This window comes from Martes martes (assembly GCF_963455335.1).
Source record: "Martes martes genome assembly, chromosome: 3".
NCBI classification, from domain to species: domain Eukaryota; kingdom Metazoa; phylum Chordata; class Mammalia; order Carnivora; family Mustelidae; genus Martes; species Martes martes.
This window is the reverse complement of record NC_137890.1, coordinates 93334061-93401792: the sequence shown is the minus strand read 5'-3', so window position 1 is coordinate 93401792 and position 67732 is coordinate 93334061. Positions and strand designations below refer to the sequence as shown.

General features: G+C 54.8%; 1 protein-coding gene across 1 annotated transcript; it reads left to right on the top strand.

Moving 5' to 3' along the window:
• Window positions 1-30944: 30944 nt before the first annotated feature.
• On the top strand, window positions 30945-34664 carry INHBB (inhibin subunit beta B; the record flags this gene model as incomplete). Its single annotated transcript, XM_080799599.1, has 2 exons — window positions 30945-31392; window positions 33889-34664. The coding sequence occupies 2 exons, from the start codon at window positions 30945-30947 to the stop codon at window positions 34662-34664; spliced, it is 1224 nt and encodes a 407-aa protein (XP_080655725.1).
• Between the last annotated feature and the right edge of the window lie 33068 nt (window positions 34665-67732).

Below are 67732 nucleotides of genomic sequence, written 5' to 3'. Positions count from 1 at the left end.
TTTCACACCTCTTCTCCCTTGCTCCCCGACCCCTCCTTCTGTGCGCCCTAAATTACAGATCCTCGCTGGGTCTGAGCATTGAAAGACATCCTTTGGCTTCTCCCGTTCATTAATAGGGGTGCTTATGTCAGCCAGATCGCCTGCCCCAGCCTTCGGTAGCCCCCCTCCGCCCTCCTCCCCTCAATCATCTCCGGCCCTCCTCTATCCCCACCTGTATGCAGCGGTTCCCTGGCCTGGCTCCAAAGCACTTTCTTTCATCCCTTGATTGGGTTTTATTTTTAAGAAGAAAGCCAAGCACATTTTTAACAGCCACGACCAGATGGAGCGAGCTCTTCTGAGGCAATGTAAAGGTAATAAAACAGAGCAAGATGGTGTGGCCTGGGGCTTCATGCCAGCTCTCACTAACCTTGGAGAATACCTTGGTTGTGTAGGAGGCAAATAACCCAGGGCAGTGTTTTCCTAACTTTTTCTGTCCTGAAACAACTGACCGGAGTCTGCGCCTTTCCTTATCCTCGAGCTTTTTCCAGCTCTGTCTCGGACACTCTTCACGCCTCATGCTTCATGGGAATTCTTACTTCTTGGTGTCCTTCATCGTTGGTAGCCGCCGTCTGTCCCCATCCCCTCCCGCCCCCAGCAGAGGCACACGTCCTAACACAGCTCATTTCTCCACCGTGAAGTCATTTCCTCTGAACTGTAAGCCTTTCCTTCCGGTCCTTCTGCACTGCTTCTGGAATGGGCACTCGCTCCCTGTCTGTCTCCCCTACCTCCTCTCTCCGACTAGCTTAGACGAGACTGAACTCTGGTCTGAGAGACACCGGATCAGGGCTAGCCCGGCTGACCACTCCCGAATCGCGCTATGCTTCCTGGTCGTCCCTCAATGTGTCCCTGTTGGGTGGCCTCCACTGTCCTCCCCGCCCCCAGTCCTGGCTTATACAGCTTCACTCCTAGTCCCTGCCTCGGCCTTTGCACTGATGCCTTGCTGCACTCCCTCAAGCACAGCCCCAGTCAGGCCACTCTTCCGGTTGGTGGTCTTCAAAGACAGAAGGGCACCCACGACTGCATAGTCTCCCCAGCCTGCAGCCCAGGATTGGGCTGAGTCTCTGACCCCTTCCCCAACAGCAGGAGGTCGGTGCATGGTCTGTGTCCCTGGGCGTCACCCACGTGGCATTGTTCTTGGAGTCCGTGGCAGGGAAGGTGGGCTAGTTCCACGCCCAGCCGGAGAGACCCTTCAGCACCTTCTCTTGGAGCCACGTGCCCTGTGGCCCGCCGCACCAGCAGGTTCCCTTCTGTGGGTGTGTGGGCGCTGTGCTCCATGGAGCCAGCCCTCAGCCAGGAGCGTGCTCCTCCTCACGGGATGTATACTTCACCCCAACGCCCCTTCTCTTTTCCCCAGGTGGAACCAGATCCCAAACGCCCCACTGTGCTCTTATCACCACGTAAGGCGACCATTAGTTAGCTCAAGTTCCTTCTCCACCCGAGTCCCTGCTGGGCTCGCCTGCTTGCTCAGCATGCCTTAGCAGAAGGGAACCCGAGGGAGTGCAGCGATGTGAAGGGAGAGGGATGGGACATTTCCAGTACTGGGGACCCCCTACACACCCTTCAATCCTCACAACACTGGCTGTACCATCACCATTTCGGAGATGGGTCAGCTGAGGCCCTGAGAGGTGGGACAATTTGCCTGGGTTCACACAGCTGTCATGTGGTGGAGCCAGGTCTGGCCCCCTTGACCCCATGCCTCCTCTGGAACATTCTGCAGAAAATGGACGCAGTGGAAGAGGTGAGGGAGGGGTAGCCTAACTGCCAAGGTTGGGGAGCGGAGACTGTCGCAGGGAGTGGGGCAGCTGCTGCCTGTTTAGCGGATTGGGGCTGGTGGGGAGAGGAGGGACTCGTGGGGGCTTGGAGGGGTTTAGAGGGGCTTGGAAGGGCTTGAAGAGTGACTGACATGAGGTGGGGGAGGAGAAGGAGGTGTCTGGAGGCTGGTGCTTCTAGTTGGGGGACTGGGTGGATGGGTCCCCTCGCCAGGGTTGGGGAGCGGGAGACTCGTCCCTTCTGGGGTGGGTGGTAAGGGGGTGCTGCAGGCTAAGGAGGTTTGCTGGAGGTGAGGGGACTATGGGGTCCTGATGGGATGGTCAGATGGCAGGGGTTATGTGGCCATGACATCTGGGTCCTGGGTCCATTGTCTCGCCGCCTTTCAGCCCATCTCCCAGACCTGAGAGAGGGGCGGGCTTGGCACCAAGCCCTGATCTTGACACCTGCCCTCCACTCCGCCCTGGAGGAGCTTGTCCTTACTGTGCTCAGAAGTAGGCTGAGAAATCAGGGCAAAGATGGGACACTTTGTTTTCATGTACAATGAGAGGGGTGTGTGGACTGGCCAAACAAGGGCCGATTGAGTTTTATTCCTCATGGAAGTGCAGAGATGGGGCGTCTGCAGGTAGGCAGGGCACATGGGGGAGGGGGGGTGCACCGGTTTCCCCAAATGGCAGGACAGCTGTCTCAGGAGCCAACTTGAGTGTGCGGTCCCTCCCGCCCCAGCCCAGCCCTGTGAGGAGGCTCCCCGCCCTCTCCTGGCTGCTCCCTTTGTGCCCCTCGAGGCCGGGGAATCGTCCCCTCATGTCTGCGCGCTGGTGACAGGGCATAGTGGGCATGTGGGTGGGTTGGAGTTGGCAGGAGGGATGGAGCAGAGTTTAGGCAGGTAAGAGCCATGCCTGGGACTTGACTCCAAAGTCACCATGTGACCCCGGGAGCCCAATGCGATGCTTGACGTACTTTGCATGCATTGTCATCTCCCCAAACCACAGACAAGAATGCCTCCCAGAGTCACAGACACAGTGAGTGACAGAGCCAGGCTGGGGGCTAGTGACCGCACATCCAGCTGCCCCTCCATCCAGCATGTGGCCTCCTGGGAGACAGGAGCTCGGCCCGGCGTGGTGTCCAGCTTCCGCTGGGGGCTGAGTGAACGTCCACCAGCCATGGCAAGGCCAGCGGGACCAGAACTCTCTCCTGCCGTGCTTACTGATCACAGTGAGGAAGAGGCATTAGGGTTTTAGTTCATCGGCCCGCTTCCGACAGACTCACGGAGGTCAGCACCGTCAAGGGGGAAGGGTTAGCCTTTGGGGCAAATGGGGAATGAATGAGCTTCTGTTCTCTGACCGCATGTGTTGGAGGCAAACAGACACCTCGCTCTGCTCCTGTAAACACACCTTGTGCAGGTAGATGCTTGTCGGCTCACCTCTTGCATGGGAGAGATGCCCTTCTCATGCCCTGGCTCCGCTGGCTCTTTGCTGCTCAAAGGACATGGCAACCTTGAACCAGCTCCCTGTGTTCCTTCCAGCAGGGATGAGACGAGCCGTCAGCATGGCCTGCTCCTTCCCCAGAGCCTGGCAAGGCCCCTGGGAAGGCAGCTCTCCATTGAGCAACACCCAGACACAGTCTCCCATTCATTTCCAGATGCCTCTGGGCGTTGATGGTTTTCTTCCTCCCTTCCCATAGCTACAGATTTTGCAAGATCCGCTTGACACGTGTCCGTGGATCCATCTCTCCTGGGCCGTTTAGATCTATCAGTCCGGTGCTGCTTCTGCTCTCTTTCATGCCAAAGGGTTTCAGCAGCTGTGTCTGACAAAGCTGGTGGCTTAAAGGAACAGGTTATTAACAGCGCTCACGTGGCCGCCCCTGTGGGGCAAATGAAAACCTCTGGAGTCTCGCAGGCTTCCCCGAGCAGGCCTGGGAAGGTGGTGGTTTCCTTTCTAAACGGAGGACAATATCTTTGGCTGTGTTGGAGGGAATACTTAGGGGTGCCTGTGGAAAAAGCCAATTCCTAGTAAAAGAATCAAAGGGAAAACCCTGATATCTCCCAGAGTTATATGGACCTTTGGAAGGCCCTCTTGACCACTGTAGCTTTCCTGGCTGTGTTGGCTGGAACGGGACAGCCCAGTGGGACGAGGATGGGGGTGATGCCCAGCTGCAGAAGTCTGGGCCCAAAGGGACTCTCCGAGCTACCACCATGAGGGTTTCGTTCCTCAGAATAGTGAGAGACACCTCGCTGCAGATACCACACATCCAGGGGGCTGGTGGTTGACAACCGGCGAGAGGCAGGAGGCTGTCTTATAGCAGAGATGTATACAAAAGTCTGTGTCCATGTGTTGGAGTGTGGGATGGGTCCGGGAATATGATACTCTGGGTATCTTCAGAGTCTGGCCCAAGTGTGAGGGCCTGGTCATGTCCCCTCACCTACGGCTCCTGCTCAAGAACCCAGACCACTGGAATGTTCTCTTTCTTATTGGAGCCCTCACCTGGTGGCAGACACAGCCATGTTTCCATCAAAACCTGTTTCCTTCCTGTCCTGGGCACCCAGCTAGACGACTTTTGGAGGCTCCTGTCGGGTGTGGCTGTGCGATTAGGCCTGACTGGAGCAGTGTAGGCGGAAGTGGTGTGGGCCGTTTCCAGGCCCGCCGGGGAAGCTTCCCACACCGCGCCCCACGTGCTGGGTCGTCTCCGCAGGACAGAGAGCACGCCAGAGGGGACCCATCCGGGCTGCTGAATGACTGTGCCGAGGCCTGCCATTGCCCACCCAGGCCATGGGGCTTCGTGTGAATGAGAAATCCGCCCTCTCTGGCTCTCGGCCGGCGCCCCTCTGTCTTGTTTTCCAGATGGTTCTATGGCATCCTGGTGAGGGTCAGCCCCTTCCCCTTGGCATTTCTGCATCGCCGGCTCCCTTCTCTGCCTCCTCTCCCATCCCAGAGGATAAAGTGCCCTTTTGCTTTGGAATCTAATCTCGTCTGTCTGTCTGAGCGTCCTCCATTCTGACTGCACCCATCCAAGTCCCTCTTCAGCTTTGCCCACGAGTCCTTCCTCCTCCCTACGTGTTCCAGCCTTATTCTCTCTTGTGGGCCCCATCCCTTCTTGTCCCCCTACCTTTAACCCCCCACCCATCTTGCTCCTCGTGCCCCTAGTTCTCGTCACCGTCAGACTCTGTGAGAAGTCCTCTCCCTTCGGCCCCCCCACTTTAAGACCTCCTCCTCCTCGCTCAAGCTGTGCAGTCTGGCTTCTGTTCCCACGGCCGTTGGTTGGTGACCTGCTCTGAGGCCCCGTTGGTTGCTACATTTTCAGTGTCTCCACTGTTCCCAGGCCTTAACCTCTCCATGGTGCCTTTTGCCAGGCCCCCCCCTCCTGAGTTGGCTGGCCTTTGTCGCCGTGCTTTGCTGGTTCTCTGACAGCTCGTCCCTCTCCACCCCTGCCTGGTGTCCACGCAGGAATGGAACAGAAGGGTATTCCTGGGGCTCTGGCCTGTGCCTCGTCTTCTTCCCTGTGATCTTGCCTGTCGTAATATGTATTATTAACTCCCTTAGCTTCAGCTGCCAGCTTCCCACGTGGGGACACCTAGGTCCCGACCCTCCTTCAGGATGCCACAATCCTCCGCCCCAATGGTGAGCCTCTCCTAGGACCTCCCATTGCACGCACACACGGTGCACGCCGGCCGGGATGCCACCGTCTTGCACCCCCCATAGCTACTCCTGCCTGTCCCTCACCTCCAGCTCTGCTCACTATAACCCTGTCTTCCCGGCCTGCTGTTTTTTGGGGGTTGCCGGGGACGACAGGTCAACATCAGCCAGCTGCCCAACCCTGACGGTTCCAAGTGCACCCTCCTATGTTTACCCGTCCACCCCATTTCTCGTTCCTGGATCCCGGCCTTCGGAGCCAGCTGGCTAGGGTGGGGAGCTGTGCGTGTGTGCGGCGCTCCCGACGCAGCATCCAGAGTGGGAAGAGCGTGGGCCGTGGGCTTGGGCTGACCTGGATTCCTGTCCTGGCCCTGCCACCTAGTTGCTGTTGATTTTGGCATTTACTTAATCTTTGTGAGGCTCAGTTTTTGCCTGTAAAATGGTGATAACACCTAGTTTAACAGGGTTGCTCTAAAGATTAAATATGGGAGGTACATGAAACCTCCGGGGCACGCAGCAGGTGTCCAGTGATCCGCCTTAGGAGCGCCCCTGGGGACTGCTGTGGGGAAAGCCGGCCTGGGCGCCGGTCTGTACTGCATGCAGGGAAGGCAGAAAAGCACTGTGACTTCGTTAGTCCTCAGGTCAACTGTAGTTTCTGCTCCAGGGTCTTGCTGATCCGACGAAGAATCTCAAGGCATGAAAGCCATTTATTTTTTTAAAGACTTTATTTACTTATTTGACAGAGAGAGAGAGACAGCAAGAGACAGGGAACATGAGCAGGGGAAATGGGAGAGCCAGAAGCAGGCTTCCCACTGAGCAGGGAGCCAAATGCGGGACTCGATCCACGACCCCGGGATCGTGACCCGAGCCAAAGGCAGACGCTTAACTGAGTGAGCCACCCAGGCCATTCTTTTCATACCTCATTTTTAAGCTGTTTTACAAATTGCAAACTCTTCCTCCAACACTTGCTTTACTCTCTGGGAGAAAATTAGGCCACTGGAAACTCATTTCATCTGCTGCAGAGGGGGAGGCCAGCGGGGGCCTTGATGAGTGGGATGAGTCTCTCCAAGGAATGCTGTTGGGGCCGGGGGCTCCGCCAGGGGCCGCGGGGGGGTGGGTGGGTGCTGGTGCCAGAGGAAACGTGGCCACCCAGAGCGGGGTCCAGACGCAGGACGCGAGAGGGGGAAATCCCACGCAGCTTTTAGATCTTCGGCAACTAAACCGAATCGGCCCTGCTAGCCTTCGGTCTGAAGGGCGAGTCCTCATGTGACCCCAGCAGGCCAGGGCCAGCCCCCTCATCACTCTGCCACCAGTGGGGGGTTGGGTTAGCGGGTCATGTATCTCTAACGTGTTTCCAGTGCTTAATGAAGGCCTTATGCTCTGAGGCCAGGTCCACTGAAAAGATAGAATGACAAGTATAAGAAATCATCCAGGTGCCTCCCGAGGAAGGGAGTCAGCTTTTGCAGAAAGTTCTATCCCTGTCTGAGGGCCTTCCACTGTCCAGCTGTGAAGGCCGGTCTGGATGAGGACATGGCCCTCTGCTGCTGGGGCAACCAGACCACCAAAGCCCAGATTCTCCAGCTGATTGTTGTCACTCCTGCTGGCAGGCTGTGTGGCATGCTTTGCCATCCAGTCCTCACAACAGACCTGTACAGGCCCTCGGCAGGCCAATGAACAAACTGAGGCCCGGGAGGAACCCATAGGCAGGCCGTGTCAACTCAGGCAGGCCCCCTGTGCTGAATGCCTGGGCTGCCCTCCTCCTCCCCATCTTTCCGAGGGTGGGTGAGGCTTGACGATATAATTGATGTTAATCCCTGCATTACTGGGTGGAGGGGACACAGCCCTGTCTGCCAGGAACACCCCTTGTTCCTCCCAGCTTTGGATTTCTGTGAAAAACTCTTGAAAAATTAAAACAACAACAACAACAACAAAAAAACCCCAACAAAACAAAAAAAACCCACCCATGGATGACAGAAAGTGGAGGGGCCATCGCTCAGGTGAAATGTTTGCTCTTTGCTGGGCTTTCAACCTTTCTTCACACAGATCAAATATCTTTCATACCTAAACTCAACGTCTTGGAGACCCTGGGTTCTGAAAACACGCTTCCTCGTGGACTGGACCCAAACTTGGGATCTGTAGCAAGTGACAGCCGCCCGATCATTCTCATGGCCCGGGACACGGGCAAGGAGAGGACACCTTCACAAAATGAAAGCACAGAAGCTTTAAAAGCCACTTGTTTCAGTGGGAAAAGGCTCCGTACAGGCAGCAGGAGAGAGAAATTCACTTGCTGTGACCAAGTACTCAAGGTCGTCGGCACCTTGTTAATTACTGACTTAAAAAAATTCTGTAAGTTTGGTGTCCCCTGTAGCTAGTTTGTGCCACTCCCCTGACATCACCATTTCTGGTAAGGCAAAGAGCCACAACTGTGGGGACAGGCTGGCACTTGTGGGGGAGAAGCCTCCCAACCTGGTCGTCGTCCTCAGCCACAGCCTCTGGAGCCTTCGGCAGCAGCGCGGAGGAGAAATTATACCTTAATACTTCTTTTACATGAGCTCCTTTGAAAAACGTTTTACAAACAGGTATATTAGAGTAGTGGGTGTGGTTAATGTTACATCAGGGACAAGTCTGAACACCGACCTCTGTCATGGTTTTGGGTCTTGCTTTTCATTTTTATGTGAGGACAAAGTGAAGTAAGGGACTCATGTTAAATTACCTGGAAATGAGTTGGTCAGGTTGGTGTCATCATGGGAACTCCTGACAACTCTTTCCGTCTTTGGATTCCTGGGTTGCAAGCCTCAGGGCTATGCGAGGGATGTGAGGGGGGCTACGGGACCCATATGTTACGGGCTCCCTGTGGGAGGGTCTCCTGAGGCCCGGGTGTGCTGACACTGTCACACTGTCATGGCAGCCTCTGGGCTTCAGGAGTGTAGCTGGTTACCCAGCCCCCGCCGAACTTGGTTTCTTGGGCAGAGGGCAAGAGGCGAGTAGGAGCAGGAGGGAAGGAGTGGAGGCTAGCTAAGGCAAGCTTAGCCAAGAGGACCTGTGAGGGGTCCATGCACCTGGTCTGGGCAGGGCACTGATGGGGGGAAAGCCACTCCGGGACCATTGTGAGGGGTGGAAAAGGGCAGGGCTCTGCAGGTGGCTCTCTGGGCTCTACTGGGCTTTGGCACCAAGTGAAGTAACCTCAGGCAGGATGCTTGCCTGCTCTGAGCCTGCTTCTCCTGCTTGAGAATGAGGACTCTAGTGGCTTCCTTGTAAGGCAGGTGTGAGGACTCACAGGGTCAGCACTAGGGAAACACTTGGCGTGCGCTGGCACACCAAGGGAAACACTGCTCTGGCACAGAGCAGTGAGCTGCGTTTGCTCTACTGTTATGACGGCCACCAGCCCTTGCCCACGGGGAGCCCCGAGACAGTTCAGGGGATGGCAGTGGTGCAGACAAGTGCCGGGGAGCAGGTGGAGAAGGGAAGGAGAGCCTTTGCTGAGCACTTGTCATGGAACCTGGGCTTGATAAATGAGTAGAAATGTATCAGGAGCGATGGACATGCCAGGCAGAGGGACCAACAAAAGCATGAGGTCGGAAAGGATGTGATGTGTTTGGGGAACAGCAGGACTTTTGGTGGGCCTGGGTGCTGGGTGGTGTTGATGGGTCTCCAAGGGGGGCAAGGCTGGCCTGGCAGTCAATTTGGCTGCACGAGCCTTAGATTGTATCTTAAAGGCAGTGGGGCCTGGGGGAGATTTGAAAACGTACAGACTGAATGGACTGCAGAATCTGTTAACAGGGCTGGTTTTCTTATGAGAGTGTCGAGTCGAAGACTTAAGCCAATATGCGTGCAAAGCCCGGAGAACACCTTTCTTCAAGGACAAGACTGCCTGGGTAGGAAGAGAGCTTTTGTTGTTTGGTTTTGTAATTTTATTTTACTTAAAAATTTTTTTTATAAAAGATTTTATTTATTTATTTGAGAGAGGGAGTGAGCAAGAGAGAGAGAGAGCACAGCATGCTCTCCTAAGGGGCAGAGGGAGAGAAACAGGCTCCCCACTGAGCTGGGAGCCCAACACAGGCACTCGATCCCAGGACCCTGGAATGTGAACTGAGCTGAAGGCAGACGCTTAACAGACTGAGCCACCCAGGCGCCCCTGTTTTATAATTTTAAACATGTAGAAGAGTGTGCATGTGTCCATCAGCCAGCTTTGACAACGGCCAACTTGAACATGCATTTTCGGTGGTGGGAGAGGTGCCATTAGATGTGCTTTAGGAAGTTGACTGGGCATCTAGGGGCCTCCAAGCAAGAGGCTGGGTTGGTGACAAAGAGAAGTATCTGGGCTTGTAGCCTTGTTCAGGTGAGTAATGCTGAGGACCTAAACTAAGACAGTGGGGGTGAGGTTTTGAAGTAAAATCAGTTGGCTTTGGTGGCCAACCAAATGTGAAAGGGGAAGGCAGGGGTGAGGCTTCATGTGATTAATTACTCACGAGCGGTCATGGGGAAGGAAAGGTTCGAGGCAGGACAGAAATCCAACCACAATCTCCCAAAGGCCTGTGTGAACCTGGATCACCATACTCCAGTTCCCTTGGGTGTCTCCCAGTTCCTTGACTGCTCCAAACTCTTCATACCCCAAGACTTTTGCACATGCTACTCCCTTTCTCTGGGTCACTTCTGTCCTCACATGTCACATTCACAACTCCCACACATCCTTACAGTCTCAGATCTCATTTGTTCTTATTCTCTCTGTCTTGTTGGTTTCCTTCCTGATCCTTATTGATCACAACATGCAATCTTTTTGCCTCTTTGATTACAGTCATACCTTGGGTGTATTCTGAATTGGGTACCAGAATACCACAATAAAGCAAACACCACAATCAAGTGAGTCAAATGAATTTTGGGGGGTTCCCCCATATGTAAAAGTCACATTTACACTCTACTATAATCTGTTAAGTGTGTAATTGTATCATGTCTAAAAAAAAATGCCCATCCCTTAATGAAAACTTTATTGCTCAAAAATTCTAACCGTCCTCTGGGCTTTCAGCAATTCGTAATCACTGATCATCGATGATCACAACAAATACAATAATCATTTAAAAGTTTTGAAATATTATGAGAATTACCAAAATGTGACACAGGGATGTGAAATGAGCAGATGCTGTTGGGAAAATGGCCCTGAGGCAGGATTGCCACAAACCTTCCATTTGCAAAAAAACGCAGTATCTTGGACGCCCCATACAATGAGGTGAATGTACTTAACGAGTTTATTTTCCATTTGCCTCCACATACTGTAAGCACCATATGGGCCCACAGGGAGGACCCGGATGTTGGGGGAGCGGTGCATGAGTAACTCTGGGTGAAGATGTTGGTGGAGGGGCCAGGGCTCCGGGCTGCTATAGGCAGGGAGCCACAGATGGTTTCTGAGCAGAGGAGGGTATGATGGAAGGCAGACAGCGAGATCAACCAGCGACAGGAAACCAGAGCAACCTGGGTCTCTCTTGGCTAAACCCCCCATGTGCTGTGGGAAGAACGTATGGAAGGACCAACAATACAACAATTAATTGTGGATGCGGAGAACTTTCTGAGAAGCTGATTTCCAGCCTTTGATTTTTAAATATATGGTTTATAAGTCAAGTCAATTAATAGAGGCTTGTGTCTGTCATTTAATATGTGTGTGTGTGTGTGTGTCTGTGTGTGTGTCTGTGTGTGTATGTGATGAATGGGCTGAGAAATTTCCAGGCGCCAAATAACGGGAGAGGTGTAGGTTTTGAGGGAATCCATCGGGGGCCCTCAGGGCTGAGGTGCTGTAGAAACACTGTGCAAATGCTGGCAGTGTCAGAAGGACCCCATCGATGTCACTCTCAGCACTGTGACAGGTAGGTGGGTGGTGAGCACACTGGGGGAAGCCTTACTCCATGCTGGGGAACAACACACACAGTCTGGCTACAAGCCGCAGCCCCTATACAAAGACTGTCGGGAAGTTCTCCTCTGGACAGAGACCTGCCCTAGCTTGCAGCTCACCACGGCATCCAGCCCCACTCCCCTTTGTGGGCTTGGGGGCCTGCCCCCCACCTTGCAGTCCTGTGTCCCAGTGGAGGCTTTTGGCACTTGGCTCTGCCATACCCTTGTTTGTAGGTCACTTGGCCTAGAATGTCTTTTGTCTCCAACATGCCAAAATCCAAGGCTTCCTCAAGGTCTTGCATGTGTTCCACCTCTTCCATGAAGCCCTCCCTGACTGCCCTCCCCTGAGTATCCAGCTTGCTTCCAGCCCCTTATTATGTGCTATCTCCTCAAGCCTCCAGTTGTTTCTTTTGTATTCATCTTGTGTTCCCAATGCTAAGCTCTTTAAAAGAAAGTATTATCCTTTCCACATGGTCTGGGTTCTTAAGTGTGGACTTTTAAAGTGCATGGGCATTGATGAGTTGATGGACTGATTGATAAGGTTAGCTGGTGATAAAATGCGATCATACACCAGGCTTTAAAAAAAAAAAAAAAGCACCCATCTGATTTTAAAGGTGGCTAGAACACAAGTTCCTTAGAAAGACCTGGGGAACATGGCACTGGATTCAGGGCAACTTTGATGTGACCTTGACCCTCTCTTCATGGTTCTTGTCTTCCAAGAGGAAACCCAGAGGATCTCCCCAGCCCTTTGCTTCAGAGGGGATGTGCCAGGGGAAATAAGGAGCTGTCGGGTTTGGGAGCTGTGATTCTTCTCAGGCCTTTCAGGTTGGAGAGGAGAGACATCCCAGGCAAGTCTTCCCATTGCATTTGCACAAATGCCTTCTGCGTACGTGTGTGCCTGTGACACCGGTGTGGGCCCACACCTGCGCCGTGCTGCTGCTTCTTCAGAAACGGAGCAGCTCCAGCCACAGATCCTTGCTCTGTCAAGTGGGTAATCCTGGCAGCTGTCAGACTTGTTGCTCTTTGCAACTCTACCAGTTGGTTAGCTCTGGGTGGATTGCTTAGACCGGGCCACCCTGTTACTGTTGGCTTTAGGCCACTGGGATCTCTCAGCTCCTGTCACTCCCCAGATGTTAATGTCCGCCTAAAATCCCAGGGCAGGAAGGGACCCAAAGAGGTCACCTGGTTCTCCCTCCTGCCTTGAGGCAAGACCACATGTAAATTTATCCCCATGGTCAGGCTTGTGGAGAGCCGACAGAAGAAGTCTCCCCCAGGTCACGCCCTGCAGCATTTAACAAGTCCTTCCAACAGGAAACAAGGAGTGTCAGATGTGCCCTCGCTTCAAGTCCTGCCCATCTCATCCTCAGAGGGATTTCGGAGATGCTCACCTCTTGAACCCCTGCTGGTGTGTTTGCAAACCCATGTCTGCATTCTGGCTGCAAGGGCACAGATAGGCAGTGACCCAGAGTGTTGGGTCACTGGGGCGTTCGTGGTTTTGCCACCCATCTGGGAGCTGGCTGATGCCCCCCGGGGTCAGCTCCAGCTCTGGAGTGCTCAGTCCCGCTGGTGGGCGGTGGGGGCTGCTCCAGAACTTGAGCGAAGTTTCCGCGGGAGAGAAACGAGGGCAGACCAGGAGGACGCCATCCATCAGCTCTAACTTTCAATTATTCGGTCACTCATTTCAGCTGGTTCTTGTGGAACCCACACCACCCGCTCTTCCTTTGCGCAGGGAGGAAGCAGAACCGGCGTCACCCAAGTTCCTTTGTTGGGCTGAGCAAGGTGCCCCCCTCCTGAGGCTGCAGAATGCTGGGAGGGTGTGCAAAGCCTGTGCAATTGACGGATGTGTCTGGAACGAATTTGCCCAGCCTCCCAAGCATGCTGTCTGCTCTCTAGGATGACCCGGTGGCCTGCTGGGAACATCCGCCCCTCATGTTCTGTCCTTTCTACTACGTGCGGCTCGCACAGTGGTGTCCAGGCCCATCTCACGCCCGGCAGGCACTCAGTAAACACCGATGATGGGTCCTAGGGCTGACCACTCCCCGTGCTCATCACTGCCCCGAGGGAGCTCCACTGGGAGCCCCCTGCTGCTCCAAGCACGTCATGCACATCATCCCCTCTGCTATGAGCTGAGTTATGTCCTCCCCATATTCATAACTTAGAGTCCTACCCCCTCCTCTGTGCATCAGAATGGGATTGCATTTGGAGATAGGGTCTTTAAGGAGGTAGTTAAAGTAAAATGAGGTTGTGGGGTGAACTGTAATCCCATATGACTGCTGTCCTTGCAAACAGAGGGGAGCAGGACACAGACACCCATAGAGGGAAGACCAGTGAAGACAAACACAGGAAGAAGGAGTCTGTCTACAAGCCAAGGGGAGAGGCCTCAGAAGGAACAAACGCTGCTCATAGCTTGATCTTAGACCTCCAGCCTCCAGAACTGTGAGACAAGGAATTTGTGCCGTGGGGGGCACCTTGTCATGGGTCCTTTGCTATGGCAGCCCAAGCAAGCAAATGTTCATCTGGGGAGCGGGCCCCCATTCCCCTCTGGTAGATGAGGCCTAAAGCACCCCCAGACCCCACACATGAAATGCCTGGCCAGTTTGTGAACCTGCCTGAGCCTCTGTTTCCTTATCTGCAAAACGGGAATAATGACAGATTTGTGGTAGGGATTCCCTGAGATACGACACAATGAGTGTTTGTCCCCATGAGTGCCTCAGTCTGATTTGGCTAAGGAGCCCCCGGACCCAGGGTGGAGGCTGGCTCTGAGTTCTGCAAGGGGTTGGCAGTTGACGTTGATGACTGATATGTAAAAGCAAAGCAAAACAAAACAAACCTGAAAAACCAACCCCCAAAAAACCCCCAAACCAAAAACGTTTGCATTCTAGGTAGAATCTGGAGTTGGAAGGTTCCAGGCTCCTCTGGTTGGCTGATTTCTCCGACTTGGAAACTTGACCGGACACCCTTGGTATTGGATTTTCCCACAGGTGTGGATGGGTGGTGCCTACCCAGGGAAGGCTCCAGTTAGACAGCTGCTCACTGTGGCTGGGGAGCTTGCGACACAGTGACCTGTCCAAGGAAGCAGACTGAGTGTTGGCACCCGGACCTGTGACTCTTTATGTCCAAGTCCTTCTACATCAACCTCCGACCCGGGGGTCGGGGGGACAGAAAGGCACGCCTTCCAGGCACTGTCTGCCCAGCCAGAACCCAGTGAGGATGTAGGAGGGACCAAGCCCTCCAGGACTGAGGGCAGGAGAGCATGAGCTTGGGGACTGTGGGCCTAAGTCGTGGGTGCAGAGGACCAGCCAAGGGGACCATGCTTGTTTAGCACATGTCCCGCTCAGCCTGGCTTGGCTGCAGGAGCCAAGCTTGACAGCTTCTAGAGATGCCCTGAGTGTCCGCAGATACCTTCCTGGGGCCGGGCGCCCCTTCATTTTTTATTTGGAAGCTGTCTCCCTGAGTGAAGTAGCCTTGAGCCATCATGACCTTTCTCCACCCCTTGAACCGTGACCTCCTGGAGGGCCACCAGAATCCTACAATGTCACCCCGTGAGAAGCTGAGTCTGGGAGGAGCTCCGGAGGTGGGGCAGACAGATCATTCTGGAACTCTTCTCTGGGTTGGTCCAAGGACTTGCTCTGCACCCCTCAATTATATTTTAATATCTATCTATACTCTTTCGCACCACAATTACTAAAACATCATTAATTAGGTTACACACACACATACACACACCCAGCTTAACAATGACAGAAAATGCCAAATTCCAGTTGGCAAGGAGCCAGCAGGCCAGGCTCTCCTCTGGCTGAACAGAGGGACCCATTATGTTGGAATATTATTTTCTCATGGTTTGGAGCCATTACATCAGCCTTGATGTAATAACATTGTTGAACCTCAGAGGTGTATTTATTTTGGTTTGGAGTTCAGATAGTTTAGCCGTTAGCCCAGGATTGAGCAAAATCCTGGGTAAAGCCACTCAAGTTGGAAATGAACCATGTTGCTGTGCCCCTTCTCTCCCCACCCCAAGCACACACACGTAGACGTTTTTGCATCTCAGGGCACGGGTGGTGACCTTGGTGCTGGTGCATTTTGGGAGGAATTTTGCCTTTTTTTTTTTTCCCCTAAGGTGCCTGGCCAAAGCAGGATGGACTGGCAGGGTGCTGAGTGGGTACACAAGCCCCAGGGCCGTGGGACTTGGGAAGTCTACCAGCAGCCTTTCTGAAGACAGACGGGGAGGGGGCCACAGCTCTTCTCCTGAAATAAGTGGGTGTAGGTGAAATACCCCGATCTGCCAGGCACACAGGTACATGCCACTCCAGTGAGTGTCTCAGACCAGGCGGCAGGTGTCCATGTAAGAGCCCTTAGTGTCCTAGGGGGATAACTAGAAGCTTCGAATTGTTTCCATTGGAATCCAGTCCTTGGGGGATTGCGTATGGGGGGAAAGAGCTGTGATGTTGGGGTGGTCATATCCTCCCTGTGAGAGTAGGACCACTGAAACTGGGTGAGGGGCGCATGGGGGCTCATTGTACCCTTCTCTGAATTCTTGTGTGTATTTTGACATTTTTCTTAAAGATTTTATTTGAGAGAGAGAGAGAGAAAGAAAGAGAGAGGGACGAGTGAGTGGGGGGCGGGTAGGAGCAGAGGAAGAGGGAGAAGCAGATCCCCCGCTAAGCAGGGAGCCCTACATGGGGCTTGATCCCAGGACCCTGCGATCATGATCTGAAACAAAAACAGACACTTACCTGACTGAGCCACTCAGGTGCCCTGTGTATGGACATTTCTACATGCAAGTTAAAATCAAACCGATTCTTGGTCTTGGTGATCTTTAGATAGCCCCCTTTCTCCTGTAATAAGGAGAGGGAAACAGAGGACAGACACCCAAAGGAGAGGGAAGGGGCAGGAGTGCGTGGGGAGGGAGCAGACTTCCGAAGAACACACATCGCCCGTAGACGTGAAAGACGTGTCCAATGCAAATGTGTGTCGTGTTCCAGCAAGGTCAGGGAAGTGTGGTTGTTGGAAACTAGCTCCCTGCTGATCTCTGCCCAGAGCCCACATGCTAGAGGGTTGTCTTCACTCCAAAGAATGCCTTTGTGGGAGAGCCTGGGTGGCGCAGTGGGTTAAGCGTCTGGCTCTTGGTTTTGGCTCAGGTCAAAGTCCCAGAGTGGCGGGACTGACCTTCACATTGGGCTCCGATCCGGGGGCAGAGTCTGCTTGAGGTTCTTTCTCTCCCTCCACCCCTCCCTGTCCCCGCTCTCTTTCTCTCACTCAAATAAATAAATAAATCTTAAAAAAGAACAAAACACTGCCTTTGTGTTTCTGGGATATGAGGCGGAGAGGACCAACCAACCAACCCAAATGGGAGCTCCTGGAGGGCTTGCTGGGCCTGCACCACCTCATGCCACACCCAGGGGGCACCAGCCGCTTTGGACACTGAAGCCACAGAGCACACCAGTCCTGCAGCAGAGGGAGGACAGGGGGGGCTTTGGTGAGCCGGGAGTGCCTACCTCCTGCTCTGCCCGTGGTTCTCCCTCAAGCCCTGCATTATAATTAGCACTGAAGCCTCCCGGCACCCCAGGCAGATCCCTTCCCAATTACAGCAGGGACTTTGGGAGTGAGGCTGACCAGCTGCTTCTAGCCTGCGTCCAGGTTGAGGACCAAGGGTCCGGCCACTAGATGGATCTCAGCCGTTCCGTTGTGTTCGATTGCATTAACTGTAGCTCCAGACAACGGCAGATCGGATAACCACAGCCTGGATCTACTATTTCTCCAACATGCTGCCCGTGGCACACGATTCCCACTAGAGAAAACCAGCAGCCCCCTCCTGGGAGTGATGCCCAGCCGTCCAGTCTGTGGTTCTGAGCATGTTCACTGCTGGGGCGAGGGGGTGGGGGGAAGGAGATGTCCTAAAGGCTGGTGGTTTTCACCCTCTTTTGACTTTAAACTCAGTGTAGCAAATTGGTTTGATGTCACCACTGAGAACCCACATGCACGCCTACAAATATATAAACATAGATGCCGAAAACAAGTGTCAGGAAATGGTATTCATCCTTGTGTGTGTTGTGATTTCCTATGATTTTCTTTTGTATTCCTTTTCCTTGCATTAAATGAGGGTCCCAACCCAGTAACTTTGGAATTCGTGACCTGGTTTTATTTGACATAAAATACTGGCAACCTACAGTCAGTTGGCAAAACGGACTCGGGCCACAGGATCGTCTTCCTCCTCCTCCCACTGCTCCCTGTGGCCATCATGATACTTTTCTCTCTACTCTTGTCTGTGTTTGAGAATTTCTATAAGCAACTGAAGACAAAATAAAGTCCTGGTCCCAATCCCCTTAGCAGGGCCCCTGTTTTCCTCTAAGACCCAGAGAGAGGGGCACAGGACAGGCAGCAGAAGGAGGTAGGAGAAGACCCAGGGAAACCCAGGGGAGGGTGGGACTTAGCAGCATCTGGTCAACCTCCCAATTCGGGGGGACCTGACTCTCAGCCACAAAGAGGCAAGGGGGGTGCAAATTCTCCATCTCCCCCCGCCCCCACAGTGAGCAGCCCTGGAAGAACTGACATGGCTTTGGTGTAATCAGGGTCACTTACAAGCCCCACCTTGCCAAACCCCAGGGTGAATTCTCTGCTGTGCTCAGCTACTCGTTATTCCTCCTCCGGCCACCACTCTGGTCTGCTTTCTCCCCCCGCTCCCCCCACCACGCTGGCTCTGGGGCTCCTTTCTGTCCTCTCTGCTGCCTCTCCCAGCTCTAAAGGCAAAGCGTCCCAAGGCCCAACCTTGGACCTCTTCTCTTCTCCATCGACACCTTTCACTGCATGAATTCATCTCGCTCTGGCTTTCAGTACCGTGTATATGCCTGCGGCTCCCAAATTTGTTTCAGCTCTGCCCCGAACCCCAAACATAAGGGGGGTCCAACTACCTACTCAGCAGACCCTTACCAGTGTCCTCCAAAATCGATATATTCAAGCAGAACATTTCATTGCCCACACCTCCTCTCCTCACCTCCCTACTCCCATTAAGGGCACCATTATCTTTTTGGTCGCTCAGCCCCCGAACCTGGGATCTGTCCCGAGTTCTCTCCTCCTTTCACACCCCATACCCATCCACTGGCAAGTCCTGGCAGCGCTAGCCCCCAAAGAGAGGCCTGGTCCAGCAGCTTCTCACCACCTCCTGCAGAAACACTAGCCCCAGCTCTGTCATCTCTCATCCGGATGATTGCAACCGTGCCTAACTCATCTTCCTGACGCCCCTCCCTGCCGGTGGTTTCTGCTCCACCTGCAGCCAGAGTACTTCTCATTGGGCAAATCTCATCAACACTGACAAAAACCCTCTAAAACCTTCCCTCACACTTAGAACAAACCCCAGGCTCCTTGACACATGCTGTGTGTTCATTCAGTATTCTGCATTTCTTATTTTCTGATTGAAACCTTGTTTAATTTGGAGCAGGGTGGTACCCAGCTAAGGGTCTGGGTTTTTCAGCCACCTTTATACCTAGGGGTGTCCTAGGAGACAAAAGCAGAGTTGTCAAGTGGGGCTTTGGGGATTATCCTTTTTTTTTTTTTTAAAGACTTTTTAAAAAAAAATTTATTTGAGAGAGAGAGATCACAAGTAGGCAGAGAGGCAGGCAGAGAGAAGTTGGGGGCGGGGACAGGCTCCCCGCTGAGCAGAGAGCCCAATGTGGGGCTTGATCCCAGGACCCTGAGATCATGACTTGAGCTGAAGGCAGAGGTTTTAACCCACTGAGCCACCCAGGCTCCCGGGGATTATCCTTTTAACAGAACTGGCCCAGACAAGAGGATGCATGTTTCTGCTCTTCCACCTTCCTCCTTCCCACTGAAACAGAGGGAGTGATGGATGTGCTTGAAACAGAGGTGTGATGGATGGTGCTCCAGCAGCCATTTTGTAGTTGTGAGGTAACTTTCATGGAAAACTTACGGAAACTTCATGATAAAGGAGAAGGAATATGAGCTCCAAATGACCATGGAGCCATCGTACCTGGCTTGGAATTTCCAAATCTGAGCTTTTTCTATGTGAGATATACCATGCATTAGCCACTGAGGTAAAATCTAATCCTAAGGAGTAGAACTTGCAAAGCGCAATGTGACCCTGCCTCTCCTACTTCCTTCAAGGCTTCTCCTCTTGCTTTGCTGTGCTCCAATCACACTGGCTTTCTTTCTGGTCCTTGAACATTCTAAGTTTAGTCTCACCTTGGAACCCCTCCCCCAGATCTCTGCAACAGCCTCCTCCTTATCTTTTGCTCACTCCTCAGAGAGGCCTTTCTTGACTTAGGCCCCCTCACCAGTGTGCTTCCCATTAACCTCCTTTATTAAAATTCATGACACTTTCCCCTCTTTGACATTAGTTACTTTAAAAACATACTGGTTGGGGCACCTGGGTGGCTTAGTGGGTTAAAGCCTCTACCTTCGGCTCAGGTCATGATCCCGGGGTCCGGGGTTCCAGCCCCGTGTCCGGCTCTCTGCTCCGCAGGGAGCCTCCTTCCTCCTCTCTGTCTGCCTGCCTCTCTGCCTACTTGTGATCTCTGTCTGTCAAATAAATAAATAAAATCTTAAAAAAAAAACATATTGGTTGTCTATTTCTCCCCACACGGTAGGTTCTATGAGGACAGAGATTTTGACTCCTGTTCGCTGTTCTATCTCCTGGGCTGGGCATATAATAGGTGCTTAATAAGTGTTTGTTAAATGAATCAGGGGAATACAATGACTTTACAGAATTTTTGAAGGAAATTTATCTTGGCACGTCAGCATACATCACAGTATCCCTCCCTACATATTTTGGCAAAATAGTTCAGCAAGCATCTATGGCTCGCCTGTGATGGCTGGGCTTAGAGACAATCACAGAGACATGAAGATGGCATAGTTGTCCTCCAGAAGCTCAAGTCTAGGACAGATTATTCAGCTCCTACAACAGCAGAGTGCTGTGTTGGACCCTTCAGCCTCCCAGGAGGGCACTGAGGACAACATCGTTGTCTGGTTTTGATGGAGGCGGATTCTTGGGTTTTCAGGGAGACAGAAGCTGACTAAGAGAATCTTCCTGGAGGCAGTGGCCCAGTGTGGATAGAATGTTTCCTGGCAGCAAGGCTCTGCAGGCTGGGCTAATAACATAAGTAAAGATAAGAAGGGGTGAGGCATGCAATGTGACCAACTGTCCTGGTTTGTCTGGGACAGTCCCGGTTTTACCACGGAAAGTCCCACGTCCTGGGAGACGCCTTGGCCCAGGGGAAAGCCAAGATGAGTGGTTATCCCAGAGAGACACATGGCCTGTCCTGGTCACTAGAAGTCACTCTCAGGGGCCGGAAGAGGGAGAGGGTGAGTGAGGGACTGGGGCCGAGGAAGGGGGTTCTTCATAGAAAGCTAGAGAGGTCAGGGGCTCTATGAGAAGCCCCCATCGTCTTTAGGCAGGATTCGAGCTTTCCCTCGGCAGCGGTGGATCATGAGACAAGACTGCAGGATAGAAGTGTGCGGTCATAGGAAAGAGTTAACTCTTTCTTGGTTGAAGAACGATTCTTCCTACAGGAACACACAAGGAACTACAGCTCAACAGCCTGCGTGTTCCGTGTGGCGGGCTTGGCTGCCTCTGCTCTGTCTCCAGAAGCAGCATGTCTCGTACCCCAAGGCAGATGGGGACAGGCTCCTGCTTGCAGCAGCAGCCCACACACTGACCCCCGGCTCTGGAGTAGCCAGCCTGGAGCTGTGTCTGCCAAACAACTCGCACCTCCCCCGACCCCTTGCCCAGGGCCAGTGTTCATGGGCAGTTCTGGGAGTCGTCCTGCTTCTTCTCAGCTGCCGCTCTGGAACCTTTGGTGGAGAAGTGGGCTGCCTCCTTCCTCCTGGCCAGTCTCATTCTGGAGACCACGCTTTCTCGATGCTTCCAGGGAAAGTCATTCCAGGGGAATTGGGGGAATGTTTTCTTTTTGTGGCTGTGGTAATGTGGGAGAAGCAAGTGTGCCTGGGCAAGCAGCTTTCTAGTCCAATGGGTCCATGGGTGGGGTGGTGGCCATGCCGCCAAGGCTAAGAACCTATCTTAACGTCTGACATGCCCGGGGTTAGAGAGCGGGAAGCATGGCCCTAGCGCGAGATGCCTGCCATTCTGGAATCTTCCTTCTCCCTCTCTTCCTCATGCAACCACAAACGCCCATGAGTTCTGCCTTCTAAGTCTCTCTTGGGGTCGGCAGTACAGTTTTATAGGGCAGGAAAAGTCCTTAATGTTGTTTTCCATGCTGTTTCACTTTTTTTTTTAAATAAAGATTTTTAAAAATTTATTTGACAGAGAGAGAGAGCATGTGCACAAGTGGGGGAGCAGCAGAAGGAGAGGGAGAAGCGGGGTCTCCGCTGAGCAGGGAGCCCAATGCAGAGCTTGATCCCAGAACCCTGGGATCACGACTTGACCTGAAGGCAGACGCTTAACTGACTGAGCCACCCAGGGCACTCCCTTGCTCTTCCTCTTATTGGCAAAATCATCCCGAGACTGGTGCATACGTGCTCCCACCACCAGCACCTGCCACATCAGCACATACACACGCCAACACACTCTCCCCACAACACCCATAGACACGTATCATGACACACATTCCAACATCAGACCCCTGAACACACTATACACAACACACATGTCTTGACAGGCACATACCCCAACACACATAACACGTACACACCAATGCAAACACTAACGCACAGATCCCAACACACACACACGCACACACACACCCCATCCAGTCCTTTGAATTCGGCTCCTGCATTGACTTTCTTGGGCTTACCACCATCCCATCACCCAAACTCAAGGGCCAGTTTGAGGAGAGCTATTTCCAGCTCTCCTCAAAGATGCCCCCAGGCAATCCTTTCCCCAGAGGACGTCCCCCTGCAGAGCTCCCCCTACGGTCTGCTTGCCTCAGTTTCTGCCTGTCAGCCAGCCCTGTCTCCCACCTGGGGAGGCTGCCCTTCTGCAAAGACCCCCCAACTTCTGGCCTTAAAGCTCTGGGTCCCCCTGGCCTGGATCACGAGGGAATGTGGTATCCTTTGGGTCTAGCTCCCTTCCTTCCCCCGAGCAATTTGCTCATTCAGAGACTACCCACCTGCTGGTTCAATTTGCTAACTGCTGCGCCTTCCCCAGGTCTCCTTGGGGACCCCTCTGCCACACTTGGCCTGTTTGGTCACCTCTGCTCCTATAGCCCCTTGGCTGTGTGACACCACCCTCTCCTGGCTTTTCTTCCACCCCACCCCCCCAACTGCTCCTTTTCTGCTTCCTTTCTTCTTTTTTCCTCCTACTCCCTACCGGGGGTGGGGGGTCACCTCATCTCAGTGCTTAAGACCCTTCGCTGAATTAACATTAGGTTAGGCTGCAAATAACAGAAACCCCCAGCACTGGTGGCTTAAGCTCCCAAGGTTTTCTTCTTCTGTGTAAGAGAAGAGCAGAAAAGGCAACACAGGGCTGGTGCAGCTGGTGCGGCCCCAGAAAGTCACCATGACCCCGCTCCGGTCCTTCTGTTCCGCCATCCTCAATTTGCGAGGAGTCTGCTGTCTGGAGGGCCCTTGCCAGACCCCCCTCCCTGACCCTGACTGGCTCTGCCCTGCCTCGGCCAGGGTCGCTCCAACCCTTAGCACCCAGCCCCCGTGAAATTCTCCAAGCTCCCCTCTTCCCTCCTCCCTCTGCAAATCCCACAGCGCCAGACCTCTCCCACCCCTTTGGTCCTTACACTCCTTCTGTGTGGCCCCGGGGCGCCAGGCCCTCCCTGCTACGCGGCCCAAGGCAGGCCAGTGCCTTAGTCCTCTCTTTGCCTGGCACCGTGCCCCATTTCTCTAGGTTCTCCGAACAAACGCATTGCACAATGAATAAAAGAACACTTTCTGAACAATAGACGGAGGGCTCAGGAAGGGCTGGAGACGATGCTGAGAGGCCCTGAACCCAGATTACGCCCTCGTGGCTGGGAGGGTTAGCTATCCCCTGTATGTGCAAGACAAGTGAGTGTGTCAGAGCGTGTCCCGGTTTAATTTACAAAGGATTCTTGGTTAGCTGAGCTCAGGTAGATGACGCTTTGACCACATTATTTACAGGTACAAATAATGTCATGAAGCGATTTTATAATAATGCATATTCTTAGCTTCTTCTGATGAGTGATAGTGAATGTCAGTTGATGAGTATTTTAGTATCTGTGTCCCTGATGAAAGCCAAGGCACTGGCAGCTTCTTCTTTTTATTTTTAATTAAGTTCCTTGCTCTGTGCTGTTATTTCTGAATCAGTAGGAAGTTGTGGGGGTATGAGAAGCGTTAGGCACTCTCAGGGAGATGAAGGTCAAATGGAAGTTTAACGGTTTGGATTTCTTCATCCTAAAGATGCTTTTTCCTTATTGATCTCATCTATCTGTCTGTCTATCTATCTATCTATCTATCATCTATCATCTAGCTATATATGTCTATAACCCTCTATCAACTGTATCTATATCGTTATATCTTTCTTTCCTTTTTTCCTTTTTTGGAAAGGTGGAGAAGGGCAAATCTTCTCAAATCCCTGGCTTAAGACCAACTTGCATGAAAAAAACTCTGGGCAGACAGGTTCCACTGGCAGGGGGAGCCCCAGGGACACTGCCTGTTAGCCTGAGCTCTGCTCATGGTTCTATTGGCACCACTAACGTGGACCGACTCTGGGCATCTTTTACAAACTTGGAGAATTAACGCTACATAGGTATTTGTCCTTCAGTAGGCCAGAACTAAAACACTGTACCCCCTTCACAGTGAAGTCTCCTAATTAGATATAAATACATTTATCCATCAACAAAAATCTGATCATTCCCTTTATATTCATTTTTGTTTCTCCAGCATTTCAATCATAATATGATGTATGGGAAAGGAAAGGTAGGGAAAGAGCTGAGTGTGTTTGAGCCCAGGGGCGTGGATGAGAGATCCCTCCTTTCTTGGATTAGACCTGACTCTGGCGGGAGTAGGGGGTAGAAGTGGGTAGGGGGGTGGGGAACACAGAGGCAAAAACTGGGGAGAGCAGCACAGATGAGTGTGTGTCCAGTGCTAAGGCTGCCTGGTACTGGGAGGGAGAGAAAGGGCTCAGTTTGGAGTTCTTGAAATTAACACAGCTTTATGAGCCAGCAATAGGCCTGGGCTGGGCTGGGGATTGAGCTTGTAATGATCCTGTTTTTTTCTTCTTCTACAACCACAGTGGTTCCCCCTGCAGAATTCCCTTCAATGGCAAGACAGAGACCCTTTTACTAGCAGCAAGAATTCAATCAGAGTCTTATGTAAGGAAGGCGTGAGCTTTCATGAAATGTAACATTATGGTGGCTCTCTTTCCAAACTACTTCACCGTGAGAGCCTGGCAGGTCTGGATCGGTGTGACTACAGAGTACCAAGGTGCACTGGGGTCAGGCGGTGGGGGTGGTGGGGGGCGGGTTGGTGCATACTGACTATTGGACATAAAGGTTTTCAGCTTCTAGATACCTAATGAATTAATCTGTTCATTGCTTTTTAGCAGAAAGGATGTCTTATCTATACCCGTCTACAAGAATCATTTTGCTGTTTTTTTCTGTCACCTGTGAGAACCTAAGAAATGCTATCTTGGGTTGGCTGTGCCTGATTGGTTTTTTGCTGGAGGCTCATTGGACAGTGGGTCACTTATCATTCTCCAAGGTATGGACGCAAGGGTCAGCTCTGAAGTTCGAGAGCAGCTAAGAACTGGGGAGTGCTATTTAAGGAGAATTTCATGCTTGGACTTGAGTGTTCCCAAAGTAGACATGGTTGGGCTTGGGGACCCAAAGCAAGGAGACCTTCGAAATGCTCCATTTTGCCTTTGTTAGTTGCAAAATAACTAGCTCACTGGGTTCTTGTTACACACGGGTACATAGGAGTTGCATCTAGGACCAAGCAGGGCAGAAATGGGGTGGGAAAGGATCTTCAGCTCTTCCTGCCTAGCCCAGCCCTGGTGTCTTGATGAAAGGCATCCATCCTTTCTCTTTCTTCTTTTGGGTCCTCACTGCCACCACCTTCCCTTTGGCTTTCATTCCCTCCCTGTTGGTTCGTGTATTGGCCTCCCCAGAAGCCTGGGACAACATACAAGGGTGATGAGGTTGGGCTTGAGCTTTGCAATATCTCCAACAGCTAGTTCAACGGGGTTAGTGAACGAATGGGAAGGAATTCTGGGTGAGGAATAGTTTGTGATTAATAATTTGATGTGGGACACTAACTAAATGCTGCTTTTAGTGCTTCTATTTTTCTAGAAAATATACCCACCAGGACGGCCATTCCTATGGGCGCTGTCAAAATATTTCCCAAATGTTACAAAACATGTTAAACGCTACTCCGGAACAAGCCTCTAATACCTTGCTGGGTGAAGTTGTCGGGGGGGGGGGGTCCCCCAGCTCCTGTCAAGCAAGCTTCTTCCCAGCACCTTGGTCTTACTGAGAATGGGTCCGGGGACACAATGATTTCTAGGATTCTTGCTAACACATGATAGATGTTAGGGGATTGGTTGCTGAGAGAGTCCACTTAGAAGAAATGACTGGGTGAGGGAGCCCTACACCCAGGTTTTGCATGCAACCTGGTTTAGGGATTGGCTGGGTCAGCATGCTTATGCCTGGGTGGGAAACAGGAGGGAAGCCTGTGCGCTGTGCCCCTTGTGCAGGCCAACTGGAACTTGGGAGTCGGTGTGTGAACTCCAGGCCCACTGATCAGACGACGTTTCCCGCGCCTCCGCGCCTTCCTCAATTATGCGGGATGAACTGACTTTAGTTTGTCAGCAGTCCCAGAGTTGTGCTGTGCTGGGTGCAGCTACAGATGAAGGGTGGAGATGGCCTCAGCCCTGTAGCTCATGTTTCAGAGGCAACAAGCATTCCTCCCCAGGCCACAGCAGAACGTAAGGGAGTGTATACCTGGTGGGGTCCCCCAAAGGTGGGCGCCATCCAGTGGCTCTGGTGAGAAGCACAGGGCTGTCTCCTCAAAATCACCTTTCCCCACCCTTTCTCTTGTCAAGGACTTGCTTCTGTGACCTTGAAAGCATGAGGTAGCCTCAGTGGGGGAGCGGGGGGCGTATTCTGAGGGGCACCATGCTGGTGTCTGAGTTTTTCCGAAGGTCAGCCTGGCTTCTGTCCCTTTGGGGCCCCCCATGGCAGTGTCCTGCTTCGGACCCCAGCTCCAGGTTTGTTCCTCGCCTGTGTCTTGAACTTCCAGGTGGACAGAACATCTCGTCTGGTCCAGCCCCGCGGCTCCTTCCATTCAGACACTGAGCCACTCAGGAGAGGAGTGATGTGGGACAGTGATGTCTGGCCACAGGGGCTCCCCGGCCAGCGCTGGGAAAGCGACCAGCATGTCCCCCAGCCCAACTGCACCAAAGGCCTCTTTTCAGCCCATATCCCTGGTGCCACCGGTGTGAGGGCTTTCTCTTCATCCCACACGCTGCGGGGGCCATGCAAGGGCTGTACCTGGGTTCCCTTTTAGCAAACGCGCTCTGAGGCTCATTTATGGTTTCCTTTGTCACTTGTGAACATTTTCAGTATCCCCCAATTGACACTTAACTGTGACTTATGCAAAAGAACTAACCCAAACAGATTCGTGAGAGCACATGCCTGCGCCTCCTAGAGGAAGCCCTCTCAGGTTTTGTGTGCCCGGCTCCATGACACTGCCATGTTTTCTTCCTGCCTTCCCCATGGGGCCTGAGCTCCTCGTTGGTGGCAGGGAGCCAGCATTCTGTGGTAGTGTGTGTGTTGGGGGGGGGGGTGACCTGATCCTGCAGGAGGGCACTGGCTACAACACTGATGTGCGTTATTGCGTTCAAAACTGACAGGCGCAGTCACACCTCTGGCTGGGACTGCAGGCTGAGGTCACCATACAAGGAGGACAGAGCCCAGTGCTAAAAGAGGCTTTGAAGCAACAGGAACAGGTCCTTGCCCCTCAGTAGGAGATGGGGGGCTCCTCCCCCCACAAGCACAAGGTGATCTGGAAGAACTCAATTTACACCCTTGGCTCCTGTGGGCTGGGGGATCAGCAGAGGGCGGGATAATCCCAGCTTCTCGAGCAGATGGTTTCTGACTACCGCTTGACCCAGTTCCCTCCCAGCAGATGACTGACAGCGGGGCTGATAGCTCTCCACCAGGCCAGCAAAGTGTGGACCCTCCTCTCAACCTCCTCTTCCCTCCTCTTACTAGCAAGGATGAGGTGACTTCTGCCCCTCCCAGAGCCCACTCAATGAGTAGGACGCTGGATCTTCCCAAAGGTGTGGAGCCCCCACTCCCACCCAGCCCTACCCAGCCCCGGTGAGGCTCACAGTGAGAACGGTGGGAGCCAGACAGGCAAGGACGGCTGTTGTGAGGGTACTGAGGAGTGTGGGGTGCTCAATTCTTTACTGGCTTAATGACTTATTCCTTCGTTCATTCATTCATTCACTCATTCAGTCAACGAAGCATTAGTTCAATAAGCTGCCCTTGATTTGGCATCAGATGCAACCCACGAGACCTGGTTCTTGTCATCCAGGAGTCCGGGTCCCACAAAAGAGACAGATAGGTAAAGGGATAACAGCCAGGCACTGGGGCGAGGAGCCTAATATGGCAAATAACTCTTCAGGGCACAAGAGGGCCATGGTGAGCTTCACCAAGGAGGAGAGATGTGGCTGGGTCTTCAAGACAGGAGTGCGCCAAGCGTTTGGTGGCTGTGGTGATGGAAAGACCCAGAGAACCAGAGCTTGTGTGCCTGGTGGAAGAGGCAAGCAGAGCCGCAGAGGTGGGTGCAGCCTGGTTCAGAGTCCTGCGGTGCCGAAGCACCTCCTTCCTGCCCAGAGACCACAGCCTCCGTGGGCTGGGGGGATTGCGAAGGAGATGGAACCAGAGGCCAGAGCGTGCTGTGTGGATGGGAACAGCAGAGAGCTGGGCTCTGGAAACAGCTCCAAGGACGCAGAAGGGCTGCCATCGTGGGGACCCTCCTGGGCCCCTGCTTCTGACTTCCTGTATCAGGTCCAATGTTGTCCCACACGGCCAAGCACCTTCAGGTCGGTTCCTCAGGTTGGGAGGGAGGGGGCGCTCGGCCTCCAGACTTGCGGGCCTCAGCGGGGCTGCAGTCCTGGCTGAGCTCTGCAGAGGCAGGAGCCGGCCTGAAGCCCGCTGCCGCCTGAAGCTTCCCAGCTCTGGCAGTGTGGGGAACGCTAAGCCGGACGCCACGTTCCAGCTTCAGTTCCCCCAGGTCCTGGGAAAGCCAGAATGAGCTCCCATCCTGCTTCCTCCTCCCAGTCTTGCCTGTTGAGTGGGTGAGGGCCTGGGCAGTAAGGGGATGGGGCAGGCCTGGACTCTTGGCTTCAGGGTGCTGCACCCTGTGGGCACTGTCGTGCTACTCTGCGCCCAGGTGGGGGCGTAAGGAAGGACAGAAGGAACTGCAGCACTTGGGGTTCTGGATGGGTTGGGTGTTCCGTGTTCACTGACACGGTCGCTTGGTCTGGGCCACCCAAGAAACTATGCCTTAGAATCACAGTGTACAGGGTTCTGTGAGGAGCGTGACCAAGATACCTTGTTTGGAGCTCCCAAGGTGTGACACAGGTGTAACTGTCCTCCCCCATGACAGGTGATGAGATAAAGACCAGAGAGGGTGAAGACGACCCAAGGTCACTCCTACAAGGTTGGCAGTGGCTGAGAGTCCACTGGAACCCGGGTTTGTCTGAGACCAGAATGGACCACTTGGGGCAGGGAGGCAGTGATGTCGGAGACCTCGTCAGCCCTGCAAGTCCTGGGGCTCAGAGGCCTTCCTGCCGCGAGGCCGGGTCCCCACACAGTTGAGGATTTTCCTGGGACTTGGAGCCGGCAGAGGCTGCGGCTGGCCAGGCCTCCAACGGCCACCGCCTCCTCTACCCCTCCAGCCCGCGGGGGCCCACGCCTCGTTCAGTGCTCGGGCGGCCCGGGGCGCTCGGCTAGGGCACTGCAGCCTGGGAGCGACATCCACCCGCGGAGCCAGCCCGCGGCCGCACCGCCGCCCCCGCCTCGCCAAGCTCGAGAAGGTGCACCCCGGGAGGGACGGGGGCGGCCGCGGCGGCGAGAGTTGCTTCTCCCGGTCGCGGAGGGCGGGGGCAGGGGCGAGGGTAGGGCCTGCGCGACCGCGGGGAGCGGGCAAGCACCGGGATCCTGGGCCGGGAGCCCGTCGGTGTCGCCCGCCACCCGGCTGGGCGAGGGTCCGGGGCGCCCACGTGGTGGGAAAGTTTCGAGACAGCAAAAGTGGCCGGGCATTGCGGGGGTGGGGGGGGAGGGGAGCGGGCCGGCTTGCCCCTCCTTCCCGCGAAGGCAGAAAGGAAAAAAGCGGGGGGAAGCGGGGGTGGGCGTGGGGAGCGGGCGGCAGCGACTTGAACAGATTCCACCCCCCCGGGGGGGGGCAGCCGGAGCGAGGAGGCACGGACAGCCTCCTCCCGCATGGCCAGGACGAGGAGACTAGCTCACCCCCCCCTTTTTTTTATGCCAACGTCTATCTCAACGCGCGCGCACATACGGAGATTGTACGGCTTTTTTTCCCCCCTTGGGAGAAAAAACGAGGAGAGTAAAAGAAGAGAGGGCAAAGAGAAGAACTCCTCGGCAGGCTCTGCACTGTGTCGCGGCCGGGCGCAGGGACGCGGCCGCCACCCTCCCGCTCTCTCTCGGCCCTGCGGCGTGTGCCAGTAGGAGAGCGAGCTAGGGCACCCGCACCCGGGAACGCTGCGAGACTTTTAGACGCTCCAACCGACCTCGCCGCCGCTGCAGCAGGCAGAAGAGACAGGGGCGAGAAGGGCCTGCCTCCACCTCGCCTTCCTCGCACGGCGCCCCGCGCCCAGCCGGCCCGCGCAGGCAGGCGGAGGGAGGGAGGCAGCGAGAAGGCGGGCGGAGCGGAGGCCCCGGCGGAGCGCGCAGCGGCCGGCCCGCCCGCCGGTGGATGCGGCGCCCCGGGAGCCTAGAGACAACTTTGCCGTGTGACGCGCCGGGAGGACTGCAGGGCCCGCGGCCGGGGGCTCCGCGCCGCCTCTGAGCGGGCCCGCGCGGCCAGCGCTCGCCGGCGCTCCCGCCACTGCGCTCGCCCCGCTCCGCCGCCCGCCCGCCGACCCGAGGCGAGGACTACCGGCCCGTCGCCGGCGGCCGCGGCCCTTCCTCGGCGCTCAGGTGCGAGCGCGGGGCCCCGCCGCAGCGCCCGCCGCAGCGCCGCGCCAAGCCGCGCCCGGCTCCGCTCCGGGGACTCCGGCGCCTTCGCTTCCGTCTCGGCCAAGTTGCGTCGACCGGCCCTTTCGCCACCTTCCCCGCGCGGCGGCCGAGGCGCCGCTGCCGCCGCTTTCGCTTCACCGGAGCTGGGGGCTGCGGGGCCCCGACGCGGAGAGGATGGGGGGAAGGCTGCAGATGCCGAGGCGCCCTGAGACGCCCGCGCGGCAGTGACCCTCTGGCCCCCTCCTCGCCCGCGCGCCTCTCCGGCCCCCGCGGCCCTCGGCGCCCCTTCCCCGCCGCGCGGGAACCCCCGCGGCCCGGCCGGCCCCCTCCCCCTGCTAGCCGGCGGCGGCCCTCCCGGCGGGCGGGCGGAGGCCCGGGCGGGCGCGGGCGGGGGCGGGGCGGGGCGGCGCGCCGGGAGCCCGGAGCCCGGCCCTGCGCTCGGCTCGGCTCGCCTCGCGGCGGGCGCCCTCGTCGCCAGCGGCGCACCATGGACGGGCTGCCCGGTCGGGCGCTGGGGGCCGCCTGCCTTTTGCTGCTGGCGGCCGGCTGGCTGGGGCCCGAGGCCTGGGGTTCGCCCACGCCCCCTCCGTCGCCTGCCGCGCCGCCGCCGCCGCCGCCGCCCGGAGCCCCCGGCGGCTCGCAGGACACCTGCACGTCGTGCGGCGGCTTCCGGCGGCCGGAGGAGCTGGGCCGGGTGGACGGGGACTTCCTGGAGGCGGTGAAGCGGCACATCTTGAGCCGCCTGCAGATGCGGGGTCGGCCCAACATCACGCATGCCGTGCCCAAGGCCGCCATGGTCACGGCCCTGCGCAAGCTGCACGCGGGCAAGGTGCGCGAAGACGGCCGCGTGGAGATCCCGCACCTCGACGGCCACGCCAGCCCGGGCGCAGACGGCCAGGAGCGCGTCTCGGAGATCATCAGCTTCGCCGAGACAGGTGGGTTGGTCCCACGGGCGGCCAGCTGCGGCCCTCGCTCCCCACCCCCTCTTCACCCTCTCCCACCCCCTTCTCCTTGCCCGTCTGGCCGCCCCAGCCAGCGCATCCTGGGGGCAACGCGGACTCTCGGCCCTGCCGCTCCCCTCTGGCCCTGTGCGCCCCGTCCTGGTTGCCGTCTTCTTACCCGCCCCCTATCACCCCCGGCAGCATACCTCTTCCTGCTCCCCCTGTCCCTGTCGCTGAACGCCTTGCCCTCCACCCCAGCTCTCTGAAACCGGGCCCCAGCGCCTCTGGGCGTGCATCCCCCTCTCGGCAGATGCGTGCGGCCCTGGCTCCGCGGGCACTTGCTTGGTGATTGCTTAATGTTTTTGTTTCCCACGATCAGAGTGTAGGCTTAGCAGTGTGGTTGGAGATGTGTGTGCTTGTTGATATCCGTGGGCCGGAGAAGTGTGTGTGTGTGTGTGTGTGTGTGTGTGTGTGTGTGCGCGCGCGCGCGCGTCTGTGCGCGCGCGCCTGTGTGAGAGGCCCCGGGGCCGCTTCCATCGCCGGGCAGCGTGGGCTTGCCAGGATTGCTGAAGCCTCACTGGGGAGAGCTAGGCAACCTCTCTTCCGATTGTGTGGGCACCGGAATCGGGCGGAAGGCAGGCTTCTCAACAGGTCCCATCATTTACGCAGAGAAAGACGCGGCTCGGCTCGGGGGCAGCCCGGTGCCTCTCGGCTCGCCTGGCAGCGGTAGCAGCCCCCTCGCCTGAGAGCCGCAGAGTTCGTAGTTAACAAAGGGTAGGAGTCCTTTCTGGAATTTTCTCCCGGCCCCGGATTGCAAATTTCTACCGCTGTCTAAATATAATAATCGAGAGACAGAAAATCTTTCAGAACTTTAAAAGAAGGAGGAAAATGTGCCCGCGCTGAAATGCTGCAAGTGCTTTCCACTCCGCTGTCCTTTTCAGGACTTGAATGAGCCAGGCTGGCTTTTGTGCCTGGAGCTCAGCCCCATTTGTGCGGAGGGGACTGCGGAGAAGGTCGCAGAGGGGGAAGCCCTGGTGTGGGCAGGGTGGGGGTGGGCAGGGAGCTTGGGGTGGGGGGAACGCTTGTGTCACCAGGCTGAAAATGCCCCCCATCCTCCCAGGCAGCAGGCAGACGGTCCTGGTGCCGCCTGGGGATGAAAAGGGATGAAAAGTTTTGCATGGCCGGGTGTGGAGAAAAGCAGAGACAATCGGGCTGGTTTGTGCTTAGAAAGAAATGCATTGCTGTTTTAGCTGTCCGACCGAGTCAGGGAAAGCTCAACATGCAATTAGAGAGCTTGGATTAAAAGGTGCTTTGGGGCCCAGAGTAGAAATGTGATTCTGGAAGGTCGAGAAGCCCTTTTGGTCCCGGTGGCACAAAATGACAGCGGGGGCTGGTGTATTTCTGGTCCGTTTCACGGAGCCAGCTCTTTGACTTATAAATAACAGATTCAGGTCACAGGCAGCTCGTCCAAGACCAGCTTTTAAGGCTGCACTTTCCCCCATTTCAAAGTCAGATGTCAGTGTTATTAGAGGAGCCAGGCGAGGCCTGAGGAGGGGGCTGCAAGGCAGTGGTAGGAGGTTTGATAAAAACTAGCCATGGTCACACAGTTGCCTTATTTGTTCTTCCTGGGGGAAAAAAAAAGAGGAAGAAGAAGAAAAAAGTACAGATTGCCAGAAGTCACTGAAATGTACCATGAGAGAGTAGTTGTGTCTAGGTTGGCATGGCCTCTCTTCTTGTTGAGCCGAATTATGGAGGAAACTAACAGGCAGTTCCCCCTTTTCCTTGATGATATTAACGTGCCCTTAATGGGGAGCCAGCCTCTCCCAGAGTGGACCTCCAGTTTCAAGGCTGAAACTTGGAAATTGTCAGAAGCAAGGGCTGCACTTTGCAGCCTGCAAAGCACACGTTCTTGTGTCAGAAATCTGAGCAGAGCTGCTTGTTTGCCGTGGAGGTTCCACTGGGGGTTGGATCAGATCATGCTTAGGTAAACACTGGGAAGAGGCGGTAGGTGGCTCAGCTCGATTTTGCAATGCCCTGAGTTAACCAAAAAAAAAAAAAAAAAAGAACCCAACCTCTCTCCTGACACAACCCACCCCCAAATCCTCACGATCCTGGTTTTGTTTTTCAGATTTCACAGATACCCATAACAACTTGTTAAGATCTTGGCCCCCTGACAAGTTCCTCTGTTGAGCTTTGGGGCCTGACAGCCTGTCTCCAGGGAGCCCTGGCTGGGGAGAGGTGAGGCAGAATTTTAGAGGCCCCGGACCCTCCAGCTCCAAGCCGGTTGGGTGTTTCTCAACGGAAAGCACTTTTCTCTGCCTCTCCCAGGTTGCACTCAGAGGCCCTGGCCCCAGGAACGGTCTTTCTGGTCAATAACGTTTTCCAGCTGTGTGGCAAGTTCGCATTCCAGCATCACGCCGCTGAGTGTCTTTCCCCATTGCCTCGTGTTCTCCTTGAATTAACTTGGCCTGCTCTCCCACTTCTCCGCAGATGGCCTCGCCTCCTCCCGGGTCCGTCTGTACTTCTTCATCTCCAATGAAGGCAACCAGAACCTGTTTGTGGTGCAGGCCAGCCTGTGGCTCTACCTGAAGCTCCTGCCCTATGTCCTGGAGAAGGGCAGCCGGAGGAAGGTGCGGGTCAAGGTATACTTCCAGGAGCAGGGCCACGGCGACCGGTGGGACGTGGTAGAGAAGAAGGTGGACCTCAAGCGCAGCGGCTGGCACACCTTCCCGCTCACCGAGGCCATCCAGGCCTTGTTCGAGCGCGGTGAGCGGCGGCTTAACCTGGACGTGCAGTGCGACGGCTGCCCAGAGCTGGCCGTGGTGCCCGTGTTCGTGGACCCGGGTGAGGAGTCGCACCGGCCCTTCGTGGTGGTGCAGGCCCGGCTGGGGGACAGCAGGCACCGCATCCGCAAGCGGGGCCTGGAGTGCGATGGCCGGACCAACCTCTGTTGCAGGCAACAGTTCTTCATCGATTTCCGCCTCATCGGCTGGAACGACTGGATCATTGCACCCACCGGCTACTACGGGAACTACTGTGAGGGCAGCTGCCCGGCCTACCTGGCAGGGGTCCCTGGCTCCGCTTCGTCCTTCCACACGGCTGTGGTGAACCAGTACCGCATGCGGGGCCTCAACCCTGGCACGGTGAACTCCTGCTGCATCCCCACTAAGCTGAGCACCATGTCCATGCTCTACTTCGATGACGAGTACAACATCGTCAAGCGGGACGTGCCCAACATGATCGTGGAGGAGTGCGGCTGCGCCTGACCTCAGCAGGGCTGCGGCCGTGGGGGGAGGGGGTGCCGGGGGGGCACGAGGGTGGGGCCCCTGGAAGGGCTCCTTCCAACCCCTCTGGGAACCTGGCTGCCCAGCCAGCCGAGTGCTGTCCTTCTGTCGGGCTGCCCAGCAGGTGCCAGGGTGAGGCCTGAAATCTTTTCCTACTACTTCATCGAGCAAATCAGTCCAAGCCAGAGCACGGACGCTCAACTGACACGAGATACTTTCAAATGCACGCGTAGATGCGCACAGCCAGACGTGTCCCCACCCACACGGCAGCCTCCGGGATACCAGCAAATGGATGCGGTGACAAATGGCAGCTTAGCTACAAATGCCTGTCAGTCGGAGAGAATGGGGTGAGCAGCCACCATTCCCACCAGCTGGCCCGGCCATTCTGAATCGCGCCTTCGGAGCACACATAAAAGCACAAAGACAGAGACACAGAGAGAGAAAGAGAGAGAGGGAGAGGGAGCACGGGAGCCACAGAGAGAAAAAGCAGATGCGGGGGTGGGGAGTGTACGGACAGGCAGGAGGGCTGTGTGTCCCCCTTTTCTTGTGTGCAAGGCCCGCCAGGCCTCAGCATCTCCTGGCTCAGACATGCTGGCTTCCTTCCCTGCCTGGGATCCTTCATGCTGCAGGACCAGGGGAAGCCTGGCTTTTCCCAGCCTTGTAGAGTGAAAGAGGCCCGGAATGGACACAACCTGCCAGAGACCATGGAGCCGTGGCAATGACCGTTTGACTGTCGCTTGGGTCCCTGGCGTGACTTATATGTGTGTATGTGTTGTGGGGAGGGTGGGAGGGAGAGGAGAAGGGTCTTAATTTGATGCTTTAACTGATCACTAGCAGTTGACAGACAGGTCATGCATTCCAGTTGGATCCTTGAAAAGGGACTTTTCTACCAGGTAGGACCTTTTAAGTTAAGATTTGAATCATTTTACAAGGGAAGAAAAAAAAAGTTGCAATCTGTGCCCTTCACTGGGGATATTCCTCCAGGGCTGAATGGGATAGGGGTGGAAATGACCCCAAGGCAAGGGAATGAGCCCAGAGGAGGAGGAAAGGGTGGAGTGGAGGCATTCTGGAAATGCTGGTAGGCATGGAGGGGGGTGCCCTCCCCCCACCCCAGCAGGGTTTGTGGGAGGGGAGCTGTGTAGCTGGTCTGGGAGAGCCGGGGAAGGCTTTCAGCTGCTTTGCAGAAGTTGCCCTCGTGGGTCCCAGCCACCAGGGTGGACCATGGACGTGCCCCCCGCCTCCCGCCTGCTCGCCTGCCCGCCCGCCCCTCCTAGCACTTGCCGACTTGCCTGAACGCCCGTGATCTTGCACTTGCCCATCTGCGTGTGTCCAGGAGTGGCCCTTGGCAGAGCACTGAACTCGCTCGGCCCCCAGAGGCCCAGGTGCCGCGTGAACTATGCAATTTAAAGGGTTGACCCACACTAGACGAAACTGGACTCGTACGACTCTTTTTATATTTTTTATACTTGAAATGAAATCCTTTGCTTCTTTTTTAAGCGAATGATTGCTTTTAATGTTTGCACTGATTTAGTTGCATGATTAGTCAGAAACTGCCATTTGAAAAAAGAAGTTATTTTTATAGCAGCAAAAAAAAAATACAGTTAAATGTATTATACATAATTTTGGAACCAAAGAGGCCAACAGATCAGTTTTAATTTTTATTAGATGGTGAGGCCATCTTCTATGAGGTAGACGTTCTGAACAATCCCTTGAGTGGCCTGCCAACGTTTCAGGGTATAAATGGATTTTGTTTATTCAGTTTGATGTGTCTTTTCTATCTTTACACACCCAGAAGGTACAGAAAAAAAAAATGACTATGGTAGAATGCAGGTGTGCGTCCTTAAATCCCCACCTTTATGTTTATTTAATAAAGCTCCCCTTAGGTTCTGTTTCATAATAATTTAAAACCAAACAATTTTCCCATAGACTTGCTGTTAAAGTATTTTACATCTGTGTACAGTTTAAGAAAATAAAAGATCGAGTGCCACAGGCTTCCTGCCTTGTATGGTGTTGGGGGAGCCGCGGGAGGGCAGGGCGTGGGCAGGAGGCGGTGGCCGGGAGGAGGGTGTGGGCCGGGTGTCCAGTTTTGATGCCCCTGGCCTCCACGGCTCAATCCTGGCCCTCTCTGAGTCCTTGCCATGAGCACGGATGTCAGTCAGAGAGTCTAGGAAAAATGGCAGAAGATCAAAATGAAGGACAATTAGCAAATTCATGAATTACACATTTGTTTACCCTCCCGGTCCCAAGAATAATTATGTTCTACCAGACCCACATCTATTACCACTTGAAAGTGCCGGTTAAGTCCACTCCCCCCATCCCTGGAAGGAAATGTAAAACGTGGAAGGGAGAAGCCCACCTGACCTCCACACCCACCTCCACTTGCTAATATGGGTGACTGTAACCCAGAAGAGGCTGGGGTCTTAGGACAGGAGGGTGAAACAGAAATGAGGCCATGAGTATGCTGATTGTCCTTGCCTGCTGGGAATTTTACTGGGAGTAGGTGGTGGCGGTGGTTTTTGTAGTGACAAAGGTCCAGCTCCTATGGCAGGTAGGACTCGACAGACCCATGAAGGGCTGCTGGGTATCGTGCTTTTTTGGGACATGGTTTCATCATTTTCCAGAGCTTGGAATCTGAGGCTCAGAGAGGTTCAGAGCTTGCCTGAGGTCACGGAGTTGGGACAGGAACGCTGGGCACTAGAGGCCAGGTGCCCCGGCTGGCCCACCTATTCTTCTGAGAAGGCTGCAGCCCTAAGGCCGTGCCTTCATCTGAGGCCCTGGGGTTGCTCCTTGATTTTTGGATTACATGTGGTCTTCCCAGAAAATCTCAGGACATTTGAACAGGCAGGGTCTTACAGATTGGTCTAACCCCGTTAAGGTCACAATGGGAAAACCAAAGGAGGCAGTGGGCAGCGGGAGGGACATATCACAAGAGGCACAGCCCACTGGTGGCAGGAGGTGGTATCTGGCTTCTGTTTCCATCCTTTGCCTATCTGAGGGAGCTACTGCTCTACCAGCCTTTTTTCCTGAGGACTGTATTTATTGATCTACACGATCTTCAGACACTATACAATCAATAGGGACAAAGAAGAAAATTTCATAAAGATAGGACTGGCCTGGGCATTTGGGATGTAAGTCGGGATCCAGCTGCTGCTCTCCAGTGGGCTACATCCAGCTGCTGGTCGCTCTAGGCCCTTAGTTCAGCTGCTGCCCACCCCTGGCCCCGGAATCTTTGCTGGCAGCCTGTGGGGTGGGCAGTGTGAGTCACTCTTTGGGATATTGAGCACCTCTGGGGTCCACCTCTGGGACTGAGCTTCACAGGGTGGCCCATGGATCCCACAGTAGCCCCAGGAAGGGTCTGGGACTCTGAGGTCATGAGGCCAGTGGGCTGAGTGGTGCTCTGCTGCCCCTTGCTGGCAGGGGTCCCTGTGGGCTCTGGCCCCGCTGGGACAATGGCAGTTGCTAGTAACCTTTCCTGACAGATGAAATGAGGACAGACAGGTCCGCTTCCCTGGGCCCGGGGCTAAGTATTCTTTCAGAGTTGGGATATGCTGCTTCCTTCCCATGCTTCTGTGGCCATAGGCTCCCCTGTTCCTTCCTTCTTATTCAGTTCTCAGTCCTTTTCTACCTACTGCCCTTTCCCATTCTCTGCCTCTGTCTTCCCAGTGGGCCTGGCCTGAGGGCACACTTCTCGCTGGGGTATGCCCCTGGAGCCCCACATTGCAGGCCAGAGAGTAAGCCTCCCATGCTGTCCCCCAGGTCCAGTGTCTCTCACCCTGGGCCGTCCTGGTCTGCTTTAAGGTTCCTCTTCCTTCCCCCATATCCCTATTTCCCTTCTTCAGGCCACCAGGTTGTTACCCTCTCATGCGACCAATGGGTCAGGCAGGGCCAGCCAGCCTACGCGACCTGCCTCAGATGTCCCACCACCCATCCGCTGTGATTTGTGAGATCCTACCGTGTCGGATTCATCCTTGGCTGAAGTCCTCAGTGACTCTGTGGAGCCAAGTCTGAGGTGGGGGATGGGGCACAGGGTGTGGTGGCCACACCCACCACCCCTCGGTTTTCCCCCATTTCCCAGATGGGCAGATGGAGGGTCCACTAAGCATAGGGTGTCCTATGCCTGTTTTCCTATGCCTGTTTTCCCTCCCAGCCCTCTGAGAGTTGGGCTCAGCGTGGAGCACAGAGTGGGTCCCCCACTGCCCAGCCCGACGTGGAGGCAGCCTTTAGGAGGGCCTGTTGTGCGTCACAGCTTGTATCCATGGTCCTGCTACCGGGTATGACTTCACCACTGCCACCGGTGCAAAGGCTGAGGGTCCCTTGGGCAGCTCAGGGACCGTGGGCTAGGCCCCCGGCTCACTGGGCACTCAGGCTTGCCCAGGACATGCCTAGCATGCCCTCTGCAAGGCCCGGTGGGAATTCTTGCGGGGAACCCCATGAGGAGCTTGGCAGAACATCCCTATAGCTTCCTAGACTTCCTTCAGGGGCAGGGACAAGGGTGGTTGGGGGCGCGGAGGCTGCCACCAAGTCATGAAGACCACACTACAGGCCAAAGAAAGGATGCCGTGTGGGCAAAGGAGCAGAAAGCCAATGCCCTTCCTGCAGGCAGAGGCTCCCGGAGGACCCCTAACCCGTACTCAGCTTCTCGTGGGATGTTTGGAGCCAACGACGAGTGACCCATGGGCCTGGCACAAGGAGCTGCGCCTGTTGTAGGTGAGGCCTGGGCCTGGGTCGGGCGGGTGTGGCAGGTTCCTGGAGCCTGTGTGCTGCATGGGGGCTGCGGGTGAGTGGTTGTGGGTAGGCTCGGTGGTGCGGGGGTGGGGGTGGGGGGCGGGGAGAGCTGGGGGTAAGGTGGTGTGACTGCAGTGTGACTCTGCATGGGAGCCATGGGGGGGTGCAACTGCATGTGCGATCTTGGGGCATGTGGTTGGCTGTGTCTGAGGCTGTGAGTGTGTGTGTGTGTGTGTGTGTGTGTGTGGTTGGGGGTGAGGCCACGTGGGCTGGGAGACTGTGATGGGAGGGTGTGGTCACATGGTTGGTTGTGTGTATTTCATCGGGGTAGTTATATCTATAAATCTGGTCCATGGCAGGCAAGTCCCCCGCCTCCCACCCCCACCACTGGCATCTAGATCGCCCCCATGCTGGGCAGGTGCCAGGTATGCTGGGTCAGGGGCTGGCCTGTGTGGTGTCACCACCCCTGTCGCCCTGCCCTGGCCACTCACTGAAAGAGATGGGGGAAGGGGGTTGTCACCATGGTGTCCCTGCACCTCTGAAGCCACTCTTTAAAAGTAGAATGGTACCCTCTGGCCAGTCATTCCATTGCTCAACAAATATTTACCTGGGGGCCCGTACTTCTGTGTGGGGGGATCGTCAGTTCAGTCCTCTTTACCATCCCGGTCAGAGCGGGAGCAAGTACGATTATCCCCATTTGACAGATAAGAAGATGGAGGCCGAGAAAGCCATTCACTGAAGGTGGCACAGCTCATAAGTGGCAGAGCTGGGATTGGCCCCCCAGGAGCTGTTTCCAAAGTCACTTACAGCCGCTAGGCTGCCCAGAGGGACGGGTAAGGGAAGACACAGTTGTTCTGGGGCCTACCTGGCAGAGAGGGGAGGCTGGAGCTCAGGGTTCTCTCTGCCCCCATGCCACCATCCCACCACTCCTGCCCAAGGCTCCAGCCTAGCATATCAATGGCACCTGTGCTTGGAACTGTTCCCTTTGGCTATGGGGACCGCCATCCATGCGTCATCCCTTCTCCCTCTTTGGCCAGGAGGGTGAGATGGCTCTGGGCCTGATTCTTAGAAAACAGACTATGGATTGAGCAAAGATGAGTGGGGATGGGGAAGGGCAGGCAGGAAGCCGGTGGCTTTGCCTCTGGGTCCCGTGGTGGCAGCGGAGGCGGTCTGGACAATCTTCCTTGAGCAGGGGCACCGGAAGCCTTCGCTCAGGATCCTCCCACTTGGTTTTGTGATGATAGCCCGACCTAGCCTCTCAGTGTCCTCGTCTGTAAAATGGGGGCAGTGACAGTCCCTACCATGCGGCCCAGAGGCTCAAGGGGTTGTCGTGAGCATTGAGGTGCTTAGAACAGGGCCAGGCTCCCGAGCGCTTGCCGTTTCCCAAGTCTTCCCTGTGTTAGGAATGGTACGGGGTGTCCCGCCGGAGCCCTGCCCTTCCTCGGAGAGGCCCTCTCCCCTACACTCTTTCGTCCTTAGTTATTCATTCAATGAATACTCCCGGGAGCTGTGACGCTGATGATGTTAGCTAACATTTATGGAGAATTTATAGTCACGGGCTGTATGGCTTCATGACACTGTCTGGTTAATCTTTACAACCTCCCTGTTAGGCAGGTGAGGTGTACCCATTTTACTGATGAGGAGATGAGGCCCAGGAAGTAGACTATCTTGCTGGAAGCCTCATAGAGATTTCAGGGCTGGATGGCGTCTGTGGCCTTCCAGATGCTGCCTCCTCTCCCTTCAGTGTTCTCAAGAGAACTTCGGGGTCCTTAAGCCCCAGGGGCTGGGGGAGATGGAGGAGGAGGTAGGAGGGAGAGCTGCTCTAGGGCCAAAGGGACCTGGAGAGGTCTTTTAGAAGCCCTCAGCTGTCCCCCAGCCTTCCCCCTCTCCCAGAGGCCCTGCCCACCTGCAGATCCCACCTGGTGAGAATGGCCACTGCATGATCAGTCATGGGGGCCAGTTCGAGGTCACCGCAGACCCCCAGAGAATCTGACGGGGGCAAAGGCCCACAGAGGCACTGAGAAAATGCACACGGGGCGCATTTGCAAGTGGGATTTCAAAGATGGATTCTTAGACCCCCCTCACTGAGCCAGGGGAGAGAGGAGGGCAGAGAGAGAGGATTACAGAAGGAGACGTTACTACCCACATACAATTACAGAGACCCTCCAAGTCCACATTAGCTCAGAGGGCTTTGTGTCCTCAGACATTTCCTCTAGAACTTCACCTACCCCTCCAGGCAGGCTCCTGGTGTGCCCCCTCTTCACCTCTTTCTTCCTACCAGGCCTCCCAGCTGCCTTCGCTCCCTGTGCCTCCCTTGCCCAGTCCCTCTCAGCCCTGTGTCTCCCTCCCCAGCCTCGGGGGATGGTGGTGAGTGTGAGGGTGGGTTCCTGGGTGCTAATTCCAGCTCTGGTCTGGAACGAGGGGTGTGGGAGGGCTGACTTTGCCCAACTCACTCCCCTTCCTCATTACTGTGGGGCCTTTGGGTGGAGCACAAGGCTCTGGGGTCTGCCGGTGGGAAGGGGAGACCCTCCTTGGCACCCCCCCGCCCGTGGGCTTCTGAGTAGGCAGGCGTGCCTGTGTAAGAATCTTCACCCCCTGGGGAGCTCGGAGCCTCACAGAGAACCCTGGTCTTTAGGCCGTTCGGGAATCCCATCATCAACCCAGGAGGAGTACGGCCCCAGGCCTCAGGGGACATTCTGAGTGTGGTCTGGTTCTGTGCTGGGGCTTTGGGGCGTCTTCTCATTTCTCCCAGGAGCCCTGGGAGGGCGGTAAGTCACGGCCATTCACCCCATCCACAGATGAGGCTCCTGGGGCCACCATCCTCTTCCAGGGCCTCATCTCTGAGACTGCTTCCTAACTTTTCCGCTGTGGGGGTGGCCTGGAGGACACCCCACAGCTCCGTCTAGGCCTCCTCCATCCCTACCTGAGAGCAGCTTCGGTGACCCTCTCAGCACTAACTGTGTGGGTGGACTGAGGTGCAGAAATCCCTTGGTGTGGGGTGGGCAAGGGTGGAAGGGAAAGACCCATTGCAGATAAGTCGTACCTTTGGGGGAGGGCTGGTCGTGGGAACCAGGAAGGGGCTGGGGCCACCTTGGCCCTGGCAGAGGACCTATTTGGGTGGTGGCAGCCTCAGGCCAACCCTGCAGTTGGCGAATCACAGGTCTTTTTCCAAAACACACCCATGGCATGCTCCCACCTTTCTTGGGTAATATTTTAAGTAATACTTGGTGGACCCTTGCACTCCCCTACATGAAATCCTCCCGGGGCCCCCGGGGCCCCAGGAAGAAGTCCGGTAGCTCATGGACTCACCAAGGCCCCAGGCCTGCCGCTTACCTCCCTACCTGGAGCCCGCAGGCCCCTTCTTGCCTGCCACACTCAGGCTTCGGTTCCCATTGGCAGCTCACCACCTTCACCTCGGGGCCTCCAAATGCCCTTTTCTGCCCCCAACACCCTTTCTCCCCCTCTTGGGTGATTGTGCTTCTCCCTTTGGGGCTCTGGAGTAGAGCCCTGCCTCCCCAAGGCTCAGAATCCCCACCCTCCGTGGTCTTACCTGCACGGTCACCCCCACACCTGCCTGGACTCTAGGGAAGGTTGGGTCCGTCTTACTCACCCCTGCACCGTCCTGAGGCTGGGACAGAATTAGGGCTCACTGTTAAAATGAAGGAATACAGTCATGTTCGGGTGGGGCTGGGGAGTGGTCTGACCCCACTCACCCATTTCCCTGATGGAGCAACCGAGGCAGAGGGGACCGGCAGAGCCCAGGCTCAGTGGGCTAAGACCCAAAGCTAGCTAGCGCTCCTGGCCACGCCTTTGTTATTTTTCTCCCTTTTAAGAGCACCCCGTGCCCCACAGGTGACTCATGCAATAGCATTTCAAAAGACCTGTAATTTGCCCTGAGTGTTCAGCCTTTGTGGCGAAGCTCTGCTTCGTATAGGAGCTTCTGCTGTCGCCCTGGGCAAACACAATGCCATCTGCCTCAGTGGCAACCAAGTGCTCCGGCTCCAATCAAGGGTCCATGTTGGCTTCCTGGGGCACCACCCCTCCTCCCACCGCCAGGACCTCATGACACCCTGAAGAAGGCATCCCTCCCTGCCCTGGGCTTCCACTCCTGGGAAAGTGTGGTTTGCCACCTGAGGGTGTCTTATAAAAGCTCAGCTTTAATTAATCAATCACTGAAAGATGAATTGGTTAATGCGGGCGCCCTCCCCCACGGGTGACTGGCACCATAACGAGGGTCAGTTACTTCAGCGTTAATAATGAAGGCTCCGGCCCTTCCGAGGAGGAGCGGAAGGGTGCACGGGCGGAGTCCCCTCCCCGGGGGTGTGAGCGAGGCCCCAGAGCCGTGCATCCTCTTTGCCATTTCGGTGTGAGGAAGGGCCCTGGATGGACGAGGGGTCAGGGGCTGGACTCGGGAGGTGGACTGGGCTGTCAGCCTCGCCAGGGCGGGGTCCTGTCCACTTGCGTGCGGCTGTATCCCCAGCATGGGATCGGTGCCTGGCCCATAGCAGGTGCTCTCAGGAAGTAGCTGCTGGCCCTGCCCCTTGGGCGTGTGATCTCAGGCACGTTTGTTGCCCTCTCCAGTCTAGATTTTTCTCGTCTGAAATTGGATTGAATTAGATGGTTCGTTCATTCATTCTTTCATTCATTTCTCTAGTAATTCCTTGTTTTTTCTCGCTTCATTTCCGAAGTGTCTATTACTTGTCAGTAGTCCAGAGGCAGCACTCCTCTCTCCTTGAGGACAGTCACCTGCAGCCCCCATAGGCCACTGCTACCGCCAAGAGCCATTCCCTTGGGAAAGACAAGGGACGGTCATCCTGAGCCAGCTCCACGTGAACTTCATGTGAACTTCCTCCCAGGCAGAGACCGGGCCTCCCCTTGATATCCACTTTCGGGATTATTCTGTGTCCCCCCTTGGTGGCTGGGGACGCCGTGGCTTTAGCCACCGTGATAGGACAGAATGTTATCTTCACACAATATTTCTCTTCTCCTGAGTGCTAGGCTGGGATGGGCTCTTACCTGTGGCCCGTCTGGGAGTGGGCAGGGAGGAATGAGTGGCTTGGCCAGCCAAGAGATATCCATGCTGGCTTGGTGTTGGAAAGGCAGGTGGTTTCCCCACCACGGGGGCACTTCCGGGTAAAAGTTAAAAAAGAGCTCCCGTTCTGTTCCGTCTCCTGTGAGTCATGGGAAGGCAGGCCCCGAGATTTAGTGTTTGGGGAGGTGGGGGTGGGGGCAGCGGTTGCTGAAAGCATAAGATGTGTCAGAGGCTGGTTAGATCACAGAACTGTAGAGAAACCCATGTGATCTCTCACTCTGTACAGGGATAACCAGGCTACAGGGAGGCTGCAGATTCGCCAGAGGCCCTGCAGCTAATGGAGCTCAGCTGTGCTGCCCAGATTCTCACCTGGTGCTCTCTCTGCACACAGAGTGACAGGGTCCCTCCTGGGCAGAGCCTGACCCTGCAAGATGTGATCCTCCCAATCCTCACCTGGCCTGTGATACACAGCCATGCGCACATGGTGCCTGAAGGTAAGAGGTGGGGCTATGGGAGCGCAGAGAAAGGCTCTCTGGAGGAGGCAGGACTTGGCCCCATCACCCCAGGGAACCTTCCTGCAGGGTCCTCCCTGGGCCCAGGGCTTTCTGCTCCCACAGTTTCCCAAGAGGGGAAAGCCACACAGGCCAGTGGCTAAGAGCTAGGTAGACAGTGGTGTGGCTTTCCACACTCGAGCCCCACCCTGTCCTAGCTGTGTGCCCTGGGGCTAGTTGCTTAACCTCTCTGTGTCTCAGTTCCCTCATACAATGGGGCTAATAATAGTGTTTACCTTACCGGCTAATTGTGTGGATTAAATGAGACAATAATAATAATAGTTCCTACTGACTGAGTGCTCCTAACGTGCCAAGAACTCTTCTAAACCCTTGACATATTTTCACCCAACTAATCCACCACGAATCTAGGGAGTATTATTACTTCTATTCCACAGGTGAAGAAACCCAAGTGCGTCAGTGACTGGCCCAGGGTCACACGGTCTGATAGGGAAGAGCCAAAGGGAAGTCTCAGGTTCCCAGGGGATACTGGGCTCCGGTCTGTATGGTCTGCACCTTGCTGGGCCTCGTGAAGTTGGCTGATTCTGGGGAATGAGGTGAACCTCCTCTCTCCAGAGAGCCCGGCTAGCCCTGTCAGGGCCACCAGGATGATCGTGAGCCTCCTTCCAGGTCAAGGCTGACATAGAGTTCTGGGATTGTTTTAGGAAATCGTGAAGCAGGCATTCCAGCCCCATTTCCCCAGCAGTTCATGGTATCTGATTCCCAATCTTTAGTCACGAATCTTCTCCTTTAGTAGATGCCCATGGTTTCCTGCTGTCATCAACACGGAACACAGACCCAGGCACGGATTGGTGAGCCCTTGAGGGTCAATGCCAGCATGGCTTCCTATTGAAGCCATGCTCTCCCATGGGACCAGATTGCCCGGGGCTGCCTGACTCCTGAAGAGAGCTGGAGGAATGTCCCACCCCCTGGGCAGAGCGGGGGCCAGGTCCCCTCCCAATGCCATGTCAATTCCAGAACAGGGCTTGATAACCTATGGCCAAATCCCCAAACCACAGATGGCTTTTACATTTTTAAATGGTTGAAAACAAATCAAAAGAAGGATAACATTGCATGACATGAAAGTTATATGAGATCCAAATTTAGTGCCTGTGAATAAAGTTTTATTGGCATACAGCTTCCTCATTCATTATATATTAGTTATGACGGAGACCTATACAGCCTGCAAAGCCTAAAACATTGAACCTGACCCTTTAGAGGAAAAGTTTAGTTGACCACGGATCTGGATGCCCCTTTGGCGGGACAGATGTCCCAGGAGGCCACTGTGGTGTTCCCCCTCCACTCTCCTTCTGGGAGCCCCTCCTGATAGGCCACCATAACTCTAGGACCTTCCAGGGCTGATGCGGGCAGAGGAGGACACATGACCTTGGCCAAGATAGTCACAATCCGCTGAATGTTAAAGTTCCCCATCAGTGAATGTCTCCTGGATGTTTGGAAGGAAGGGGCCTGGAAGGCTGAGGGTGTACTCCGTGATTCCTCAGAGTCCTCCGAATGCCTGGCACAGGGTGGGACTAGAAAAACCACAGGAAGTGGGTGGCAAAATAGAACTACCCCATGATCCCGCCATCCCACTCCCGGGTAGGTCACCGAAGGCATGGAACGGAGGGGAGGTGTTCACACACCCGTGCTCACAGCAGCGTTATTCACTGGGGCCGAAAGGCGGAAGCAGCCCGAGTGTCTAGTGACAGATGAGTATATGCCAATTACATAGTCAAATTCACGGTCAAATTCACAGAGGCAGAAAGGAGAAGAGTTGTTGCCAGGGGCCGGGAAGGGGCCTGGGGAGTTGTTGTTCAATGGGTAGAGTTTCAGTTGGGGAGGACAAGAAAAGTCTGGAGGTGTCTGGGTGGCTCCATTGGCTAAGCAGCTGCCTTCAGCTCAGGTCATGATCCCAGGGTCCTGGGATGGAGTCCCACATCAGAGTCCTTGCTCAGCGGGGAGTCTGCCTCTCCCTCTCCCTCTGCCCCTGTTTGTGCTCTCTCTCTTCAAATAAATAAAATCTTTTAAAAAAATGGTTAAGGTGGTAAATTTCACATTACACCTATTTTGTCACAAGTAAAAACTTTAAAAAAAAACCAAAACACCAATGACAGAAGCCATGGGGGCAGGCCTGTTGATGGCCTCCTTGGCAACAGATGTCAGTGTCCTCTTGCCTGCTGACCTCGCCTCCTCTCCAGGGGGCCAGATGTTCAGAGGCACACCTTGTCTTGGCCTTCCATGCCTAGGAAGTTCTCTCTATGAGTGAGTGGGTGTGCGTGCCCTGCCCCTTCAGATGTCAGACCTCAGTTGGAACTGAATCCAGAAGCAGATGTCACAACCAGCCCAAGAAACTTTGGAAATGGTGCCAAGGGTGGCCCTTAAGGGAGTGTGTTGCCCAAGGATCCTCCTTAGAGAAGGTGGATGTTCCCACTGTGGATGCCGGGTCGGTCTGAGGCTGGATCACCTCGAAGAACAGCCTGGCCCGGGCCAGCTGGTTGGGTGAGGGTCTGCAGGACTCGCACTTGCCTGGGCCCTATCTAGAAGAGCCACCACCTTCTCCTCACAGGCCTGGAGGGAGACGGCAACTTGCAGGATCTGAGCATGCTCTCCTTGCCAGGTGCTGAGTGGGGATTTTCCCATCTCCCTTTATTCTACAATTACCCAATGAAACATAGGCACCGTGAGTTCCTGCTTGTTGCCATCACCTCAAGGCCCCAGACCAAGGGGCTGGAGAGGATCTGGAAAGGCTTGGAGCCTTGGACCCTCAGAGCCCAACTGGGGCTCTGAGACCTATGGGCTGAGGAGGGGTTGAACCCACTGCAGAACCTGCCAGAAATGCTTGGCATCTGTCTTGAAATGCTTTCATAAAACTGCTCTGTCTTGGGCCTTACGTGGAGGCCCGGAGCAACTGGTAGGCAGAACCCAAAGGAGTGGGCAGGGCCTGGGCCAGAGCAAAGAGCTGAAAGAAGGCCCATGGAGATTCACACAGGGGAAGCCGGGTGAGCCAGGAATCAGAAGGAGAGCTGGGTGTGCACAGTGGCTGTTTGCTGAGGACTTTCTGGGTCCCAGACACTGTCATAAATGCATGCGTGAGACTTCTTCTAGCACACCTTCACAGTTCTTTGTTTGGGACCCAAGAGGCTCCTGTGGCCACCCACAGGAGGGCACCTAACCCTGCCCATAGGCCTGGGGGGTATCAGGGAAGTCTTCCTGGAGGAGGTGATCTGTGAACCAGGTCTTGCTGGCCAGAAAAGAAGGTAGAGGGAAAGGTGTTTTAGAAAGTTGAGGTAGAAAGAGCAAAGTCCCCACCGTGGGTGGCCTTGGCCTTGAGTGCTTCTCACTCCCCTGGCTTCCTTCACCCCGAGCCAGGCCTCCAGAAGGCCAGCCTGCCCAGGGAAGGTGCCCATGACACCCCTGCCTCTCGCACTACTTTCATGACCTCCTCTCGTCCCACACTCCCTCCTTAGCGCCTTGCCCCAGGTGGTGTCCCAAAACCTGCTTCGTCAGGCCCTTTGGCAGAATACATTGCTGTAAGAGTGCCTCTTCCAAGGAATAATCACATTTTCTTTCTTTCTTACCTTTTCTTTTCTTTTTTTTTTTTAAAGAATATCATTTACTGGTGGTTTCATTATCATTATTGTAAGGTATATTCACTGAGAGAATTAGGAAAATATATCAAAGTAAAAGGAAACAAGAAAAATTGGGCATCTGGGTGGCTCAGTTGGTTAAGCGTCTGCCTTTGGCTTGGGTCATGATCCTGGGGTTCCTGGATCGAGTCCCACATTGGGCTCCCCGCTCAGTAGGGAGTCTGCTTCTCCCTCTGACCCTCCTCTGTCTCATGCTCACTCTCTCAAATAAATAAATAAATAAAATCTTAAAAAAAAAAAGTCACCTTCATCTCGGCAGTCAGAACATGCCCGCGGTTAATGCGAATACACGTGGGACTGTGCCGTAGAGGCCCACACGCAGGTCTGAGCCGGCTTTTCCCATCAGTAGGAGCATCAGACCTTTTCTTCCAGGCAATCAGACGCTCCTGCAGGAGCATTTGGATGGCTGTCTCTTACTTTGGGGCCTGTCTTCTATTGTTGGCAACTTAGGCTATTTCCAAATTTTCTCCTTTGTAAACAACTCTATGGTGAACATCTTTTAGAAAATTGGTTGTCGATGGTGGGGCTTCTAGACTGCCAAGAACAGTACTGGAAGCGTGAGTGACGCCCCTGTGCATGCAGGCCATGAGAGTCTGTGGGAGCAGAGCTTCTGAACCCCTAGTGGGGTCCAGGGCCCTTGGGGGTCTTATGGCACCAGACTCCAGTTGGTGGGACTGGGCTGGGGCCGAAGGTGTTACATTGCCAAGGAGTTCCCGGGTGAAAGGGGGCTCTTTGAGGAGCCAGGCCTCTGTGAGTTCTCCCCACGAGGCCACTAGCAGCCAGGGCTGGGCTCTGGGGAAGGACCTTAGCTAGTCAGGACTTCACCTCTGTCTGGGGAACTTTGCAAAGCATAGGCCCTTTGCAGAGTAGGTGTCTCCTGAGGGTCCCAGGCCAGTTTGCAGTTATGGTCTCCACCCTGCACCCCTGCAATGGTGCTCCCAGAGCTGCCTAGAATTCTGTGGGTCTCAGGCACCCTTGGGGACCCCCGAAGCTTGCACACAGCCAGCTTCACTCTGGGTCTGTCATCTGTCCTAAAGCCAGTGGTGGCTGGCCTGGGTCATTCCTTTCCAGCCCTTGGAGCACCCAGAAGTGCCTCATTTCCTCCCCTCAGAAGAGGGCATTCATGATGATATGTCACAGGAATTGACTGAGATAGTCCACATGTGGTGGATGGCACGAGGCAAGCAGCCAGCTTGATAGCCCCTAGTGCTGGGGTCAGCTGGGTGACCAAGAGCAGGGTCACAGGGGGAGATGTCTCCATTCCACCTTTCCCCTGTGGTGTGGCTTCATCTCTCTGGTGTCCTTGCACTCCTCTCCAGATCCCTCCATTCATTTCACATCTTCTTACAAGTGTCCACAAGTGCTGGGGCCGTGGCAAGGGCCAGGCCCATAATGGCCAGCAGGGTGGATGTGGTCTCTGTCCTGCCAGGGCCCATTGTCCAGTGAAGATGACCAACAAGGGCACATAAGTAATAGCCAGAGCCCTCACAAGCTATAACCAGGGAGGCCTGCTTCAGATGAGGTGGTTGGGGGAGCTGCCCCAAAAGTTCAGCTGAGTGTTGAGGGAGGAGCTAATCACGGAAGAGGTGTGTCAGGGTGGGGTGGGAGGAGAAGTCCAGACAGTGGAAACAGCATGTGCAAAGGCCCTGAAGCAGGACAAGGTTTTCATGTTGGAGGCACTGAAAGAAGCTTAGAGGAGTCTAAGTGAGGGGATCAGGAAGAAGACAATACCACCAGAAATCAGGGGCAAGGGCCTGGTCATGCTGGGCTGTGTGTGATGGTGCACCTGGGGGTCTTCAAAAGACGCTGTGGTGAATGGATCTTTGCAGGGTGAGGAGGTGAAGCCCAGCGAGGAGGCTCTTGTACAGCGGGCCAGAGCTGAGGGAGCTGGGAACAGGTAGTGGCAAGAAAGCACACAGAAGAGGCTGCACTAAGGCAGGACTCTGAAGGCAGGCCAGACAGGGCTGGGCGGTGAGCAGGGAGTGGCTAGGACCATGAAATGTGGGGTGCTGGTGTGGAGAAGGTAGGAGGAGGCCCTGGAGGGAGGGCAGGTGTAGGAGGCTGTGGTGGCCCTGTGGGACCTGCCCTTCGGGTCCTGTCTTCTTCCCCTGCGAGTTCGCCCTACAGCCATGCTCCAGAACAAACAGAAGTGTTTTATCTTTGGGCCTGGGTGGGGGGGGGTCTCCTGTCCCAGGGGCTGGGAGACAGCCAGTGGTTCCTGTCAGGTCACCAAGCACACTCACGAAGCAGCATTTCCATTTCTGCTGTCCATGGCCTGGTTTCCTATGAAGGAGGCTAGAAGTTTCCTTGGCCAGAATTCCAGAGCACCTGTGGGGCTGAAAGACCAGGCTGGCGTGTGCGTGTGTGTCTGCGTGTGGGCATGCATGCACACGGGCGAGCGCTGTCTTGTGGGGGCTGCTACGTGGGACAGGGCAGGTGTAAGGCGGGGATGTTTGAAGGGGGAGATGTCAACCAGTGGCAGGTTGGGGAGATTTTTTGAGATTCTTTCCCAGAGGAGCACCCTCCTACCCCCACCACCCCGCAGGTGTCAGGACAGTTTCCAGACTCCCAGAATGGTGAGCGGTTGAATTTCCTGTGACTGGCCATGGTCAAGGGGCCAAAGTCTGCCCACCAGAAGTCTGGGACTCAGCGGGAATGCAATGATGGGGAGCTACAAGTCAGTCAAGTCAAGAATGGGCAGAAACTGTGTGTGTGCTTTGGCAGGAGGGTAGGGGGTGGGAAGGGCAAGGAGGGTCAACTAGCTATGTTTCCCTGGATGTCCTAATTCCATAAGGGGGCGTGGGTTCTCCAAGCCATTCTCCCAGGGGGCTTAATTCTGTCTCTACCCAGCGCTGCTGACCTGCCTTCTGAACTCTGCATAGCACGTTCCATGCAGCCCAGCTGCACAGCAAGGACCTGGGTAGGTGCTGATGCGGTGGGGGGTGTGGGGGGAAGGGAGATGAGCTGTGGAGATGACAAGATCCACCCAAGCCAGGCCTGAGCACTGAGAAGGCCTGGCAAAGGCACCATGCCTGGAATCACATGCCAGCTGTCTCAGCAGGTAGGCAGTGACCTAATCTTATTACCTCCTGGCTGACTGCTGGTGGAAGGAGGCCCAGAGACACTACAACTTCCCCAAGGTCACACAGCGACTGGAAGACCAGCGAGAGTAAAGTCAGTCGGTCAATTCAAGGATACTTGAATGAACCAGGGGCTCCTAGAATCGCTCCCTTTCTCCCTCCCTCCCTCCCTCCCTTTCTCTCATCTTCCTTCCTTGTCACTCAAGAAAAAACTTACTTGAATATCACTGCAAGGCCGGCTGTGCCCTCAGAAATTCCTCATCGGTGAGCCTCTCCTCCGGGGGATGAGGGGCCCTCTGCCCTCAGAAGGGCTTGTGGGTAAACTTGCGATGAGCTATTTCTAAGGAAGGAAAAGAAAAACTAGATCACAGAGCCCTGGGGAAGGGCTGCACTTGGCACAGAAAGTAAATGATTCTGTCAGCAGGCGGGTCGGCTGGGGGCTCCTCCGCGCGGCTGGCATTGGGGACCAGCCCTGGGGGCATTTCTGGGCCTCCAGGGGCAGGAGCAGGGCCCATCCTCTGAACCTGATTCCTGAGCATGTGAGCTCAGACAGGTCCTACAGAGGCCCCGAGGCACCTAGGGCCTGCACGTCACGCACACCGACTGCCATGTTCCATCTGTCTGTCTGTCTGTTGGACGGAATGTCTGCCTTACTCATCTGAGCCCTGAGTCACTTCATTTAAAATGCTGTTCCCGGAACCGAGCTGGGCCTCAGTGGGTGGGCCTGAGTCATTTCTGCCATTGGGAGCCCGCTCCATGAGCCGGGGAAGCACGGAGGGCCTGAATGGGCCAGGCTTGTGGGCATGGCGTGCCTGGGGGACACAGTGTTTGGCAGGCAATAATAGTAGCCCGATAGCTGTTACCAGCACCATCATCATTGTCACTGTCATTATGATCAGGAGAGGACAGGAGTCAAGCCCCCAGCAGCTCGGGTGACAGCTCCCGGACGGAGGGAGGGGATGTCTCAAGAGTGCTCCTCCCGTCAAGGGCACTGAGTTGAGAGAGGAAGCAACGAGAAGGTGAGGTTATCTGGGGCGACTGGACGAGAAGAAGAAGAAGGTGGGCAGGGCCCAGGGAGGAATTCTCAGGCAAGGGTCGGGTCAATGGAAAGGAACCAGAAAGGAGAGAGTATAACCGAGGAGGGTTCGTGCCCACGCCCCCCAAACCTAATGCCAGGCCTTTATGAGTCCAGAGCTGGTGTTTTGTTTTGTTTTGTTTTGTTTTTTCAATTCTAAGAGTAGGATTGAGATAAAATGCACATCTCATCCAATTCACCTATTTAGAGTACACAATTCAATGGTTTTCTGTACAGTCACGGAGTTGCACAATCGTTAGCGCAACCCATTGTAGAACATTCTCGTCACCTCCCAGACCTCACCCCACAGCCATTAGCAGTCATTCCCCTTTTTCCTCTACCCCCACCCCCAGCCCTAGGCAATCCCTAACCTCCTCTCAGCCTCTTTAGGTTGACCTGTTACGGACAGTTCACGTAAATGAAATCGTGGCCTCTTCCAGGCAGTGTGTTCTCCGGGTCCGTCCCTGACGTAGCACACAACAGCTCTTCCACACTTTATGGTTGAATTGGATGCCATTGCATGGATATACCACGTTCTGTTTATCCATTCATCGACGGCCAGACATTTGGGAGGTTTCCGCTTTTTGTCCATCGTGAGGAAGGCTGCTGTAAACGTCGGTGTCTCTTTTTATGAGGACGCATGTTTTCAGTTCTCTTGAGGATATACCAAGGCATGGGATTGCTGGGACACAACGTAACCCCCAACCTTGAGAGGAACCGCCAGACTGACTCCCAAAGTGGCCGTACCATTTTACACACCTACCAGCGGTGTATGAGCATTCCAACTTCTCCACGTCCTTGCCAATGCTTGTGATTGATTACTGTTATCTTAATGGGTCCAAAGAGCCGTCTCACTGTGGCTTCGATTTGCTTTCCTCTGATGGCTTGTGAAGACCGGCATCTTTTTGTCTCTTTACATATCTTCTTTGGAGAAATACCCATTCAAATCTGTTGTCCTTTTTAAAATTGGATGATTTGTCTTTTATTATCAAGGTGCAAGAGTTTGTTATATGTTGTGGACACGGATTCCTTACAGGACATGTGATTTGCAAATATTTTCTCCCATCCTTTGTATTCACCCCACTTTCTTGATGGTGTTTTTTAAAACATGAAAATTTTAAAATATTGATAAAGCCCAGAGTATCTATGTTTTCTCTTATTGCTTGTCCTTTTGGTGTCCTATGTAAAAATCCATTGTCTAATCCAAGGTTATGAACACATCATCCTGTTTTTCTTATAAAAGTTTTATAGTGTTATCGCTTACATTTAGGTCTTTGGATGAATTTTTCTATACAGTGTGAGGTAAGGGTCCAGCTTCACTCTTTTGCATGCAGATAGCCAGTTATTGAAGCACCATTTGTTAAAAGACTATCCTTTCCTCCATTTAACTGGAGTTAATGGAGTTAACTCCATTTAACATTTCCTCCATTTAGCGCCCTTTTTGAAACTCAGTTGGCCAAAAATATGAGAATGTATTTTTGGACTGTCAACTCTGTTCCATTGTTCTATATGGCTTGTTTTGAATCTGTAGGTCAACCTGGGGAGCGCTGCCATCTTAACAATATTAAGTCCTGTGGTCCGTAAACATGGAACGTTTTTCTCTTTGTTTAGATCTCCTTTTATTTCTTTCAACCTTTTTTTTTTTTTGTAGGTTTCAGAGTATAATTTTTGTACTTCTTTTGTTAAATTTATTCACAAAAATTTTATTTTTAATACTACTATAAATGGAATTATTTTTCTTAATTTCATTTTCGGATTGTTCATTACAAGTATATATAAATAGAATTGATTTTGTGTATTAATCTTGTTTCTGGCAACTATGCTGAACTCATTTATTATAGATTTTATTTATTTATTTGACATAGAGAGAGATCACAAGTAGGCAGAGAGACAGGCGGTGGGGGGTGGGAAACAGGGTCCCCACTGAGCAGAGAGCCCAATGTGGGGTTCGATCCCAGGACCCTGAGATCATGACCTGAGCCAAAGGCAGAGACTTAACCCTCTGCGCCACCCAGGTGCCCCTGAACTCATTTATTATAATAGTTTTACAGTGGTTCCCTGAGGATCTTCTGTATACAAGATCATGTCATCTACCAATAAAGGTAGCTTTACTTCTTCCTTTCCAATCTGGATGCCCTTCCTTCCTTCCTTCCTCCTTCCCCTCCCTCCCTTCATTCCTTCCTTCCTCTCTTTCTCTCTTTTCTTAAGTGTCTTGGCTAGAACCTTCAGTGCATCTGCTTTTGCACAGAAAGAGCATCTACCTGAGCCCACACTCCATCTCATCCCATTTCCTTGCCTTTCATTGCTGACTTGTACTGATGCCTTCCCAACTCCTTGACTCCTGTGTTGTCTTCTGTCTCCTAGATTCTGTTTCTTCTCCATCCTTAGAGTGCCCCTCTTGGTTCAACATTTTACTCCAGCCATGCCCTTGAGGGCAGTAGCTTCCTCTTCACTTCCCCTGGTGTCCCCGGGCAGGGCTTCTGGTCATGAGGACATGTCGTCGTGCCTGGAACAAGCAGAGCCCTGAGACCAGACAAATAAATAGTTCAAGTAGGGTCTGCAAGGTCAAGGCCACCACGAAGTCTAGCAAGAGGGCAGGCTCCATGTGGGTCTGGGGGGCCACCAGGGCTTAGCTTTCGGAGGGCCCCTGTATGTGGAGCAGGACGAAATTCCTGAGATCAGAAGGTCAGGAGTGAGACTGTTGTGGGCAAAACCTGATGGCAACCTACCTGTGATGCAAAGCAGGTGTCGGCTCCACACCGGCAAATCGCCTCTTCTCCGGATGGGCAAGCCTGGCCAAGGAAGCTGCAGAGCCATGACGGAGAAGCTCTGAGGACTTCTTGAGAGCAGGAGAGTTGCCAGGTGAGTGGGGAGAGGCCAAAGTTCCAGGTTCAAAAAAGGGAAATAATCCCAGAAACTCCATGGGGAGGAACGTCACGTCAAGCTCTGTCAAATTCCAGGACTCAGGCTAGGCCAGGGATTTGACACAAATCAGGAGATACACCGTAACCAGGAGGAATCCACAAGGGGTTGCCACGTGCCTCTTATTTGCCTTTTTTTTTTTTTTTCTAAAGTGGAGTGTGGGGAAGATTTCAAGATGGTGACTTCTCTTAAAAAAAAAAAAAATCAGAATGTACAGAGTTGCCTGGGTGGCTCAGTGGGTTAAGCATCTGCCTTTGGCTCAGGTCATGATCCCAGGGTCCTGGGATTGAGCCCCGCATGGGGCTCTCTGCTCAGCGGGGAGCCTCCTTCTCCCTTTCCCTCTGATACGTCCATCTGCTCACATTGTCTCTTTCTCTCTCTCAAATAAATAAGTCTAAAAAAGAATCAGAATGTACCCCACAGTATCAACTTGGAAAGAACTCTCCAGGGCATATCACCTGGCGTGATTTAAACATCCTGAGTCTTCCATGGTCTCCCAAGCTTGGGTCATCCTGGGTTAAGGAAAGTCAATAAGCTTCTTCTCAGGGCCTCTATTGTTTTGTTCCCTGGGAGTTTTCAAGAGAGGGCTAACACACTACGTTTTCCCCCATTCAATTTGAGAAGGAGATTGCGTGTTTTCCTTATGACATCTCCTCGGTCCAACGACCCCCATATCTCACCTTGGGAAATGCCGGCCTCGTGACAGTCCCCTGGGCTCAACTCCAGTCCCAGGCTGGGAGAAGCTACCAGAGTGCAGGGATCAGGTGTGTTATCCAAAGGGCCAATGGCTGGGGAAAGAGTAAGGAGGCACCCAACCAGGTGTCAACACAGGGAGAGGTCAAAGTCAGATTCTTGTGGAAAAAGAGCAAGGGTGGAAGGGTGTCTTTTGAGTGAGTACACAGCACACACACAGACTTCTATTTGTTTCCTATGGACACAGACTCATGTACATGAAAAAAACAAAAGACATCAGTATGGCTCTCTCTCCCTTGCCTGTGGAGGGAGAGCATTCTGGCCTTCCGATGGGCTTGATTTCTACAGGAAATTTTCATCATATCTGTCTTTTTTTTTCTTGTTGTTGTTTCCCAAGAATAAGGTTTTTCTGAATTGACTTGCAACAAAAGTAATTACAATGCAAAAAGGAACTTTTTTTTTTTTAAAGAAAAGGAAAGATTTCCAGGGTCTGGCAGGCAGAGCTGCTACAATGAAACGTTGACTCCCATGGTTAGGCTCTGAGCATGAGAATGTTTTCCTGGGCACTTGCCTCTGCTAAGCCTGTGCTAGGGAGGATCCCAGAGAGAAAGGAAGCCCTGGCCTGGCTGCCTGTGTGGACGCAGAGACTTTTCCTTTTATGTGGGGAAAAAAATTCTGGCTGCCCAGAGGTGGACGTGGGGAGTTGCGTAGGGTTGGGATCAATGGGGGAGCAATGCCTGGGCCAGGTTCTGCAGGCTGGGCAGGTGTTACCCGGGTGAAGGAAGGGCATCCTAGAGAGAACATCGGAGGCAAAGGCTCAGAGGAGATGACAGTGATAATTAAGAATTGTCAAGAGCCAGTACCTGTTGGGCTCACCAAGGTAGGTCTCCACTCTGAGCCCTTTAAATGGACTTTGGGGCAATATCATGTGGCAGGCCCTCTCTTGCCCCCATTTACAGATGAGAAAACAGAAGCACAAGGAGATAAAGCAGATTGCCTAAGCTCACACAGTAGGCACCGACATCTGAGCTCCTGGCCTCCGTGATTCTTGTAGGTGACCCGTGTGGAAGGGAGTGGGAGAGGGGCCCTTAGCAACGGTGGCAAGGGACCCCAGATGGAACTGGAGGAGGTGGCGGTCCCTCTATGTAACACCCCCCTCCTCAACGGGGCCTGAAAGGCTGGAAGGGGAGGTGACCCTTCTCTGTGGGGACTTTGGCGTTTCCGAAGGTGTGCCTTATCTGGGGGTCCACTAAGATTCCAGGGCCTCAGCACCAACTTGTCCCTAGCAGAAAAGAGCCAGTAGGGGAGGTGGCCAAAAATAAGGCTGCGTGGGGAGACCTGACAGTGGGGGAAGAGAGCTGCCACTGACGTCGGAAGGCAGCTAGCCCATGGAACATTTGAACCCCTCTGTACAGAGACACTGTAAAGGGGCCATTCTTGTCCGAGGCACAGGAGGTCCAAGTGACGTGCCTGTGATCATCGGGCTTGGCAGAGTGGAGCTTGGACCCCTGGGACTGGGAGACCCTAGGGCTCTACGGAGGCAGATCTAGGTCCTCCCTGTGAGCAATGAGACATCTTGAGGGACAACTACAGCACCCCCCCACACACCCTACCTTGAACGTTTCTTTATTTTTCTTAAATCTTTTTTTTTTTTAAGATTTTATTTATTTATTTGACAGAGAGAGCGAGAGAACACAAGAAGGGGGAACAGCAGGCAGAGGGAGAAGCAGGCTCTGTGCTGAGCATGGAGCCCCCATGTGGGACTCGATCCCAGGACACCAGGATCATGACATGAGCCAAGGCAGACACTTAATCAACTGAGCCACCCAGGCGCCCCACCTTGAACATTTCTGAGGCTGAGGATGGACTTGGGGCTAACGGCCCTGTACATCAGGAAGCATCTCCTTGGCTGGGGAGCTCTTCCTCTATCTGAGACACCGCTCCTGCCTGATGCCCACTATGCCCAGGAACTCAGGGTGGCAAGCCCAGAATTTGGACAGTGTGCAAATCTGGGATACTGGTGTCCCCACCACAATTTTGGGGGGCACCTTCTTCTAGAAGGAATGGCTAGATTGCTTCCTCCCTGAATCGGCCTCTCCAAAGAGACGTGTTCCCCCAACTCCTTGGGCCTCTTGGGGGGCTGGTGAGATGGGGCTGCCAGGAGCTTGTGGAGGCTGCGGGCTGACTGCCCTCCCATGCCCCACCCGCCGCCCCAGATAGCCCCTTATCGCTGTTTTGTCTTGCCAGCTGGGGGCTTCTTGCTCTCCAAAGCTGCTGGGGGCTGGCCAGGGCAGGCTGGAGCTCTCCTTTGCCCCAGGTCTTGGCAGCTGCTCCCCTGCCCTCTTGCCATCCTGCCAGACCCCCAGGGTCAGAGGACCAGCTCGTGAGTCTGTCTGAACAGGGCCTGGGCCAAGGGCTTTCCTGACTTGCCATGGACCCGCACCCTAGACCAGTTTCATTGCCTCCTTCTGGGTGTCCCCTAAGCGTATGCTCTCTTCTTCCGAATGCGCGCCCTTGAGCTCTTCCTGGTAGCGTCTGGGATGTTTGGAATGGTGGTATGGAATGATAAATAGCCGGCCCTGGCCTTCTGCCCAGGGACCCCAAAGCCCTGCTACTTTCCCTGTTGCCGTGTGGCTTTGGACAGACCCGGTGCTGGTTCTCACCCCTGCTTGCCAGGACACGGTGCAACCCAGATCCTTCCTGCAGCCCACAGAGAAGGGCTGAAGCAGCTCAGCAGGCCCAACGGACCAGGTGCTCAGACACCCCACATCCCTGTCTGTGTCTAGCCCTACCTATGTGATGTCTCTGGCAAGACCCGAACCTCCAGCCCGGCCCCAGCTTGGTTAGCTTCAGTGTGTGATAACTGAGAAATGAGTCCTTCAGACTGGGTGGGTGTTGGAGCCTCTTCTGTGAGCCCCCCCCCCATCTCTTGCAGTGATGCCTCCGCCCACTGGCCCATCCCCCAATCAGCCACAATTCCCTCCACACCCTACCCTGCACTCCCCCTTGGCTGGGGAGGGATGTCTGAGCTCCAGTCTCCTACCAGGGTCGATAAGCCAGAATCACTCAGCCCCCAGGGTGCGTCTTAAAGGTGAACATTTTTCTTTTTAAGATTTTATTTATTTGGCAGAGACAGCGAGAGAGGGAACACAAGCAAGGGGAGAGGGAAAGGGTGCAGCAGTCTTCCCAGAGGGCAGCCTGATGTGGGGTTCGATCCTGGGACCCTGGGATCATGACCTGAGCGGAAGGCAGATGCTTAAAGACCGAACCACTCAGGTGCCCCTTAAAGGTGCACATTTAAGGTAGGAGAGCTTTGGCTGATAGGGGGTGACAGAACCCTGGTTGAGCCCTGGGCTTTGGGGCCAGACATGAGTTAGCAGCCAGGCTCCATCGCTGACTGGCTTAAGCCCTAATATGGAAATGAGGCGCTGGGACAGCTGGGTAGGACCAAAGAGGAGAGGCTTTCCTGAGGGGTGAGGGGTGACGGGTGAGGGGTGAGGGGCCTTCCTCCCAGCCCTACCACATAGGTGACTCAGCCCACAGGGCCAGGTCATGATCTGGATCTCAGGCAGTCTTGGTGGCCCCAGCCAGCCCAACCCTGGTGACCTTGGCATTCCATCCTGCTCTGGGCTCTAATCTCCCCTCTGCACGCTGTGGCTGCCCCGTCCCTCCGCTCTATCACCCAGCTGGGGGCTCCCTCCCTTTCTCCTGTCTCTTCCAGGGCCCGTGACCTCTGCCTTTCTCCCTCTAGCCCCCCCACCCCTCCTGCCTGGCTTTGCTGGCTTAAAAATAACCAGCTCAAAGAAATGGCATCTTGGAAAGACTTACCCTACAGGTGGATGAAACTTTTAGTCCAGAAGGAGGACAACATGTCAGGCTGGGTTCCCCTGAGTGTGGAGCTGCCTCAAGCATTTGGTACTCCCTGCGCCCCTCCCCCCTTGTAAGTAAGTCCTCCTCCCCCTCAACCCCGCTGGATGCCGGGCACTGACTGTGAGCACAGCACCGGGCCTGGAGCTTCTCCACAGCGCTACGAAAGGCAACCTGAGCAGGGAGGGATGGTTATTTTTACTTTACAGGAAAGGAAATTGAGGCAGGTGTGGCTGATGAAGTCACTTGCCCCAAAGCACTGTTGATTGGGGCCAGAATTTAGCCTGGGGCCAAGTCCACTGGCCCCAGAGCCTGAACTTTGAACCACAATGGTGATGCAGGTTCCCTGAGCCTCAGTCCCCTTGTCTGTGAAAAGGGGGCATAGCATGTCCCCCAAAAGGGGATTTGTTTGTGTCCTCTCTAGCATGGTACCTGGTAAGTGCGTTTCTTTTCCTTCCTGCTGTCTTCACTCAGTGATTCAATTCCCTAGTGCTCCCTGGACATGACCCAACGAAGTCTGGTCCTACCCCCTGCTTGGAGCAGAGGTGTGAGGGGGGAGGGCAGGTCCCACAGGATGTCCCACCCCACCCCCCCTGCCTACGGCACAAGGGTTTGGCAGCTCCAGTCCTACCCACACGCTCAGCAGCGGGTCCCCTAGGACAGGGAGTCAGAAGGCTGTCCTGCAGAAACCCCCCTCTCCTGCCCTGCATGGCCCCATCCCCGCTGGGCCCCTGTCCCCTCACAGGAGCCCGGATGTTGGGCTTTTGTTCTAGCTGTTCCTGAGGCTGCACAGTGGGGAGGGGTTGCTCAGGTGCTGGGAGGGTTTCCTGGGCCTTCAGCCCCATGCAGAGGCTTACTCCTCACAACCCCTCTGCCTCCAGGGACCCTTCACCCCATGTGACGCCCTTGCCACACCTCAGTGCAAGAAAACAGGAGCCACTGCACAAGGGTCTCCCCACTTCTTTTTTCTCAAACCCCAATTAACTCACTTCTATCTTCTCATCTCCTGGTATAAATGGGGAAGGACCCTCCTCCCACAGGCCAACACTTCCTCTCGGGCCCTGTGCCCCAGCCCCCTGACTTCTTGAGGACTTTGGGCTCTATGACCTCTGTCCCCTGGCCCACCATCCTGGGACAGGACCTAGCAACCTCTAACCACAGTTCCTCCTCCTCACCCTCCACATCCCATCCAGGCTGAGCTGCCCCAAATGGATTTGCGTTCTCTCCAGCCTGACTTTCGGGCCACTTTCTGTCTTCATCTGCTCAGAGCAGGCTCTCCACCACTGCAAGGCTGCCAGGTCTGGTGGCCACTTTCTTTGTCCCCAACTTGCTCATCCTCCTCCTTTGTAGCTTACTTCTCACCCTCTCACCCTCTGGCAGGGCCTGGTCCTCGGCCCTGTTCTCTCTGTTAGGACACCCAAGGTCAGCCCTCCTGGCCCACCGGGGTGCACCCCAGCCTCTCCCTATTTGTCAGCTTGATGTTGCCACTTGGGTGTCTCCTGGGCACCCCAAATGCAACAGAACCAACCAGATTTCTCAATTGTCCCTTTCCCCCAGTCTTCTCAATAGATACCAGTCACTTGTGCTGGAAATCTGGCACAAACTTGACTCCTTTTGCCACCTGCCCCCCACACAGGCCACCAACAAGGACCATGAATTCTAATTCTGGAATGGTCTTGTCTGTGCTTATCTGCTTCTCCCTGCCCCCAGGCCGGAGCCTCACTACAGGCCACTGTCACCACCTCCCCTACATCTCCCAGCGGGGCTCCCTGCTCCCTGGTCCTTTGCACCAGTCCACGTCCCTGTGAACAGACGGAGCTTATGAAAGGAAGAGTGAAGTCTCAGCACACAGCCTCCGAAGGTTCCCAGCTGGGCCGCTACCATCAGGCTTGCCTCTGCCCACTCTCCATGTTCGGGCATCCCCCTGCAGCTCCGACCCTGCTGCCCGCCACACGCACACACTTCCTTTCCACCCCAGAACATGCCTGGTGGCCTCCAGACTCAGCATCTCTGCACTAGTGGTTCCCTTTGCTCTCCAGGTGGCATCCAAGCAACCTCTGTGTCTCTCTCACTTTACCCACCATGGCCCGTGAGCTGCCTCCACCCTGTGCTCTCCTCTGGGCCTTCCCTCACTGGGTCTCTCACCTGGCTTAGCATGCCTGGCCTCACTCCATCTACAGGCAGAGCTGCGAAGCTCCATGGCGAGAGTCCTAAGACCGGAAGAGCCTCAATTCAGCCAAGAACCCGTTCCTTTGTCCCCCCTTGGGGGACCCCTGTCTGCGCCCCCCAAGGACCAGCCTGGCAGGTGTGCTGTAGGGCACTGTTCCATGCAGTGGAAACAGCAGAGGCAGGCAGACCCGAGTTTGCCTGCGACAGTGATGTAGTTCAGCTGAGGACTCTTGCCTCTTACCCAAGCTCTCTGAGCCTTAGTTTCCTTGTCTGTAAAATGGGCTAATAAGTACTTACATGCAGAGCTGAGAGGATTAAGCAAGTCTGTATTTGTAAAATGCCTGACTCATGGTGGGCTGGCAACAGATGATCATTTTCTTGATGATGATGGGGCCCTTGGTCTGGGAGGGCGCTTTGACGTGGGTGGTGGTTGGGGCTGAGGTAGTTCAGGCCAGCAACGTGCCTGCTGAGTGTATAGCCCAGGGCTTCTGTGGGAGAAGCCGAAAATGCTTCTCTACCTTCTGGCAGCCGTCTTGCCAAGAGGGGTCCTGGAGAAAACATCACAGACTCCTGTGTGCTGCTCTGAGCAATGGCCAGATGGGGCTGTGACCATCCTGGCAGCAAGGGTCAGAGGTGGATGGAGGACCAGGAGGACCAGTGGTGGTGGGGGTGGCTCCCAGGGTCAAGCTGGGACTAGCTTAGGGGCCTGGCATGATGGGTAGGGTGTGGGGAACTGGAGGGATCGGAGAAGGGCTCCATAAAGGTCGAGGCCTGGGGGTGGGTGAGGTTGGGCATAAGGTTGGGGGTGGGTGAGGTTGGGCATGAATAGTCAGGGTACTGGCCTAGCATGAGCCAAGGCTCCACATTGGGACGAAGTTAGAGGTAGAGCTGGGGGTTGATGTCTGCCTTCAGTGCCCAGCCAGGGAGAAGGGGAGGGAAGGGCAGGAAAGAATATCGGCCCTTAAACACATGCAGTCTCATGTGTACTCACCACTGCTGACATTTGAGAAAAGCAAGGCTCAGAGAGGTTAAGCAACTTGTCCAAGGTCACACAATTACCCTCTCTTGTATGCTCCAGATTTAATGTGGAAAACAACAGAAAACCATTGTGGGTAGCTTTTCAGGCTGGGGCAGGGCACGGAGAAAGCAGCTTGAGGTGGACAGAGGTAAGGTGCAGGTGGCCTGCAGAAGGCAGACAGTTTGGAGAACTACGTGGGTTTAGAAGGGAGAGCTGGCGGGAGGGGCTATAAATTTGGGAGACAACTGGCCTCTACATCCCCAAGGAGGCAGATGACCTAGACCTCTTAACTTCTGTCACTTTCAGCTCCCACTCCCCTACTGTCCCCCACTGACCGCCTTGGAGACCCAAGAGTGTCTTTTGGTCCAGACCCAGAGAACAAGGCCCAGGGCTCTGCACTGGCCGCCGAGCCTCCTCTTTTTCAGTCTGGTTGGTGAGTAAGTACACACACAGCCCAGGCCGGCAGCTTGACTGCGGGTCCTACCACAGGCAGATCTGCTTCAAGATGTTCCAGAAGACATGCATGCTTTGGGAAGGCCCCCCTACCCCAAGTTTCCGACCAAACCCAGGAGCCACTGAGCCTTCCCCAGGTGTTGCTTCTGTCCTAGGAACATCACCCAGGAGCTGGTTTGTAGAGATGGGAGGCTGGGCTCATGGCTGCTCTGCCCAACCAGGACACAACACAAATCCAAAAGGGAAGTGGGCAGCAAGACCGGGGGTGGGGCTGGGATGCTGTGTAGCCAGATGGAAGGCCAACAATTCAAAGCAAAGGCCAGAGTCCCGGGTGAACAGGGAGTGTGGGGGCGTCTGGGGGCCAGAGCAAGGGGCTGCTTGGGGCAGGCAGCCTCAAGTCCTGAATGCTATGAACCTATCGTGGATCAATCCACCTTCTAGTGGGTGCTGTGCGCCGTTCCAGAAGTCTCCCAGAGCAGCTGCTGGACGCTTGGACACCAGTGCCTGCAGAACCAGACTCTCCCTTCGCCCCTCTGTACAAGTTGTCCATGGGAAAGTGCTTGCTTCCCGGTGTGTTCATATCTGCTACAGACACTCACTGGGGGGAAACGGTGCATTCATTCATTCCAGAAACCTTTTCCCAGCACTTCCTATAGGCTGATGCTTGCGCAGCCTGGGGTTTCAGAAATAAAAAGGTGGGAGGAGAGAAAGCTGTGTGCATTGATGTTCCTGCCCTGGGTCGCTCGAGTCCTCTGCGCCTTAGCTCTGACTTTCCAGCCCATGACCTCCACCTTGTTTGTCACCTCACCTCTCCACGGTTTCCTTGCATGGTCACACTGAGGATCAAGCGATGTACTTCACAAACAGCGTCCAGCCGGGTGCCAGGCATGTGGAAGGCTGTTCAAGAAAGATGAGCAGATGAGGAAGCAGGTTCAGAGAGGTGAAGCTACTTGCCCAGGGGCACTGACCGGTAGGTGGCTCAGCCTGGGTTTGAACCCGGGCCTGAGGAATGCCAGAGTCCCAGGAAAGCTGAATCTTCTGAGCTGCTTCTTCTTCTGGTCCCCCTGGCCTCTCCGTTTGGCCAAACTGGCTGGCTTGGCTTGGCTTGGCTTTTGGAGAGCCACACCCTGAGTATCTGTGGGTGTACCCATCCGAAGACCCTGCAGGGTCCTCAGGCAGATCCTAAGCTTGGTGCAGGTTCCACCTGTTGGGGTGCCTGGCGCCTCTCCCAAGCCCTCTGAGCAGAGGGAGCAATTTCTTCTATTATCCTATCATGCACTGGCTGTGCCATGGCTGGCAGCTGGGTTTAATGGTAATGTGTATTTGAACTTGATTATGGTTGTTGGAGGAAAAGGCTTTAAGGGGATGGGCAGGTGAGGCCATGAGGCGGAGGGGCGGCCTGGCTAGCCCCTCAGTTTGCTGAACCCCTGCAGGGTTCTCTCTGCCCGCTGAGCTCCCCACACCCCAGCTGTGTGCAGCCACGGAGAATAGGTGCCAGGGCATCTGCAGGTGAGCGGACCCAGGAGGCAGGGTTCTTTGCCAATTTCAGGCTTGACTTGTTGGGCTGTCTTGGGGGAGAATCCTTAAGCTCTCCTCAGCCTGAGAGTTAAAAACACACATGTCAAGGGCTTGTCAAACTTCTTATGACGGACCATTCCTTTTTGTCTGGGATTGCCTCAGTTAGTGCTAGAAGTCCTGCCCGCCTCCCGACCCCGAGAAACACCTCAGTCCTGGACAAAGCAGGACAACCAGTCCCCCTACGAGCCTTGGGTACAGAATCGTCTACAGCCTCAAGATTGCTATAAGGCGGATTAAGCCATGGGTCATCATTCCATTTCACAGGCATGGAGAACGAGGGTGGCAGAAATTCAATTCTAGATGGCGAGGCATCCCGCCATCATTGTTGTGTGCCAAGTGCTTGGACAAGCAGAGGTCCATGCCAGAGGCCAGGGCAGGTCCCACTCAGATCTTTCTACCCCGTGGGGCCCAGGTATGAGAGTTAGCTCCAAGTGGGCTGGGGGCCCTAGGGATGTGTCCCAGTGCTTTGGGGCAGGCCAGATCGGGAAGTCCTTGAGAACGAGAGCCAGCTTCCCCGGGCTCCTGGGCCCCACCCTAGGAGGGGAAGCAGGAGCTCAGAATCCCTACCTCCAGCTTCCCCGGGCTCCTGGGCCCTACCCTAGGAGGGGAAGCAGGAGCTCAGAATCCCTACCTCCAGAGGGCCTGCTTCTTGTCCCAGGCAGCTCTGTGGAACCACCTCATTCAGAGATCAGTCATGAAATAAATGCTGAGGGAGGGTCCACTTCGTGCCAGGCAGTGTGCCAAGCTCTGGGGGCTTGGTGAGGAGTAAGAGACATGGCTCCTGCCTTCATGCAGCTGGTTGGCACTCTAGCAGGAGAGAGGCATGAGCTCTCAAACAGAAGTAAAGTGATTTTATTTTATTTTTTTAACGAGGTTGCATACCCAACGTGGAGCCCAGTGTGGGGCTCAAACTCACAACCTTGAGCTCTAGATCTGAGCTGAGATCAAGAGTCGGCTGCTGAACTGACTGAGCCCCCCAGGTGCCCCAGAAACAGAGTGAATTAATCGCAGCGATGGTTAGTGTTGTGAAGGAGAAAGGGGGCTTATGCAGGGGGATCTAGAAGCCTGGGCTGGGAGGGCCCTGAGAAATGGGAGCTGATATCCTAAGGAAGACTGAGGAGTACCTGGAAAAGCGCTATGGGCTTGTGACTAGGTGGGTCCCTTTTTGGCTGTGTGACCTTAGGCGAATCTCTTGGCCTCTCTGAGCCTTCGTGCTTCCTCTGTACCATGGAGAGAGCCCGTATCTATTCCCAGTTGATGGGATGCTTCAGTGGGTACTGGGGGAAGCAGCTGCCAGGGGGCAGCCCATCTTTCGAATAACAGCTCCCTTTGGGTGTCTACCTGTGTGCCTGGCTGGGCCTGCGGAGGGGAGACGGAAGAGAATTGGCCATCCCCTGCCACCCACGGTTCTGGCCCAAGAGCAGACAACGCCCAAAAGTGCCACCTGGCACTACTCTAGCTGACAACTAGGGACAGGGGACAATTACAGTCTAGAGAGATAAGGCTACTAAATGCTCAACAATTAGAGCACAATTATGGATTTAATTGGGCCCGCCTGCTTCTGGGCCTCCAGGGACCTACCCGAAACTGTCCCTTGGAGCCCAGCAGCTAGATTTTCCATCCTGTCCATGAGGCTTGTTGTGAATTGTTAAAATGCCCAGCTCCACACTGTCCTCAAAGTGTGGCCCCCAGACCAGCAGCCTCAGCCTCACCTGGAACTTTTACGAATGCAAATCCTTAGGCTCCCACCCCAGACTGGCCTAATCCGGGGACTGGTGTGGATGCAGCTCTCCACTTGACGCTGAAGCTCAAAAGTTTGAGAACCACTCGGCTATGAGGTTTTAGACGTTCAAACTCTGCTTGGTCCCTCTTGCCAGTAACAGTAATGTGACAGCTGGAGCTGGTGTGTTTTGAGCGTTTTCTGCGTGCTGTCCCACCCTGAGCACCTGACACGCATTGTCCCATAACAGCCTGTGAGGCGGTCATGGTCACGACCCCGTGTCACAGATGGACAAACTGGAATGCAGCCAGGTCACACAGCTGGGGGTTTGCCCCCAGGCACTGGGCTCCAGGTTCACAGCCCGAACTGCCCGGCCACCCGGAGGCTCAGCAGGCTGTGACGACTCGGTCAAAGTCACACGGCTGGTGAGCCAGCCGGGGCCCGGATGTCCAGCTCTACCATCCACTCACCCAGCTTTTTGACCAAGGATAACAAGCTTCCCTGGCCTTGGTTTTTCCATCTG